Here is a 69599-nt window from a genome sequence, read left to right as displayed (position 1 = left end):
GTGTGTCTACGTGAGTGTGAGTGAGAGATTGTGTGTGTGTGTGTGGCTGCGTGAGTATGAGTGTGTGTGTAGCTGCGTGAGTATGAGGGTGTGTGTAGCTGTGTGAGTATGAGTGTGTGTGTCTGCGTGAGTGTGTATGTGTGTGTGTGTATGTGTGTGTGTGTGAAAGAGTAGCCAACCTGTTTTGCTGTCATTACTAAGCCATGGTGTGCCTGTAATTGACCCCAGTGGCAGTACATTACACCAGCATTAGCTAATAGACCTGTAATAGGAACCAATAACTGAGATGATCTCAGAGCTACTGAAAACAGTCACATGATCAGGACATTATTCCAGCCTCTGCAGATTAATCTTACTGCACAGGTCTGAGTTCAAATATTTATATCACTCCATCCATATCAGTTCCAGTGCGGTTTGCCTGCTATCCCTGTCAATGCTGAGCCACATTCCCAATTCCGGGAGCAGCTCCAACTTGGTAAAGTGGATGGCTTTAACCCTGCTTGCTCTTTCTGGGGACCAAGTACTTGTCCAGGTCCCTTCCCACCAACTCTCCCCCAGTATCGAGCTGCCTGCATACCCCTGACTCTGACTTTGATGGGGATTCCTGAGCTCAGCGAGCTGTCCAATGTTGGTGCGTCTTCCTTATCTGTGTGGACCAGACCTCGGTAATGTCAGCAAGGCTTGGTTAGCGATTGTATTGGATTACGTGATAATGCCACTGGGCGAGTAATCCAGAGACCTGGGTCAAGGCCCTGGGGTCAGGTGTTCAAATCCCTGCCGTATCAAGTGGTGACATTCAATATGAAACCTGATAATTAAGAAAGACAGCCTAAGGTGACCATTTGTTGTAAAAACCCATCTGGTTCTTTCAGTGGTTGAATAATTTGGTGGTGGGTTATCAAATGATACAGAGAAAAGAGTAGTGTCCCTAGTGGACAGTGTCAGTAACTTATTCACTGGATAATGTGTTGGAGGAGGTTTTCAAGATAAAATTGGTTCTGCTATAACGTGCTTCAACGTGAATTGGCTTTAGCACGATTGCAGAATTTAGACCATTTATGAACTCTCCTGACCTGCATTGACTATAATGGGATTCCTGTCCCAACAATTTAAATGGTGCTGCTATTACACAACTCTCTTATAACGGGAACGGAACTCTCACAGAGACGGTTTGGAGTTCCATACTATGGCTGGGTGGTGGGAGCCCCAGTGGAAATTGTCCTCCTGTTTCCACCTGGGGTGGACGTTGTTGCACTCAGCAAATGTTCATTAAGGTGGTTCATGAGCCGAACTAAACGTTATATTAGGCTGTTGTGGAGCCCATGACCATGGGTATTCAGTGTGAAGGTGGGTGAGCAGGTCAGTGGCCTTACTCATGGACCTGGCCAAAGTATCGATCAGCTGGCCCAGACAGTGGGCCGTAGAGGGGAGTCAGAGTTCCCCATTGCCTGCCTCCCCTCCACAAGGAGGTTGTGTCCTGCTGTACCTGGACAGCGAGCACACTGGGTCCATCAGTATCCTTTTAGAGAGCGGCCAGCACCTTACGGGCTGTGTCTGTAACTTCATTCACTGGAGAATTATTTAATTGGTGGCAGTAGCTATTTGAAAAAACTGCAATAATGCAGCAAAGATCTGCCTTCTCCCTGACAAAGGAGCAGCGCTACAAAATTTTGTGACTTCAAATAAACCTGCTGGACTATAACTGATGTCGTGTGACTTCTGACTAAGCAAAGTTGTTAGCTGGATAAAGTCAGGGCGATTAAAATCAAATCTGAAAATAGAATATCCATTTCTCAAGTACAACCAACAGCTCCCACTGAACACCAAGTCCACCTTTGTTTATACACAGAGAGAACGTAACACTGATCCAGCTCCCTCAGAGCCAACTCTCAGAGTGAACAGAGGATGTCACCTAGACAGGGGATGAAACGTCTGCAACACAAATTCCCAGCTCGGTGAACAGAACCACAACAACGAACACCCGCGCTACAAATCTTCTCACAGACTTTGAACAGAACCCCCGACACTCCTGTTTCTCTCTGTCAGCCAGGGCTCCCAGATTGGACCAGATTATCAGCCCCAATCAGGGAACTCAGATTCTATGACATCCACCTGGCCGACCTAGTTAAAATTAGTACAATAACCAATAAATTAAAGCAAAATCAATGCACAGAGGCCAGTATCCTATCATCAAGTCACCCTTTATTTATTTGTGCACTGACAGTGGCCCGTCAGCTCAGAGGCCATCCCTGAACTGAGAAGGTTCTGAATCTCCTCTTTATTTTTTTTTAAGTGTTCCACTAAATTGATTTTAACATTTGTTAAGTGTCAGCTGTCTGCATGTTATAACCTGAGATGAAAGCAAAATGATTTTACATCTAAGCCACGGCATTGCTTATTGTGATTAACAGAGCAGGGAAGAGAAATGCACTCTGAATCTCCTGTTTGTATCTGTCAGCCAGGGCTCCCTGATTGGCCCCAGGTTAACAGCCCCAGTCAGGGATCTCGGAGTCAATATGATCCACTTGGTTATAATCACCACATAAAGTCTTCAAAGAAAATGAAGACAACATGATTTTTAACGACCCTGAGTTCTTTCTGTCTTTGGTTGCTTGCAGTTTAAGTCTTGGTAGATGATTGCTAAGTCCAGGATTTGTGTCACTTTGTTGATATGATTCTGATCAATTAAATGGAATTTGGTTCAACACACACACACACCTTCAGACACACACATACACAGACACAGACACACAGGCACACGCACACACACACAGACCCACAGACACACACACACACACGCACACACACACACATACAGACACACACAGACACAGGCACACACATATTCACACACACAGGCACACACACATGCAGACACACACATGCACAGACACACACACGCACACAGGTGGAAGTGGGTACTGCAGATGCTGGAGTTTAGAGTCAAGATTAGAGTGGTGCTGGAAAAGCACAGCAGGTCAGGCGGCATCCGAGGAGCAGGAAAAGCGATGTTTCGAGCAAAAGCCCTTAATCAGGATTTCTGATTCCTGACGAAGGGCTTTTGCCCAAAACGTCAATTTTCCTGCACCTCGGATGCCGCCTGACCTGCTGTGCTTTTCCAGCGCCACTCTAATCTTGACACAGACACATAGACAAACACACATACACAGACACCCACACACGCACAGAGGTACAGGCACACACACACACACGCACACACACACAATGTAACCAGTGCGCCTCTGCTTTCACTGCTGGATGGCAGTGTTGGCCAACAGCAGGATGGCTCTATTCCCCTGCAAGAATTTGAATGCCAAAGCATACCCTGGAATTGTGTGGAATATCACAAGAGAGAAAGATCTTATCAAATTAATTTGTAAGCATGCCTACACTGGAGAATCAAATTCTCCACTGTCTAAAGATGACTGTGCAGTTACTGAGATGATAATGTCCCACCTTTGTCAGCAGGTTTGAGTGAAAAGACAGACAGTGTGGAAATAAATATATGATATAATAACAAAATCTTCCAATGAACTTTATTACCAACTAAATACTTGTGATGTAAAGTCACGATGGGGTCACTCGATCCTGCACTAGTATTCTGCCTTAAATAATACCTAATATCGTCTTTATTAAACCACCATCACGACTATTCAGTTACACTTGACAATGTGCTGACAATGTTCCTATTTGTCCTTCTATGACATAAACTGTTACCTTCAGAAGTTTCCAAACTTATTCGACAGGTCTGTGAAAAGGAAACTTTTGGTTAAAACGAATACAGTCCATTAAAGGAAAAGTCAGGTGAGTTTATAATGGGGAATGTAGGAATGGCTAAATGATTACTTTGTGTCTGTTTTCACTGAAGAAGATGCAAGGAATCTCCCAGGAGTAGGGATCCAAATGGTAAGGGAAAATGAAAAGTTGAAGGAAATGAACGTTAATAGGAAAATTGAAGTGGTGACATCAACAGGGCTGAAAGTTGATAAATCTCCCAGGACCTGATAGAGTCATAGAGATGTACAGCATGGAAACAAACCCTTCAGTCCATGCTGTACATCTCTATGACTCTATCAGGTTCTATTCTGCTATTCAATATAGTTTAAAAAAAGCTTCAGTTGTGAAGGTTTGTAAGACGTCTTGAAGAAAGATGATGGTTTAGAATTGTCAAGGAAGAGGTATCCTCAGTGTAAGCCATTTGGTTTCAATGTTACAGACCAGAGGTGTTTTGTTAAAACATAGTCAGAAGTCACATGAGGCCAGGTTATAGTCCAACAGGTTTATTTAAAATCACAAGCTTTCAGAGTTTGTCAGGTGACCTGACGAAGGAGCAGCACTCTGAAAGCTTGTGATTTTTTAATAAATCTGTCAAACCCAGTCCAACAGTGGCATCTCCACATCATGGTTAAAACATGACGGGCTTTTTGAAGCTGAGAAAGTCTAAGCTCAACTTGTATCACAGCTCAAGGAAGATGCATGCAGATTCTCAAGACTGGGGAATGAAGCGTTGTTAAATCCTACAGATGGAATGGGGATTCTCCCTGGTGTGAGTGCTACAAAGGAGTGCTTTTGGGATTAGCAGACTGTATATTGCCTTGAGTCTGTAAATCTTTAAACTTCAGTTACACTTGGATTATGTACTTAATCTTCATTTCTTTTGAGTGATAAACTTCTGGTTTATTGTTAAAATCAAATCTGCAGCTTTGTGTGCATGTGTTGAGTAATAGATCACCTTGTTAACAAAATAAACCTATCAAGCCAGACTTCAGTCTGGGATCTGCCCCATCCAGAAAATAACATCAGTTGGCAGCATCATAGTTGTAACATATTCGAAGGCTTCAACAAAGTAGAAGGTTAAAAATGAACCTTTATTGTATATGTCAAGGTATGCCAAGCATTCATTTAAGTACTGATATTTCCAGCTTTTGTAATGATAAAATACTCACTGTCATGCACCAATGTATTCATTGCATTGTTGCCATGCATTCCCCTTCTGACTCGTTCCTTCTGCACAAGGGTTTAAGCTCCACCTATTTGCACTTACACCAAATTAAGACAATGGCTGTATAATGGAGATGTAGCAAAGTAAATCTTGGAAAGATAGGAGCTTATTTGTGTTGAAAACCAGCAATATTAGTGGAGACATGACAGTGTGTGTGTGTCTGTGTCTGTGAGTGTGTGTGTGTGTCTGATGAAGTAACTGATAAGGAATGGTGATCCTGCTCTCGATTCTACCACTTGTCTTAGCACATTTAATTGCTTTTAAATGGGAGAGGTGATGGCCTATTGGTATTATTACTGGTTTTGTTAATCTTGCAGCTCAAGTAATGACCTGGGTTCAAATCCTACCACAGCATAAGGTGGAATTTGAGTTCAATAAAACAAAATTTGTAATTGAGAGTCTAATAATAATCATGAATTATTTGTTGGAGGAAGGAGAAAAAACCCCATCTGGGTCACTAATATCGTTCAGAGGGAAGCTGCCATCCTTATCTGGTCTGTGTCTACATGTAATTCCAGACCCACAGCAATGGGGCTCACTTTTAACACCCCTCCAGGATGGGCAACAAAATGCTGACTTAGCCAGTGATGTCTTCACCCTGTGAATGATTTTTATTTTGGTTTAAAAAGTAGACTAGCTTGATTATGAAATTAATGAAAAGGAATAGGATTTAGGATTATAGGGTCAAACAGATTAAATGACCAATGTCAGCGTTTTAGCTTCTGCCACCAAACTCTTGCATGTCAATACCTTTCCACTCTATGACCAACTCCTTACACCAGGTTAGACCATTTACAAGCTCAGTGTCTGGGTTTGTCAGATCTATGTTTCTGCTCTCTTATCTTTCAAAGCGCCAGGACCCTCTATATCACTTTGTTAACATCTCCTGTCTTCAGGTCTACCTCAGTCCATTTTCTGCCGATTACACCTTGTCATCTTGTATCTTGGCTATCTCTTCGTGGCCTCTGATTTTCCCTTGCTGCAGCTCCCTGTTTCAGAATGAGAAGCATCACTTCCTCATATGCACACCCCCCACCCCCAACCCCACCTACTGACAAACACGCCATTCAGCTAAAATATAGGAAAAACTCAGCAGGTCAGAGAGGAAGTAACTTTACTCTTTCTGGTGCAGTGACCCTTTCTTAGAATAGCTGCTTTAACATTATCAGAAGTCGCACAACACCAGGTTATAGTCCGACAGGTTTATTTGAAATCACGAGCTTTCGGAGCGCTGCTCCTTCATCACCTGACACATGCTCCAAAAGCTTGTGATTTCAAATAAACCTGTTGGACTATAACCTGATGTCATGTGACTTTGTCCACCCCCATCCAACACCTGCCCCTCCACATCATGGCTAACATTACCTGGTAGAGAATTCCATACAGAGGGTGTGGGCAGTTGAATTGAGATTTTGCCTGAAGGTAGGTCTTTGGTGGGAAGATCTGTAGTCGTTGAATTCGACAGCTTCTGTGTCGTGTGGACAGGGCCAGTGCCAATGAACTTTCAGCATTCTCTATATGTTTCTCCAATGGCCCAGTTCCTTGTCTTATTTATGTCTCTCTCTGTGTCAATATCAGCTATTTGCACATGCTTTTGTTCTATTAATATATTTTATTATCTTACTGATATGATCGTTTAGATCGTCTAACAGCTTCCTGCTTTTCTATTAAGCCGTTTGCTGGTAATTAAACCAATTAATCCCTCAGTGGCTGATGCTTCATTGCCTTTTGTCTCTCGTTCACAGTCATTCTCAAGCTGTTACATCTTTTCTGATTAAAATTATAGCCCATGTTTTCTCTTCACTGATGTCAAAGGTCCAGCGAATATTTCCTGTGCTTCTCATCTTTGTTATGTCACTGCGTCTGCTTTAGAGATCCACACAATTGTAACAGCCCATGAAAGAAAGATTAACATTGGCAGAGAACCATTCCCAATCCTGAGGCATTTCAAAACACCTCATAGCCAATCAAGTACTTTCTAAGTGTATTAAATGCAAGAAATGTTTGTGCACAGCAAGATCACACAGACAGCACTGCGATAATGGTCAGACAACCTGTGTTGTGCAGCAAGCTACAGGAAAGATGTTGTGAAACTCGCAAGGGTTCAGAAAAGATTTACAAGGATGTTATCAAAGTTGGAGGGTTTGAGCTATAGGGAGAGGCTGAACAGGTTGGGGCTGTTATTCCCTGGAGCGTCGGAGGCTGAGTGTCACTTTGAGCAGGATTCCAACTGCAGCAACGTCATCAGCAGAAGGATAGGACTGACCTGTTGCACATTTGGCTACATTCAGTTTCAGTGAGCGATAAATATTAACTGGGACACTACACTGGAGCAAAGAACTATGGATGCTGGACATCAGAAACAAAAACAGAAATTACTGGAGAAACTCAGCTGGTCTGGGAGCACATCTGCAGGAAGAAAACAGAGTTACTGTTTCTGGTCCAGTGACCCTTGTTCACAACTGATAGCATCCAGGAAAAAATGGTATTTATCTTGTTGACAAGGAGTTTGGGGGTGGGAAAGGGGAGATGAGTTGATAGGTGAAGAGCCCAGACACAGAGACAAACACAAGGGTTTTTGATGGTAAACCAGGAAGGAAATGCCATTTGGTGATAATGGGGACTACGAGTAGCTGTTAATGGGTTGGTTGCACAAACAGCAACACTCTGTCATGACAGGATCTGGGATTTGGGGCTGGATAAAAGACAGGAAGGTTCTAAAATCCATTGAACTCAATACTGAGTCTCAAGAATGCCTTGCTCTTGTCCTTATTGTGCCACTGTACTTTTTACATCCAATTGAGTGAACTTAAAGGGCTCTAGTTTTGGAATTTATCAAACAGAAAGCACCTTTGGCAGTGTAGCACTCCTTCAGTACTTCCTGAGTACTACCGTGAGTACAAATTCTAGCGAGGAAACTTGGCATTTGCTTTCATTAGGGAAAGAACAGAGGTAGCAGAGAGTTGTGAACACGGCCCAGGCTAGTATGCAAGCCAGCCTTCCATCCATTCACTCCGTCTGTACTTCTCACTGCCTTGGGAAAGCAACCAACATAATCACAGGAGGAAAATGGATAAGATTGGATAAATACGTGCTCCCAATGTAGACTTTTGACCCCATGAAGCATGTAAGGCTACTCAGGTGTGGACCTATCCACTAACATTAGACACTCGTGACAATCTTTATAGGTCTGCATTTATCAAAAAAGAGTTAGGATGTGACTGGATCATTGGTTCACTCAGTGATAACAGTGCAATTGGCAGAATGGCCCATAACAGTGTCTTTCTGTGTTAAAACTCTGAGAGCAAAACAGATTGACACATTGTTCAAAAGGAGCCAAGCTAATAGAAAGTTATTAACACAGCTGTAGAATAAAAGGTTAGTGAAACCTTTTACAATGGGTGTCTCACTCAAAAGGTTTGGCACAGTTTCAGCTCTGCAGTGCTTCTATTTCTGCCAGATCTTATCAGTGTTCTTACAACAGTCTCCGCGAATGTTTCAGCATTGATTTGTGTCGTGTGCCTATGGTCTATATGTGGGAGGCATCAACTGTCTATCCAGTGGTTGTGTGCAATGTCATTGAATTCCTACAGCATGGAAGTAGGCCATTCAGCCCATCGAGTCCATGTTGGCCCTCTGAAGAGCATCGCACCCAGACCCACCCTATTACCTTGCATTTCCCATCGCAAATCCACCTAACGTGAACATCTTTACACTGTGGGAGGAAACCCACGCAGACATGAGGAGCATGTGTAAACTCCACGTTGTGTGAGAGTGGAATTGAACCCAGGATCCTGGCATTGTGAGGCAGCAGTGCTGACCACTGAGCCACCATGCTATACGATGGATGGTTCTGTGCACCGTGTATACAGTAGGCTATGTGTGAGCTGTGTGTGTATGTGTGTGTCAGCAAGCGATGCCCATAACTTTGTTGCGTGTACTGTGTGAATTTCCCCAGTTTTGAGCCATCTTCTTTAACCACTGCATCCATCACAGCGTGGGGACACACTCAGTGCCATAAACAAGGGATGTTTGACCCAGAGACAGTGACAGAATGGCAATATTGTTACCATTCAGGGCTTCCAAGGGTAACTTGGAGGGGAACTTACAGCTGATGGTGTTCCCATGCATTGGCTCACCTGGACCTCTCAGTGATTGAGGTCCTGGTTTGGGACCATGATTAGCAAGTTGCTGAAGGCCATCTTGTACGGAGTGGACACTGTTCCTGCTGGACAAAGGTGGTGATTCTGGAGCTGGGCAGATTCACACTAATGACCGTCACATTCCTGATTGGTGCTTTGTGGACAGATTTTGGGGATTCAGGAGGTGTTGCTCTTTTGCGAACACACAACCTCTGACCTGCTCTGTACCCATCGTATTCACGTGGCCGACCCAGTTAATTTTCCCTTCTCAATTCAAGGTTCCGTGCATGGCCTTGTCACAGGCTTGTCAGTGAGTGTGCCTGTGTGTGTGTCTGTGTGTGTATTAGTGTGTGTGAGTATGTCAGTGAGTGTGCCTCTGTGTGTGTCTGTGTGTGTCAGTGAGTGTATTAGTGTGTGTTTCTGTGTGTGTATTAGTGTGTGTGAGTATGTCAGTGAGTGTGCCTCTGTGTGTGTGTGTGTGTATTAGTGTGTGTGATTATGTCAGTGAGTGTGCCTCTGTGTGTGTGTGTGTGTACAGTCCGTGCTGTGTTCCTGTGGGTCGCTGCTGCCTGTGGCACGTGTCTGGGCGTGAATCTGTAAAAACCCAGCAGGAACCACACTCACAAAGGGAGAGAGAGGGAGAGGGGAAGAGCTGGGGACGCTGTGGCTATTACTGCCGACCACCGAGGGACAGGGGAAGAGACGGAGGAGAAGATGAGAAGCACACGCCGAGAGCCGCGGGATGTCCCGTTGCAATGTGCAGCTTGGAAATGACAAGTTGGGGGAATCCTGGGCAGCCCCAAGCAGCAGTGTAGAGGGCTCTGTGATCAAACAGCCCCCGGGAGGCTGGGACAGCTCTCTCTGTCTCTGTCTCTGTCTCTGCTCCTTGCCCAGTGGACAGGGGGTTTGGGAGAGAGAGCTGTGTGTGTGTGTGTGTACTGGATAGAGCTGGAGGCTGGATACAGGCTGTATTCCAGGAGCGGACCCAGAGACTGAAAGCGAAGTGAGAGAGCCAGCTACCTGCACGATGCTGCTCCCCACCATCTCCCTCCTCCTGAGGCTTCTCGGTAAGTCCCAACTCAACTGATTTAAAAAAACCCCGTCCCTTCTCAGTTCCTTCTCCCGGAATACCAATCGCTTGCCGATTCTATATTTCGAGTTATTTAAAAGAAAGTCAGTCGATCTAAAATTCAGCCCAAGTTCCTTCACAATCTGCTATCTCTTTTGAAATTAGGATTTTAAAATAAATTTTCTCTGAATCAGGTGCTGATGTTATTAGAAACAAAAAGAAAACACAGGCAGATAAGATAAGGAAGTATTGTAACGTGCCTTTGAGACTGTCACTGAGGACCAGTGGTCATCTGAAAGCTCCAAGTACAAAGGCACTGCAAATTCATTCTGATTTCAGAACGATTCTCATCTTATCAGAGTTTTTAGTTCAACTTTATAATTGAGTTTTTGAGAAATTAACAAAAAGAATTGGAGTAAAAAATATGCTGTATTTATTAAAACATTGCTGTCTACACAATATTCCGTATACCATCCCATCTGTCCAACAATATCATCCCAGTACTGTCTATACCATGGCCATCTGCCTAATGCTGTGTATACTATCTCCCCAGTACTGTCTATACCATGGCCATCTGCCTAATGCTGTGTACACTATCTCCCCAGTACTGTCTATACCATGGCCATCTGCCTAATGCAGTGTACACTATCTCCCCAGTACTGTCTATACCATGGCCACCTGTCTAATGCTGTGTACACTATCTCCCCAGTACTGTCTATACCATGCCCATCTGCCTAATGCAGTGTACACTATCTCCCCAGTACTGTCTATACCATGGCCACCTGTCTAATGCTGTGTACATTATCTCACCAGTACTGTCTATACCATGCCCATCTGCCTAACGCAGTGTACACTATCTCCCCAGTACTGTCTATACCATGCCCATCTGCCTAATGCTGTGTACACTATCTCCCCAATACTGTCTATACCATGGCCATCTGCCTAATGCTGTGTACACTATCTCCTCAGTAATGTCTATACCATGACCATCTGTCCAACACTGCATATACTATCTTCCTAAAACTGTCTGTACCGTCCCATCTCTCTAATCCTGTGTGCACCACCTGCTCAGTGCTATGTATACCATTACGAACTGTTCATTTGAAAAGCTCAGCAGGTCTGGCAGCATCTGTGGAGAGAAGTCAGAGTTAACATTTCGGGTTGAGTGACCCTTCTTCACCGCTGTTCTTTCAGTTTTTTACCATCTGTTCAATGCTGTCTGTCTCAATGCCATCTTCCTGGTGCTGCCTGTACGATCACTATCTTTGTCAAGCTGTGGGTAACCCCACCAGGCCAATGCCGCACAGCTGAATCGGTTGCACGGTGCCACTAGACGTGTTGGGATGCAAAAAAAAACAAAGTTTCATAACTTACAGGGCAATAAAAAGAATGATCGAATGAATATACATGATTGGCTGTTTGAAAAACCTAGCAGTGTTATAACCTTGTTTAAGCTCCTGCTAGCAATATGCAGGAATTAAGCTTCACCCATAGTCAGTTGTAAGGAAGTGTGTCTGTGCAGCTTTGTTCACAGATTCCCATCAGGCAGAGAAACAGGCAGAAAGTTTCATTGGGGTGAGCTCCATACTTCTCATGGCCAATGTGCAAAAACCAATGCAATAGAAAAATAACATACAAAAAATGGTTCCTTCATATATCTTGAGATTTCATTAGAAATGCTGGACAAGGTTTATAAATGAAGTGACACCGCTGTAACAAAATTACAATGTTAAAAATCCCACAACACCAGGTTATTTGGAAGCACTAGTTTTTGGAGCGCTGCTCCTTCACCTGACGAAACAGCAGCACTCTGAAAGCAAGTGTTTCCAAATAAATCTGTTGGACTATAACCTGGTGTCATGGGATTTTTAGCTTTGTCTACCCCAGCTGAACACCAGCTCCTCCAGATCATAACAAAATTGTAGCATTCTATAGCAAGATGTATTAATCCCCACTCCCCGCCGCCCCCCCCCCAATCCTTTTACATCTCTTGCTGCTCGATGACACAGTATTCTTTATAAGGTTGTGCCATTCCTGTTGTCGCAGAGATGCAATGACTTTGTGAAAAATCTGATTGCAGATGGGCAGCCATTTTTCTGCGTCCTGATATATGGCAGCAATTCTGCCTCAGAAAGGTTTTTTCAATGTATATGACATGAAATATTGGTGCGAGGTTTGTTGTTGGACTGTGAAGTGGTGACAAATCACAGATGTTTAGTACACTGGTGCTCTAATTCATCTGAATCATTCCATTATATTCTAGACTGTGCAGTAATTCACTCCCAAATCTCCATTATTCTGTAAAGAACCCAACTTTTTGCTTATTCATTTGTGGGATGTGGGTGTCGCTGACTGGGCCCAGCATTTATTGCTTGTCCCTAGTTGCTCCTTGAGAAGGTGGGGGTGAGCTGCCTTCTTGAACCACTGCAGTCCCACCCACTGTGGGTAGACCCACATTGCCCTGAGGGAGGGAATTCCAGGATTCTGACTCAGCGACAGTGAAGGAACGGCGATATATTTCCAGGTCAGGATAGGGAGTGGCTTGGAGGGGAACTTGAAGGTGGTGGTGTCCCCATATATCTACAGCCCTGGTCCTTCTAGATGTAAGTGGTCATGGATTTGGAAGGTGCAGTCTGAGGATCTTTGGTGAATTTCTGCAGTGCTTCTTGTAGATGGTACACACTGCTGCTACTGAGCGTCGGTGGTGGAGGGAGTGGATGTTTGTGGATGTGGTGCCAATCAAGCAGCTGCTTTGTCCTGGATGGTGTCAAGCTTCTTGAGTGTTGTTGGGATTGCACCCATCCAGGCAAGTGGGGAGTATTCCAATGTCAACAGGAAGTGGTTAGGTTGTCTCTTATTGGTGATGGGCATTTCCTGACATTTGTATGGGGCAAATGTTACTTGCCAATTGTTAGCCCAAGCCTGGATATTGTCTAAATCTTGTGGCATTTGAATATGGACTGTTTCAATACTTGAGGAGTGGTGATTGGGGCTGAACATTGTGCAATCTTCGGTCAACATCCCTCACTTCTGACCTTATGATGGAGGAAGGTCATTAATGAAGCAGCTGAAGATGGTTGGGACTACGAAACTACCCTGAGGAACTCCTGCAAAGATGTCCTGGGGCCTGAGATGGATGACCTCCAACAACCACAACCATCTTCCTTTGGTATGACTCCAACCAGAATGTTTTTCTTTGATTCCCATTGGTTGTGAATCTTGGATGGCATCTTGATGCCACATGTGGTTGAATGCTGTCTTGCTGTCAACAGCAGTAGCTCTCTCCTCCTGATATCACCTTGTTTGACCATATTTAGATGACTGCTTTAATGAGATATGGAGCTCAGTAGCCCTGGCAGAGCACAACCTGGGAATAGGTAAAAACAATGACTGCAGATGCTGGAAACCAGATTTTGGATTAGTGGTGCTGGAAGAGCACAGCAGTTCAGGCAGCATCCGAGGAGCAGAAAAATCGACGTTTCGGGCAAAAGCCCTTCATCAGGTGCTCTTCCAGCACCACTAATCCACAATCTGGGAATAGATGAGTATCTTATTGCTGTGTAATTGTCACTTAATATTGTCCATCATTGCTAGAGGGATGGCGTTTAAAAAACAGGGAGGTTATGCTGCAGCTGTACAAGGTGCTGGTGAGGCCACACACCTGGAGGACTGTGTGCAGTTTTGTTCTCCTTACTTGAGAAAGGGTGTACTGGCACGGGAGGGGATGCAGAGGGGGTTCACTGGATTGATTCCGGAATTGAGGGCATTGGCTTATGAGGCGAGATGAGTAGACTGGGTTTATGTTCATTGGAATTCAGAAGAGTGAAAGGAGCTCTTACAGAAAGATATAAAACAATGAAGGGAATAAATAAGATAGAAGCAGGAGGTTGTTTCCACTGGCGGGTGGAACTAGAACTAGGGGGCACAGCCTCAAAATAAAAGGGGGGGGGGGGGCAGGTTTAAGCCTGAGTTGAGGAGGAACTTCTTCATCCAAAGGGTTGTGAATCTGTGAATTCCCCGCCCAGTGAAGCAGTTGAGGCTTCCTCATTGAATGTTTTTAAGGTAAAGATAGATAGAGTTTTGAACAGTAAAGGAATTAAAGGTTACGGTGAGAGGGCGGGTAAGCGGAGCTGAGTCCACGAAAAGACCAGCCATGATCTTATTGAATGGGGGACCAGGCTCGATGGGCCGGATGGCCTACTCACGGAGTCATAGAGATGTACAGCATGGAAATAGACTCTGTGGTCCAACTTGTCCATGCCAACCAGATATCCCAACCCAACCTAGTCCCATTTGCCAGCACTTGGCCCATATCCCTCTAAACTCTTCCTATTTATCTACCTATCCAGATGCCATACTCCTGCTCCTAATCCTTTTGTTCTTACGCTCCTGTTACAGTCAATGATCCCTTTGCTGATGATTGAGAGTAGATTCTGAGCGTGGTAACTGGCTGCATTGGATTTGTCCTGCTTTTGTCAACAAGGCATACCTGGGAGATTCTCCACATCGTTGGGACAATGCTAGTGCTGTAGTTGTACTGGAATGACCTGGCTAGCATGGCCTGCTGTAGTGTTCCCTAGTACAGCTGGGCAGAGCAGGAGCATGACAGTTCCTTCTGTTTATACCTGAATGTGGTAGTGGAGGAGCTACAAGCAGTGTACGTCATTAATTTGCATATTTGAGGAGCATGATATGGTTTCCAGTAGGCACCTTTCCGATCATGGGGGGGGGCATGAATAGGGTCAGTAATCAAGGTCTTTTCCCCAAGGAAGGGGAGTCCAAAACTAGGGGGCATAGGTTTAAGGTGAGAGAGGAAAGATTTCAAAGGGACCTAAGGGGCAACTTTTTCACTCAGAGGGTGTTGCATGTATGGAATGAGCTGCCAGAGGAAATGGTGGAGGCTGGTACAAATTACAGCATTTAAAAGGCATCTGGATGGGTAAATGAATAGGAAGGGTTTAGAGGGTTATGGGCCAGGTGCTGACAAATGGGATAGATTAATTTCGGACATCAGGTCAGCATGGATGAGTTGGACTGACGGATCTGTTTCCGTGCTGTACATCTCTATGACTCTAAGTCAATACAGCATACTGCAAATTTCAGACACTGACACTGAGCAACATTCTGGGTGGTCCACTGCCAATTTTATGCTAATGCAGAGCAGACATAGTGAATGCTGTTTCTCAGACTGCAGAATGGTTAACAGTGGTGTTCCCGGGGGGTCGGTGCTGGGATCACATTTCTTCATATATCTAAATGTCTCGGCATACAGGATAAAACTTTCAAAATTTGCCAATCGTACCAAACGTGAAGGAATTGGAAACGGTGCAGATGATAACAGCTGACTGCAACAGGGCATGAATAGATTGGCAGAATGGGCAGGAAAGTAGCATATTGTTTATAATAAAAGTTATAGTAGAAGCTGATAATAGAGAGAAATGTGGGGTAATATTTTATGATAGAATAATTAGGGCGATACTTAATAGCGCAGTTCAAATTTAGTGTGCAAGGTTAGACAGACCTTGAGATTCATAACGATACAGTTTTGAAAATGGCAGGACATTTAAAATTTGATCAGAGACATTGTGTTTTATGCATTGATGTATCGAGTGAGAAAGCAGGGAAATTCTGATGAGCTTTTATAAGGCTCTGGTTAGGCCCCACAGATTGTGTACAGTTCTGCTCACCACGCATCAAGAAAATTGTGTGAGGGTCCCAGAGAAGGTGCAAAGGAGATTCCCCGGGATGGTTTCAGGGATGAGTAAAAAGTTCCGTGTGGAGGAGCCGAGGTCATTCTGTCCCGAGTGAAGGACGTTGAATGGAGATCTGTTGAGTTGTAGAACATTGAGACCCAGATATCGATGGGAGACAAAGGAAAGTTGCTTCTAATATTATATCAAGGGCAATAACTCTCACCTTACATTCGGAGTTCTTATCTTCTGTCTAATCTCTTTGGCCTAATGCTGTAATGACATTCACGGACCAAAGGCATTTAGTGCATGTGCCTTCCTTGCTCAGGAGTATTGGAGTTGGGGAAGTCATGTTGAGGTTGTACAGGACATTGGTGAGGCCTGTTCTGGAATACTTTGTCCAGTTCTGGTCTCCCTGTTATAGGAAGGATATGATTAAGCTGGAGAGGGTTCAGAAGAGATTTACCAGGATGTTGCCGGGTATGGAAGGTTTGAGTTATAAAGAAAGGCTGTGCAGGCTGGGACTTTTTCACTGCAGCACAGGAGGTTGGAAGGCGACCTTATAGAGGTTTGTAAAATCATAAGGGGTATCGATAGGCTTAATGGTAGGTGTCTTTTCCATAGGGTGGGGGATTTCAAGACTAGGGGAATATTTTTAAGGTGAGAGGAGAAAGATTTACAAAAGACATGCGGGGTCAATTTTTTACACTGAGGGTGGTTCGAGAGTGGAATTATCTTTCAGAAGAAGTGGTAGATGTCGGCAAAATTACAATGTTTAAAAGGCACTAAATAAAGGGTTGGAGGGATACGGGCCAGGAGCAGGCAGGTGGGACTGGTTTAGTTTGGGATTATGGTCAGCATGGATTGATTGGACCAAAGGGTCTGTTTCTGTGCTGAATGGCTCTATGACCAGTGGATGAAGGGTTTATGATTTAGGGCATATGGGAATGAGATAGGTGAGGAAGAACATTTTTACTGTCATGGTAACGAACTGGAGAGTGAGGAATGTGAGGAGGATTAATGGTGTCAAAAGGAAATTGAGTACACACTTGAGAGAAATAAACTTACCAAGTTAGTGATGTATGGTGGGGGAGTGGAAATGGCAGGATTTTAATTCAGACTTGTTGGATAAATGCCCCCTTCTGTACCATAATGACTCTATATAATGCCCAGTACGGAATCTAATCAATCAAATCCATAACATGCAGCATTAAATATATTCTTAAACATATAATTTGTACTCTGGTGGAAAACTGTGTGATCTTCTGGGACAAGTGATAAATCGACATTAAAAACCCAGGCCAGTTTGGAAAACAATCTGGGAAATTAATCTCTCAACCCCTCAGGTAACTGAAGTGAGTCCAGGAGAGCAGATTAGCTCAGATTAACGTCATACAAAGCCATCTCTGCCACAGGCAGGAGTGTAGACCCTGCTCTTACTCTAAATACTGTCATTATAAACATACAAACATACGGACAAAAAACTGGAGTACACCATTGGGCCCCTCAGACCTGCTTCACTGTTCAGTAAGGTCATGGTCGATCTGGCAGCAGTCTCAAATCTACGTTCTTGCCTGCTGCTGGTAATCTTCCAGCCTCTTGATAACAAGAATCTATCCACTGCTGCCTTAAAAACACCTCTTCTTTCCCCACCTTCTCAGGAACAGAGTTCCAAAGATTCACAACCCTCTGAAAGAAAGGGTTTTGCCTCATCTCTGTTGTTGGAGTGAAAGTGCAGATTGGGGACAATGGGAACGTAACACCAGGGATAATTTGCTTCCAGGAGATGAAGTTGGAAGGGTAGGGGGTGGATTTTTCTTCATTTATTCATTCACAGGATGTGGGCATCACTGGCTGGTTTCTTGCCCATCCCTAATTGCCCCGGAGGACGTGCTTGTGAGCTGCCATCTCAAACTGCACCAGCCCTTGGGTTTTTCGGAAGGTGCCCACAGTGCTGTTAGGAAGGGAGCTTTAACGCCGTGACAGTGCAAGAGTGGAAATACAATTCCACATCAGGATGGTGTGGGCCTGACTGGGGAACTTGCAGGTCGTGATGTTCCCATGTACCTTCTCCGTTTTAGGTGGTAGAGGTTGTGGGTTTGGAAAGTCCTATTAAAGTGCTTCAGTGAGTTTCTATATCCATGGAAGACATTATCGTCACTGTGTGTCAGCGGTGAAAGAATGTGCAAGTTGTTAGCTGGTGGTTTATCCTGCATGACGTCAAGCTTCTTGAGTGATTTTGGAGCTGCACCCATCCGGGGAAGTAGAGACGCCTGACCTGTGGCTCATAGCTGATGATGTGGAGGTGCCGGTGTTGAATTGGGGTGTACAAAGTTAAAAATCACACAACACCAGGTTATAGTCCAACAGGTTCATTTGGAAGCACTAGCTTTCGGAGCGCTGCTCCTTCATCAGATGATTGTGGAGCAGGATAATAATACACAGAATTTATAGCAAAAGTGTCATGCAACTGAAATGAAAAATTGAACAAACCTAGATGCTGTTAAGTCTTTCATCTTTTAGAATGGGTTGCAGGTTTTGGTTCATTAAAATGTAAATCCCAGAACTTCTTTTAAGTCACTTTCTCGAGATAACTTAAGGTTCTATAAAAAAAAAGTGACATCTCAATTGAGACAATGAGTTTGGCATCTCAGCGTTAAAGGTGTGAGGTTAGCGTGTGATGGACAGACGATGGGGAGTTGGTTTCTCATTTCTGTCCTGTCTGTTAAACCATGCAATGTGTATGGCTGGTCAAGTTCAGGTTCTGTACACAAGCATCTCTGGAAATGTGAGGAATGGGATGGTGATGGCATGGGAAGAGTGGGTAATATGATGGAATTAGTTAAGTGTGGCAAAATAGCAATTATTTAGGTACTTAAAAATTATTCTTTGTGCAGAAAATGAAAACTCACAAGGTTTGAATGAAAATGTTTTAGAAACGTTAATTGGTGAACTAAAAGGACACATTGTTATGATCTGAGCTGATGCCATTAGTGGATAAGTCAGATCCCAGACTGAAATAAAAGCAAAATACTGCAGCTGCTGGAAATCTGAAATAAAAACAGAAAATGCAGGAGAAACTCAGCAGGTCTAGTAGCATCTGTAGAGAGAAAAACAGAGTTAGTATTTTGACACTTTAGAGTCATAGAGTTGTACAGTATGGAAACAGACCTTTCGGTCCAACTCATCCATACCAACCAGGTATCCTAAATTAATCTAGTCCCCTTTGCCAGCACTTGGCTCATATCCCTCTAAACCCTTCTAGATGCCTTTTAAATGTGGTTATTGTACCAACCTCCACCCACCTCCTCCAGCAGCTCATCCCATACACACACCACCCTTTGTGTGAAAAAGTTGCCCCTTAGGTCCCTTTGAAAGCTTTCCCCTCTCACCTTAAACCTATGCCCTCTAGTTTTGGACTCCCTCACCTGGGGAAAAAGACCTTGTCTATTTACCTTATCCATGACCCTCATGATTTCTATGGAACTGGGCAGAGTGAGTCTCTTAATAAAAGCAAATTACTGCAGATGCTGGAATCTGAAACCAAAAGAGAAAATGCTGGAAAATCTCAGCAGGTCTGGCAGCATCTGTAAGGAGAGAAAAGAGCTGACATTTCGAGTCTAACTGATCCTTTGTCAAAGCTAAAAAAAGGGAGAAATAGGAAGGTATTAATACTAGGCTGAGAGAAGGTGAGTCATGGCTCCAGAAGCAAATGTAGCAATAAAGAGGTGATAATGACAGTGCATAGAGAGCTAGAGAGATTAGGAGCTGTGAGTGACCAAGGCTGAAGCTGGTGCTATCTGACAAAATATGTGAGGGATGTGGGGGGAGGGGTGAAGCAGAGGCAAAATGGAAAACAGGGGAGAAGGGTAGCAAAGGGGGAAGAGGAGAGGAAAAAGGTGATGAGAGAGAGTGGGGAGCGAGAGAAAGAGAGTGAGTCTCTTCCTTAAATATTTAGTCAACAGAGTTTAGATGTTGTCAGCTTCCAATAACCCCCTTCAAGGTTTTACCCAAACACCTCTAAGAAAGGGGTTGGAAAGTGTGGCACTGGAAAAGCACAGAAGGTCAGGCAGCATCCGAGGAGCAGGAGAATCGGTGTTTCGGGCATAAGTCCTTCATCAAGAATGTGGAGGGGGAAGGGGGCTGAGAAATAAATAGGAGGCAGGGGGGTTGGGTGAGGGGCAGGTAGTTGGAAAGGTGATGCCCACCTGCATCCGCCTACACCTTCCCAGTTACCTTCCCTATTTATTTCTCAGCCACACTTTTCGACTCTGGTCTCCAGCATCCGCAGTCCTCACTTTCTGTCGGCCCCACTAAGAATGGAAGAAGTTTACAGACGGAGGCCATTCACTCCAGCCCATCACCTTGTGCCAATCTCCTGCTATTTCTCCATATCCTTGCATATTACTTTGATCCAAATAATCACCCAGTGCTCTCTGCTCTGAAGCTTTCAGCTAAAAATCTTACACTGCGGTAAGCTGTTTCCTAACCTTTCTGAATGAACTGCTTTCTCTGGGATAAACACTTTCATGCATCCAAACTCAACCAGCGCTACAGAACTGAAACCAAACACTCTCTGAATTATGGGTTTTTCCTCCAAAGTGAAAGGAAATCCTGATTCTTCTAATGGAAAGCAAATAAACGCTCTTCACAGTTTAATCTGTCTGCTTGTAAAATTCTCCCAAAGAAACAAATTTCCATTCTCACTCCAGGGACTGACTCCCACAGTGAGTTAAAAAATAAACACGTGGCTCCAGCAATACTATTAAGTGAATCATTAAACTCCCTCAGGAGGCTCTTCAGAGGTCGGTGTGCACTCGATGGGCTGAATGGCCTGCTTCCCCACTGTAGGGATTCAATGATTCTGGCTCAGAGGTCCATTTACCCTTGCAACAAATACTACATTTCCTGGCTTGTTATCAAATGTGTGGGGGAGAAAGACAACCTGAGAAAAATTTGATTTGTTTTCCCCTGTGCCTGTTATCTTTTAGTTTGGTTTGAGGCTGTGCCGAGCTGCCTTCTGAATTCTCACCAACTTGAAAGTCCCATCAAATGGGGATTATGAGGAGCGATTTAACCTTACATTTTAACAGCAGGCCGCAAGGTTAAATTTTTAGCTCCTGTAAATGTCTCTATAAATATCAATCTTTTGTCTCCGTATACATAGTTTCGACATTTGGCCGATGACATGAAATGGAAAATACTCGATCATCCGTGCACTGAGTACCACCCTTGATTTTTATTTCCATCGACATTGAGATGTATAACAGGAGGCTGATCTGATGTCACCCAAAGTCAAAAGTACAATGTGATAATTGATCATTCAGCCTTGTCTCCAGAGCCCTATTTTATAAGTCACATTTACTCTTTACCTGCAATCAACAATATTGTTTCTGCCTGAGTTTCACTTTATTCTTCATACTTCCCCCCCACCTCCCCTCAATCTGGCTCACTTAACTTCAGTAGCCTGCTGTGTTACTGGTGACAGAGTAGGCCCACATTTCTTTAGATTAGGCCATTTGGCCCATTCAGACCAAGCCTAGCAGGTGAAACTGTGATCCCTTTACTGAATGTGCTCCAGCATAGAAGCAATGCCTCAGAATATCAGAAATCGGAGTAAAGACCACTCCCTCCGCGACTCCCTTGTCAGATCCACACCCCCCACCGACCCAACCTCCACTCCCGGCACCTTCCCTTGCAACCGCAGGAGGTGCAACACTTGCGCCCACACCTCCCCCCTCACTTCCCTCCAAGGCCCCAAAGGAAACTTCCATACCCGCCACAGATTCACCTGCACCTCCACCCACATCATCTACTGCATCCGCTGCAGCCGGTGTGGCCTCCTCTATATTGGGGAGACACGCCGCCTACTTGCGGAGCGATTCAGAGAGCACCTCTGGGCCACCCGGACGAACCAACCCAACCAACCTGTAGCACAGCATTTCAACTCCCCCTCCCACTCCACCGAGGATATGCAGGTCATTGGACTCATCCACCGCCAAACCACAACAACCCGACGGTCGGAGGAGGAGCGTCTTATCTTCCGACTGGGAACACTCCAACCGCAGGGGATGAACTTGGACCTCACCAGTTCCTTCACCCCCCCTCCCCCCACCTTCTCTCAGCCGGATCCGCTGTGGGAGTCGGTTGGTTTGTAGTAGATGTCCGTGTTGATTCGGTCGCCTGAGATAGAAACAGAAAGGTCTAGGAAGGGGAGGGAGGAGTCCGAGACTGTTGACCTCTCCGCCTCCATCCTACTCCGACCTATCACCCACACGTTGACCTCTTTCCACCTATCACATTTCCAACTCCCCTCCTCCAAGTCCCTCCTCCCTACCTTTTATCTTCTCCTGCTGAACACTCTCTGCTCATTCCTGAAGAAGGACCTGTGCCCGAAACGTCGAATCTCCTGTTCCCTGTATGCTGCCTGACCTGCTGTGCTGTTCCAGCAATAAAGTTTCAACGAGAGATGACTTTATCAAAGGTTATAAAATAATGCGGGGTATAGATAGATTTAGTGGTAGTTCTCTTTTCCCTAGGATGGAGGATTTGAAGACTAAGGGCATGCTTTTAAGGTGAGAGGAGCAAAATTTTAAAAAGACACGAGGGGCAATTGTTTTACACAGAAGGTGGTTTGCGTGTGGAATGAATTTCCTGACGATGAGATGGATATGGGCACAATTACATTTAAAAGACACTTGGATAAGTACATGAATAGGAAAGGTTGGGAGGGCTGATGGAATTCAACATAAGCAGATGCAAGGTATTGCACTTTGGAAAAAAGAATACAAGCATGGACTACTTTCTAAACGGTGAGAAAATTCATAAAGCCAAAGTACAGAGGGGTCTGAGAGTGCTAGTCGAGGATTCTCTAAAGGTAAACATGCAGGTTGAGTCCATGATTAAGAAAGCGAATGTAATGATGTCATTTATCTCAAGAGGGTTGGAATATAAAAGCAGTGATGTGCTACTGAGACTTTATAAAGCTCTGGTTGGGCCCCATTTGGAGTACTGTGTCCAGTTTTGGGCCCCACACTTCAGGAGGGACACACTGGCACTGGAGCGTGTCCAGCGGAGATTCATACGGATGATCCCTGGAATGGTAGGTCTAACATACGAGGAACGGCTGAGGATCATTAGAGTTTAGAAGATTAAGGGGAGATCTAATAGAAACTTACAAGATAATACATGGCTTGGAGAGGGTGGACGCTAGGAAATTGTTTCCGTTCGGTGAGGAGACTAGGACCCGTGGGCACAGCCTTAGAATTAGAGGAAGTAAATTCAGAACAGAAATGCGGAGACATTTCTTCAGCCAGAGAGTGGTGGGCCTGTGGAATTCATTGCCGCAGAGTACAGTGGAGGCTGGGACGCTAAATGGCTTCAAGGCCAAGATTGATAAATTCTTGATGTCACAAGGAATTAAGGGCTACGGGGAGAATGCTGGTAAGTGGAGTTGAAATGACCATCAGCCATGATTGAATGACGGAGTGGACTCGATGGGCCGAATGGTCTTACTTCCACTCCTATGTCTTATGGTCTTATGATATGGGCCAGGAGCAAGCAGGTGGGACTGGTTTAGTTTGGGATTATGTTCAGCATGGATTGGTTGGGCCGAAGGGTCTGGTTCGGTGTTGGATGACTCTATGACACAGTCTCATGGTCATCATTAGACTCTTAATTCCAGATTTTTGTTGAATTCACATTCCCATACTTCATCCATATAGCCTAAACATCCCTGCACACTATTGGATGACTCTATGACACATCTGTCACATCTGTCACTACAGGAATCGGGCCCGGGTTCCCAGGATGTTACCTGTGTCTCTGGATTTAATAGTCCAGCAAAAATGCCTCTTGGTCATCACCTCCCCCTATTAAAGAGTCATAGAGCTGTACAGCATGGAAGCAGACCCTTTGGTCCAATTTATCCATCCCAACCAGATATCCGAACCATATCTAGTCCCATTTGGCAGCACTTGGCCCATATCCCTCTAAACCCTTCCTATTCATATACCCATCCCGATGCCTTTTAAAAGTCGTAAGTGTACCAGCCTCCACCACTTCCTCTGGCAGCTCATTCCATACACGTACCACCCTCTATGTGAAAAAGATACCCCTTAGGTCCCTTATTATCTTTGCCCTCTCACGTAAACCTACACCCTCTAGTTCTGGACTCCTCCATCCCAGGGAAAAGACCATGCTCCTCATGATTTTATAAACTACTATTAATTATCTTAAGTTTCTCATTCCCTTCAGCTTTTGGATAACGAGGGAGGGAAGAAAGAAAAGTGAGTTTGATCTGATAGTGAATTATAGCAAGGTTAAAACAAAAAAAAAACCAGTAACGTCTGCCACTCATTCTATCCAGGTTAATCTCAACAAGTTTTGTCCATTTGTGACTCTCTCATTGCCACTGGCATCTGATTTCTCTGAAGCTCTCTGCACTGATACATGGATAAAAATCACACAACACCAGGTTATAGTCCAACAGGTTTATTTGGAAGCACTAGCTTTCAGAGCGCTGCTCCAAACCACCTGATGAAGGAGCAGCGCTCTGAAAGCTAGTGCTTCCAAATAAACCCATTGGGCTATAACCTGGTATTCTGTGATTTTTAACTTTGCACACCCCAGTATAACACTGGCACCTCCAAATCCTGATAGATGGATGCCACCTCTAGGTACTGGTTCCCTCTGGTTGCAGTTATTTGTCCTTACCAGTTGTGGAGCTCCTTGCTGCATTGACAATGGCATTTCTGTGACTTGGAGAAGACATTAGTGTCTAAGTGCTGAGACTCTATGATACTTTATAGCAGGGTCAGAGGCTACAGCATTAATGACTAAGTAAAGTTGTGTGGTCAACTATGTTCCCCTGTGGTGAAGTGTACACAGTGCCTCAGTGGTTAGCACTGCAGCCTCACTGTGCCAGGGATGGGTTCGATTCCAACCTCGGGTGACTGTCTGCATGGAGTTTGCACATTGTGTCTGCATGGGTGTGCTTTGGTTTCCTCCCACAGTCTAAAGATGTGCAGATTAGGGTGGATTGGCCATTCTAAATTGCCAATAGTGTGCAGGGATGTTTAGGCTATATGGATGAGGTATGGGAATTACAGGGATGGGGTGGGAAACTCTTCAGTGTAGACTCTATGGGCCAAATGGCTTGCTTCCATGCTGTAGGGATTCTGTGAAATATCTTTTGATGAAGGCTTATAATATCTCATTACAGTTTAGGAACTGGAATGGAGAACTCATGCACAGCATTAACTTTTGTTTGTGTTTCTATTGTGACAGTGTGTGTCTTTATGAGGGATGTGTTTTATCTTGTTTCTCTTGAAAGGGGTGTGTTGGAAACCTAGCATTGAAGTGTCTACTCCATGGAAAGCAGAGTAAATAACTTTGGGGTTCTTTTTAAGGAGACAAAAGAGGCACAAGGGGGTGGAGTCAGGCTCACCTAGACACATGTTTTTGCTTTTGCTTGCAGTTGTTGAAGTTGGGCTGCTTGGAGTTGAAGCTGCTAGATACAGGTCTCTCTCTGCTGCTGCTGCAGCGAAAAAACTTGAATTCCCTCTCTGCTGCTAGACTAATTCTGTTTGTGTTCCTTCTCCTGGACTAGAGGAGATAGCAAGCGAGGCAAATCTATTTTGCTGAATTTGCCTTTACCAAAGGTGTGTCATGGGTTGCTCCTATATTAGAACACTTGAGTCGTAGTTAAAATATATATTATTTTGTTAAAGTTTTCAATTGCATTAAAATTATATCAATTGCTATTTTTTGTTTGTATTTTAACTGTGGTGTAATAATAAAGAACATTTTGTTTAAAGTCTGGTAGTTTGAATCGCATCTGGAACACAGTAGAGTCATAGAGATGTAACACGGAAACAGATCCTTCAGTCCAGCTTGTCCATGCTGACCAGATATCCTAAATTAGTCTAGTTCCATTTGCAAGCATTTGGCCCACATCCCTCCAAACCCTTCCTATTCATCTACCCATCCAGATGCCTTTTAAATGTTGTAATTGTACCAGTCTCTACTACTTCCTCTGGCAGCTCATTCCAAACACGCACCACCCTCTGTGTGAAAAAGACTCCTTTAAATCTTACCCCCTCACCTTGAAACTATGTCCTCTAATTTTGAACTCCCTACCTTACACTTAACACTTGCCTTTAAATAAGATCTAAACTATTTCCTGATTAAATTTGGAGGGGGTTTGATCTAGTCCATAACACTACATTGGTGTGTGTTAACCAGGGGGAAGGGCTGGTTTTATTTTGAATTTTGATCTGTACATCTTGCTGCTGGGGGAGTGTTCAGTTTATTTTTACATGCATTTTTAACGAGAGTGTCCCAACTTTTGAGTAGAGTTGGGGAGGGACTTAACAATTCAATGTATTTTTAACAATATCGAGAAAATCAGTCTGTTGCATCATTGGAAGATGTTAAATGAGACAGGGAATCAGAGAAAGACAGTGAGTATGTGTCCATAGGCATCTTCAAGTGAAGGCTCAATTGTTAGTACAGAGACTGGCTGGGATACTACTGGAAGCTGAGCATACAGAACACCAATGTGTCTACTCTGAACTACTTAAAGATTAGGAAGAAGGAAGCCACAGAAATGAATTAGAACCATGGGGCTGACTAAGGAGCTTTACAGTGAAGGAGTGACCCTTCATTCATGTTTGAGTATCTGTAATGTTTTTGTCTTTCTGTCCGATGCATGTAAGAAGATCATCTCAAGTAGTTCTCACATAGTATAAAATTGTTTGGTTTTTTTTGTCTTTTGTGCAATGAGAGATTATGGTGTTTTTGTTAAATGTACATTGGGAGCCTTGCGTTCAGTAAATGACCTCAATGGTCCTCAATAGCAGAAATAAACCTGATAATTTATCAAACCAAGTCTCCCTCTGGGTTCTGCCTTCTCCTGTATCAGCTGGGATCATAACAGGTTCCCTTAGATCTGGCTGGGCCGCCACAATTAAGCTGGTTCTGATAACTAGGCTGCCAGCCTGTTCATAGATTGCTCTTTTGTAACTAGGTTAATCCCTCAAAACTGGACTTCTCTATCATATTTGCACTGCCCACATTCACAGAATCCCTACAGTGTAGAAACAGGCCATTTGGCCCATCCACACCGACCCTTCAAAGAGCATCCCACCCTCCTACCTCGTCCCTGTAACCCTGCATTTCCATTGGCCAATCCACCTAAACTGCATATCTTTGGATTGTGGGAGGAAATCCAGGCAGACATGGGGAGAATATGCAAGCTCCACACAGGAAGCTGTCTGAGGGTGCAATCGAACCCGATCCCTGGCACTGTGAGGCAGCAGTGCTAACCACTGAGCCACCATTCCACCCCATTCTTATAGCTAAGTTACAGTCTCATAAATAGAGTTATCTATAGTTTTAGCGGAACTGTAGCTGGTGGCTGTTCCCTGATGGAGTGCTCTGCTCTCTCACTTCCACAGTGAATTTCAAATGAAGCTAATACAAAACCTAATATTCCTTTGTGCATGCATGCAAACACAGTCACACATACATGTAAAGGCACACGTGCACATGGTGCATAGGGACACAATCGCAGAGAAGTAACCACCGCACACGTGGGTGTGATACGCACACATACACGTGCACACAAATGAAGGAAGTGATACATGAGAGAGGTGATGACCTCCTGGTATTATCGCTAGACTGTTAATCCAGAGACTCAGTGAATAATCTGGGCTGGAATCCTGCCACAATGGATGGTGGAATTTGAATTCATTAATAATCTTGAATTAAGAATCTACTGATGACCGCAAACCCATTGTTGCTTGTCAGGGTGAAGCCCATCTGGTTCACCAATGTCCTTCGGGGAAGGAAACTGCCATCCTTACCTCGTCTGGCCTACACGTGACTCCAGACCCACAGCAATGTGTTTGACTCTCAACTGCCCTTTGAAATGGCCTGACAAGCCATTCAGTTCAAGGGTAGCCAAGGGTGTGCAATAAACGCAGGCCAGCCAGTGACACCCCTGTACCATGAGTGAATAAAGAAAAGTATGCAATAAAAAATATAAAACTATAATCTCACACCCAGAGCCAGAGATACAAAATACTGGTGGACACACCCAGAAGCTGGGATATGAATGAACGCATATGTATATATGGGGTGAGAGAGTTCAGAATTAGAGGGCACAGGTTTAGGGCAAGAGAGGAAAGGTATAAAAGGGACCTAAGGGATAACTTTTTCACGCAGAGGGTGGTATGTGTATGAAATGAGCTGCCAGAGGAAGTGGTGGAGCCTGATTCAATTACAACATTTAAAAGGCATCTGGATGGGTATATGAATAGGAAAGGTTTAGAAGGATGTGGGCCAAGTGCTGTCAAATGGGACCAGATTAGATTAGGATATCTGGTCAGCATGGACGAGTTGGACCGAAGGGCCTGTTTCCATGCTGCACATCTCTATGGTTCTATGATTCAATATGCTCACGTTAACATTTTAATATTTTGTTGTCCGCATACGAACTTTGAGCCTTTCTCTCGTACAGATTATGTCCTCACCAATGAAATTCCAACTCAAGATGGCTGCCTGTCCGCACTCGCTCAGTGCAAGTTGGATCCCGGGTGCATCCCGAAATTTCGCATCTTGTGGCGGTGCGCAGCTCATCATGGGGTTGAGCCCTTCCAGCTGGCTGCCAGGAACGATTGCCTGATTGCTGCCCTCGCTCTTCAATCCAATCAGCTCTTCACGTGCAAGTGCCAAAGAGGGATGAAGAAGGAGAAGAATTGTCTACGGATTTACTGGACCATGCACCAAAGCCACGTCACTGGTTCGTTGTAGCAGGGATAGGTTTGGGACATGAATCACCTGAAAAAGATGGAAGCAGGAGAGGGTACTAGTGTGGGACAGGGAGGTGGGAGATAAAAGGGAAGAGATAGAGAGGGGAAAGGTCCACCAACCCTTTGCCCAGCAGACTGGAGAATAACTGGCAGAAGAGCTGACACTGAGACACATTCGATTTGTAGTGGACCATATGGGATTGGATTGTCCCCTTTTACATTATAGGTGTTTAAGAATTGATACTCTCATTTATTACATACTGTAAATGTAAAGATATTGATTCTTGGAACTCACACGGTACTAGAAACCGACAGAGAATAACCCGACCTTTATCAATGTTAAAGCAGAACATGATTGGTTCAGAAAACAGCTCACGGACATGTCTGTAACCCAGGACAGATAGATGGAAGGAGCAGGTTTACACCTTAAAGATGCAGCTGTGATTGCAGACTGGATGGGTGGTAAATCTCTGCTGTCTTGACCAACATTAGTCACCGGGCCAGCAAGCAGAACTGGCAGCATTTGTGTCCCAAGTACAGAGCAGTACTCCCACAAAAGGCAATTGAAATGCTAAACTGGAGTGTTAGTTCCATGGATTTCAGAGATTGAGGTGGAAGCAGATTGTTTGGAGCAAGGCAACACGCCTTTGTTTGAATGAAGAGTGAACTGCCCTGTTTTTCCTTTCCTGCAGGTTACGATGATTTGGAAGCATCACCCTATGAGTACTCAATGCCTGGTCCATCCTGGGGCTTGGACTACGGTAGACATGCCTCTTTGGTGTCAGGTACCGCACCCTGTTCGATGTTATTGAAAGCTTCATTCTGGGAAGGCAGCATGAGGTGTACAATACCACATTAGATGAGCAAGAATTTTACTGGGATGATATTGAACTCATTTGCCCAATGAACCACGAAATTTCCTGCTGATCAGTTTTCGATGATTTCTCAATGAATATTGTCATATGACAATCATGAAATGTCAAGTGGCAGTGCCAACATGTGTCAGTGACCTGCAGAATGTTGACCAACCAGAACTGGGATTTGAACAAAACGCCACACACTCCTTGACTTGGAGCTGTATGGCCAGTCCTTCAATGTTGCTGAATCAAACCTCCTTCTGAAATGCACCTAACTCCACAGGGGAGGCTCACCAACCCCTTCTCTGGGCCAAGGGGTAATAATTACTGGCTGTGCCAATGATGCCAATCTCAAAGAACAAAGAGAACAAAGAAAGTTTACAGCCCAGGAACAAGCCCTTCGGCCCTCCAAGCCTGAGCCGAAAATCTCCCAAGCTCAAATTAAAAAAAAACACAGGCCCTACACTGAATAACATCCCACACCTTAAAATTGAGAATATACTGTAATTAATTACATCAGGTTTATCGTCACCTACATTATTAATTTATTGTATAATTAATCCTTGATTACACTGCAGCCCACAGCTCACTCATCAGGGATTTGGTCATTGATATATATTCTGTGTAACCATTTGATTAGATTGTCACTGCTGTACATCCATTATTCAATGATCATTCTGTCTAAACTGCTTGATGAGAGTTGCTGATTAAGTTACTACATCAGGCCATTAAAACCAATCATGTAAATGCATTCAAGAGACAAGCATGAAGAGTTTCCGAGAGTAAATGTTTGAAGGATATGGAGTTATAATCTGTTAATGAAGAGTGAAATTTCTCACTATGTTGGCTAAGTTCACTCAATTTCAGATCAGAACTCATTATGTTGAAGTTACAGAAGTTTGATCCATTTCTCCCCATGAAACTCCTCATATTCTACTAATGTCTAACATTATCTGCATTTCTCCTTTATTTATTTAGCCATCCTTTCCCCAAAGGCATGCTATTTACCTCTATGAAGTAGCAAGCTTTACTTTCTAATCGCTGACTGGATAAATACATTTTGCCTGAAATCCTTTATTGGATTTCCTGGTGATCATTTTATATTAGTGGACTGTAATTTTGAACTCAACAAAAATGGCTCTAGAAGTCCGTGTCTACTTTATTGAACAAAACAAAACTGCTGAAAAATCTCTGTAGGTCTGGCAGCATCTGTGGAGAGAAACAGAGTTAATGTTTCAGGTTCACTAACCCGTTGTCAGAACCCTTCAAATCCTCAGGTTCTGATGAAGGGTTGCTGGACCCAAAACATTAACTCTGCTTTCTCTTCACAGATGCTGAGGTAAAGTTGTGGCTGTACAGGACATTGGTTAGTCTGCTTTTGCAATACAGCATTCAGTTCTGGTCTCCCTGCTATGGGAAAGATATTGTGAAACTTGAAAGGGTTTAGAAAAGATCTACAAGGATGTTTCCAAGGCTGGAGGGTTTGAGCGAAAGGGGGAGGCTGAATGGAGTTCGGCTATTTCTCCTGGAGCATCGGAGGCTGAGGGGTGACCTTATCGAGGTTTATAAAGTCATGAGGGGCATGGATAGACTGAATAGTTGAGGCTTTTTCCCCAGGGTAAGGAAGTCCAGAACTAGAAGGCATTAGTTTAAGGTGAGAGGGGTAAGATTTAGAAGAGACCTAAGGGGCAATGTTTTCACACAGAGGGTGGTACATGTATGGAATGAGTTGTCAGAGGAAGTGGTACAATTACAACATTTAAAAGGCATCTGGATGGGTACATGAATAGGAAGGGTTTAGAGGGATATGGGCCAAATGCTGGCAAATGGGACTAGATTAATTTACGATATCTGGTTGGTATGGACGAGTTGGACCGAGGGTCTGTTTCTGTGCTGTACATCTCCATGACCTTATAACTGCATGCTGCCAGACCTGCTGAGTTTTTCCAGCAATTTCTGTTTCTGTTTCTGGTTTCCAGCTTCTGTAGTTCTTTGTTTATCTACTTAATTGAACCCTTCCACAACTGGAAGGACCAATGTTTGTCACTTTTCAGGCTTCTACTTTCTAGGAGAGAGATTCCCCAGTGTTTCCAAATCGTTATTACATCTTGTTTGTGGTATTGTGCAAATCCTTTGTTGTGATTACTCCAGTGCCTCACTGTCCTTTCAATAAATGGACACCAGAACACTCTATCAGTGGGAGGTGCTGGCAGGGCAACAAGAGGACGTCTGTTTGCCAAGATGCAGAAAGTGATGATGGCCATTTCTGGGGAGGGTACGGATTAGCATATTAGGATGTCTTCTTCACACATGGATAATTTGCTGTTAAAATAAACTACAAAAATGTTAATCTTTAAAAAATGGGTAGAGAGAGATTCCAATCTCCATTACCATGTGGAAAACAATGTAGATGCATGTCTGCGTAAACCCAGGGCAGCTGAAATGTAATGATTTTGAACACCCAGTTTGGTTTAACATTTGCATTTATCTATTAGCTGAGCAGCTGTGATGTCGCATTCCTCTGATCCGAATGGATTACAGTTGTGTTTCTGTTCCTGTTCTTGTCTTCTTTCTCAGAAGGACCCAAAGTTCAAGCACTTTCCAATGTTAACCATTGCTTAGACGCTGCTCAAGCGTGCAATGTCGATGAGACTTGTAAACTGTTCCGCACCGAATATGCCAAGAACTGCCTCAAACCGGCCAACAGGCATGGCTGCAACAGACCTAAGTGTCGCAAAAGTCTTCGTCGCTTCTTCAACTTTGTGCCAGAGGAGTATAAATACCCATTCCTCTTCTGCCCGTGCGACGACAGTGTATGTGCCGAGCGTAGACGCCAGACCATTGTCCCGAGCTGTTCCTTTGAGGAACCTGATAAACAAAACTGCCTGGGTCTGAAGGACGCGTGTGAGGCGGATTCCATTTGCAAGTAAGAAACTCCAGGGACTTTGAAAGGAGAGGAATCACAGTTGACGATCGCACTGTTAAATCTGTGCAGTGGTTAACTTCAAGGCCCTCCCTATCATGTAGAAACTCAATGAGCCAACTCCCTTGTCATTTGCTTTTGTTGCGAGAAATTCCATTCACTGCTATCGGAGAGCATTCCAGTGTCCCTGCCATTCATTCCGAATGTATTGAATTTCACGGAGCTAATCTTTTCCTAAGCATGTCAATTCCATCGAAATTCAATGGGTCACACCATTCCCATGCATTTTACAGAATTCCAAATGCTTATTGGTTTTTCTACCAGTTGTTGGACAAACAAGCATATATGCAATTGTGGCACGGTGGTAGTGACCCTACCTCTGAGTTAGGAACCCGTGGTCAAGTCCCAGACCTGTGTAATAGCATCTCTGTGAACGGGCTGCTCAGCAAATATCACTAAGCACCACTATGTGTGTAGCCATACACCAGAATCCCTATATTTTCCTAATAATACCCTTCCATCCACATGTACTATCATAGATTTATAAACAGACATAAATAATTCTGCTATCTGTAGGCTGACCTGTGGAGAAATTTACAGAGTCCTCTTCAGTTCTTGAAGAAGCCTATTATATTTGAATTACTGATGGAATGTTTTCATTCTATATATAAGCTTCTTTTAATGCAAATCTCCATAATCTGACTGTTGGTCTACCGAGAGTAATATCTTGCTTTCTCTTTTCCCTGGCAGAGCCCGACTGGTGGACTTTCAGATTAACTGCCAACCATCCAAGAAATCTGCCAGCCACTGTTTCCTAGAGAATTATAACGCTTGCCTCCAGTCTTACACCGGCCTCATTGGTAAATATGCCAACCTTTACAGAATGGTTGAAGTCTGACAGTGAAAAAGAGGCCGTTCAGCCTGATGTACCTTCATTAGTTCTTCAAATGAGTATCATTATCTGGTGGGAGAAAGTGAGGACTGCAGATGCTGGAAATCAGAGTCTAAAAGTATGGTGCTGGAAAAACACAGCTGGTCAGGCAGCATGCCGGGAGCAGGAGAGTCGACGTCTCATGCATAAGATCTTCACCAGGAATGTTGAAGAGCTTATGCTGGAAACGTCACATCATTAGCTGGTGCCAATCTGCAGTTTTCTCCCCTCACATATAGAATAGGATAGAATAGAACTCCTCCAGTGGGAAAACAGGCCATTCAGCCCATCAGGTCCACACCAACTCCCTGAAGAGCATCCTGGACAGTTCCACCTCCCCTACCCCACCTAGACTGCACATACCCAGACACTGTGCGACAATTTTCCCTGGCCAACGCACCTGAAACCGGAGCACCCAGAGGGAACCCACGCAGACATGGGAAGAATGTGCAAACTCCACACTGACAGTCGCCTGAGTCTGGAATTGAACCCGGGACCCTGGGCCGGTCAGGCAGCAGTGCTAACCACTGAGTCACCGTGCTGCCCCAAACTACATTTTTAGACCCAAATAATCATCCAGTGATCTCTTAAATGTCTCATTTGGACCTGCCTCCACCAAGCATCCAGGCAGTGCATTCAATCTCCTAACTACTCACTTTGTGTTCCCTTAGCTTCACCTTTGCTTCTTTTACAGATCACTTTAGATGTACGCCCTTTTGCTGTTGCTCCTTTTACGAGCAGGAGTAGTTTCTCCCTACCTGCTTTGCCCAACCCGTTCACAATTTGGAAAAATCTCTCTCAAATCTCCTTCCAGTCTCCAAGGAGAGTGATCCCAATCTATCCTTATCCCAAACCACAAACTGGGAGATCCGTGGATGCAGAAACAAAAACAGACGTTGCTGGAAAAGCTTAGCAGGTCCGGCAGCATCTGTGAAGAGAAGTCAGCGTTAATGTTTCAGGTGACCCTTCCTCATCCCCTGGAAGCCTTCTTGATGATGGATTTTGAGTTTACTGGGCTGAATGTGTCTAATGCTTGAGAAGCAAGCAGTGGTCCGCACCTTTGGGCGTGTGGAAGGTTTCGGTCTGGTAGCCCCACTGTAACTGCAGCAGGCTGGATTTCTCAATCCTGTGGCGATGGTGAGAGGGTGGTAAGGTGACAGAGAGAAGTGTCAGAAAGGGAACCTGCTGCCTCCATACCGCAGCAAGTGGTCACCAATAGCTGGCAACTCCGTGTGTAGCTGCCAACTGGAGCCTCTTGAGAGGCAGTGGCTGACCCTCCTACCCCAAGGTAGTGCCATCCCAAATAGGACCATACAGAAATACAGCATGGAAACAGGCCCTTTGGCCCAAACTGGCCCATGCTGACCATGGTGCCCACTCAGCTAGTTCCAATTGCCCGCATTTGGTCCATGTCCCTCAAAACTCTACCCATCCATGTCCCTATCCAAATGTTTTTTTAATGTTGCTATTGTACCTGCCTCAACCAATTTCTTGTGCAGCCTATTCCATACATGCACCACTCTCTGCGTGAAGAATTTGCCCCTCCAGTCCTTCTTTAATCTTTCCCCTCTCACCTTAAACCCATGCCCTTTGGTTTCAATTCCCCATCCCTGGGAATGAGACTATCTGCATTCATCCTATCTATGCCCCCCATGATTTTAGACCCCTCATTCTCCTACGTTCCAAGGAATAAAGTCCAATTCTGGCCAACCTCTCCCTACTAGTCCTGGCAACATCTTTGTAAACCGTCTTTCCAGTTTAACTATGTCTTTCTTAGGACAGGGTGACCAAATCCCCGCCCACTTCCTCTGGCAGCTCATTCCATACACAGACTATCCTTTGCGTCAAAAAGTCCCTTGGGTCTCTTTTAAATCTTTCCCCATCTCACCTTAAACCTGTGCCCTCTAATTTTGGACTTATCTATGCCAGGGAAAAGACCTTGCCTATTTATCCTATCCATGCCCCTCATGATTTTATAAACTTCTGTAAGGTCACCCCTCAGCCTTCGATGCTCTAGGGAAGAAAATCCCATCCTATCCAGCCCCTCCTTATGTCTCAAACTCTCCCATCTCAGTACCATCCCCTGTCAGTCTTTTTTGCATCCTTCCCAGTTTAATAACATCCTTCTTTGATCTTCATGCCCTGGTTTTCCAGTACTTTTCTTCAGTTCTGCAGATGTTCAGTCATATTCTCATCACCCTCACCAGACAGCTTAATGTGATCAGTAACCATCACTGATCACATCACTTCCTGTCTTACTTAGTCATGTGGAGCATCCGCGATATGCAGGAAGAGGTAGGGCCTCTGTGCGATACTTGGCTTAATCCAACTGTGGCTTTGAAATGCTCACATTACAAGGATAAGCCTCTTTTTGTCAGTTTACACGTCCTGGAAAGGTTTGACATGATCAGACACAATGCCTATCATCCAATCTTAATGGCCCCTTGCATGTGATACTGGAGCCTGTATCGACTTGGAGAGATACATGCCCCTCAGTCCCAAGTCACTGCCTTCAGGAGAAAGAAAATAAAATGAGAGAAAACCTCTGTGAAGCCCCAAGGTTAAATCATTGGGATGAGTTGCAGCTAAGATTTACTTTATCATCCGTTGACGTGATTTAGGTGATCCAAGTTGAAATTCTAATCCGGTACAGCATTGATGGGCTGCAGGGCCTCTTTCTGAATCCTAGAGACTCTATGGGAAGAGGCTGGCTGGGATTCCGGGAGACGCAATCGATTGGACGGGACGATGGACTAGAAACACTTGCCCCTTCCCGGTGTAGTCTGGAAAGGAAAAGCACAGCCGGTCAGGCAGCAGGAGAATCGTGTTTTGGACACAAGCCCTTCATCAAGAATTCCTGAGGAAGGGTTTATGTCCAAAACATCGATTCTCCTGCTCCTCGGATGCTGCCTGACCTGCTGTGCTTTTGCAGCACCACACTCTCAACTGTAATCTCCAGCATCTGCAGGCCTCACTGTCTCCTAGTCTGGGAAGGCTCAGGGATGACCTTTGCACCTACAGGTCAGTTGAGGCCATTTAAGGGTCTCATTGCATAATCAGCAGTGGGTAGTGGCCACAGGTTATGGACAATACGCCATGTAAACCCCAGTATCATGGTCTGCTCGAGGGCTATCCTTCCACATTGGGGCAATTGGTGTCCAGTCGGAAGCATGGCTAATGATGTTGAGCCAATGCCCTGCCTTCTCCATCAGTGGGCCTTTCCTATTAGGCTCTGGCCAGCACTCCCCATGAACCTAACTCCTGCCCCTCCATTATTGATCTTCCCTGTCGCCCTGAGGATGAAATTCTAACAGTTGCTCCCAGTGACACATCTGGTAGTGGAGAGGCGGGGTGATCTGCCAGATTCTGATTGGCTCCCAAAGTTAGGGAGTTCCTCCTAAGAATGGCAAAGTCTCAGTGATGAGGAGAGAGACTGGTTAGGCTAGGTTTGTGTTCCTTGGAGCAGAGGAGGCTGAGGGGGGAATCTGTTTGAGGGATCAACATTATGAGAGGCATAGACACTATAGATTGTGAGAAACTTTACCTATGGCAGGCGTGTCTAAGACCAGAGGGCATATGTTTAAGGTGAGGAGTATGTGTTTACAGGAGATCTGAGGAAATATCTTTCACCCAGAGGTTGGTAGAAATATGGAGCTTGCTGCCTGAGCGATTAACAGAAGCAGATACTCTCACAATATTGAAGGACTATCTGCATGGGCATTTACATGGGAGAAAGAGAAGACTGCAGATGCTGGAGATCAGAGTCGAAGAGTGTGGGGCTGGAAAAGCACAGCTGGTCAGGCAGCATCTGAGGAGCAGGAGAGTCAACATTTTGAGCATAAGCTCTTCATCAGGAATGTGTGACCTCTCACACATTGCTGATGAAGAGCTTATGCTCAAAACATTGACTCTCCTGCTCATTGGATGCTGCGTGACCGGCTGTGCTTCTCTAGCCCCACACGTTTTGACCCTGGGCACTTATATGGGTATAAGAAGAATATGGATGAAGTGCAGGTAAATGGCATTAGTGTCATTTGGCGTTTGTTAGTCTGCATAGACATATTGGGCTGAAGGGCTTGTTTCTATGACTCTACCATTCGAGATGCAGAATGGCTGTAGTGAGGCTTCCCTGGCTCTCCAACTGGGAGTAGGCCCATCCCTTTGTGTTTTAATGTCCATCTATGACTCAAATTCAAGCCTCAGGCAGTGACCGCAGATCTGGGAATTCTATGTAACACTTAAGTGAAAATTTGAACTTGACTTCGATGGTTAATCAGACGCACTTGTGCATTTGTAATCATTCTGTCTTTGGATTTTGATGTTCAGCAAGACCTATTTTACAGAACTCTGTGCACCTCTTGTATCCCACAGGCACTGCCCTAACACCAAACTATGTGAGTAACACCAGCTTCGACATCTCTATATGGTGCACATGTGTCAACAGTGGGAACCAACATGAAGAGTGTGAGACCCTACTGAACCTTTTCACAAGCAACGACTGTCTCAGTAAGTCCGTTAACACGGTAAAGATGAATTACTCTGAAGCCTTTTGCTTAGAATTGAATAAGAGCAGCCCTTGGCCATTTTCACTCTGTTTTGTCATCCAGTTCCGATGGGGAGGATTTTGGAATCCAGCCTTCTCCCAGAGATTTGGAGCCCATGTTCTACCGCTCGAAGGATTGAACTCCAATCCTTTAGCTTGCATTAATTGCTCTATAATTGGCAGTTCCGTCTCCCTTCCATCACCGTATCAGGAACCCATGGTTAGTCACTCCAGGTCTTGCTGGGTCATGGGAAATGTGAATATAGCATTGTCAAACAGATTGTTCTCAGTTGTAGATCCATCCAATTTCCTGACAGCAGATGGTTAGATTGGGATGGTCAGCCTCTTACAGAAGGTAATGATAAACTCCCAAGCATGATCACGTACCAGTATGAATCCAATGGAAGTCTCAGGCCCCCAACACCCTCGCCGGGCAGGATATCCAAAGGGAGAGAGTGTCTAATGGAGTGCATCTATTCAAGGCCACTTTGGGCTGATATATTGGACATTATTAAATTTTATGACTTAAATCTTTAGTCATAAGAACAGCTATCACTGTTATTGTCTGGTCACCACACTGACTTGGAAATATATTGCTGTTCCTTCAGTGTCACTGGGTCAGAATCCTGGAATTCCCTCCCTAACAATGTTATACATCTACCTACAGCAGCTCACCAAGGCAGATCACCACCACCTCTCCTGGGACAATTAGTGATGGGCATTAACAGCGGGCCCAGCCAGCAACATTCATATCCCACGCGTGAATGAAATGAAATCACCTTGTTGAGGACTGTAAATGCCTTTGTTAAGGTTAAAGAAACAGATGGTGGCTTTTAATTGTCTTTGAACACATATAAATTGGGAGTCAGGGTGTAGAATGAGAGGGCTAAGACTGAGCAAGAGGGTAAATCACACACACACACACACCACACACACACACACACACACACACACAGCCTTGGTTCAGGGTGTAGAATGAGAGGGCTAAGACTGAGCAAGAGGGTAAATTACACACACACATACACACACACACACAGCCTTGGTTACTATATCATCAGCCAACTTGATTTCTGTTAACAATGGCCTCACTACTTCCTACCTCTTCCTGACCTGCAGCTTTCTGTTTCCTGTGTATCTGTTAATTGTCATTGCTTCACCATTGGTAGCTGTACCTTTGGGTGCCAGGATTCAAAGCTTTGGAACTTCCTTCCTAATCTCTCCGTATTTCTGTGTATCTCTCTCTCATGGTTTCATATTCAGTGATTCGTGTAATGTGGATCCATATTCTAAACCAAGGGATTCAATTAGCTTTAGTAATAGAAATCATGGAACCCCTACAACTTGAAAGCAGGCCATTTGGCCCATCAAGTCCACACCAAACCCTCCAAAGAGCATCCCATCCCCAATTCTATCCTGCATTTCCCATGGCTAACCTGCACATCTTTGGGCTGTGGGAGGAAACCAGAGCAGCTGGGGGAAACCCACACAGACACAGGGAGAGAATGTACAATTCCACACAGCCAGTCACCCGAGGGTGCAATCGAGCCTGGGACCCTGGCACAGTGAGGCAGCAGAGCTAACCACTGAGCCACTGTGCCATCCCAATATGAACTCTTAATCAGAGGAGCCAATGACAGAGTAACAAAGCATCAGTTTCTTACAGGGATGGTTTCAGTGATGTTGAACAAATGTGCTGTATACCCAGTGAGAAACACATATATTTGGACCTCAGTTTGAACTGCTTGACACTCTGATCTGCTCTTACGGGGTGACCTCTTCCCATATCTCATTGAGCTGATGTTTTTGTATTTGTGGTCTGCTCATCCTCTGAGCTGAGGAAAGGAGGGATGGGAGAAACAATTGGGAACACTTTAGGCTTACATCCGTGAACAAAACCATTTAACGTTTTAGTGAAGAATTTGTCTAAAGAAGTAACCTTCGACAGCAGGGAGGTGATGGCTCAGTGGGCTGTTAATGAAAGGATAGAGCTAAAGTTCTGAGGCCCCAGGTTGAAAACCTACAGCAGCTGGGGGCATTTAAACTCAATTAATAAAATCAGGAATATTAAAACCTGGTCTCAAAGATAGTGCTACTGTTGTTGTCATAAGAACCCATGTTGGTCAGTAGTATCCTGCAGGGAAGGCCATCATACTGTCCTTACACAGTCTAGCTAACATGTGACTCCAGACCCACAGCAATGTGGTTGACTCTGAACAGCCCTCTGAGATCGCCCAGCGCGTCAGTCAATTCAAGGGTAACTGGGATGGGCAGTAAATGTTGGCCTTGCTTGTGATGTGCTCCCATATTTATGGAAAAGGACCCTTTCATTCAGGATTAGATTCAGGGACAGGAGTGACACTGTGGAAGCATGTGCTATTCTTTCACCTCAGGGTCTGAGTGGAGCATCGCCTGAGAGAGAGGAACATAGGAGCAGGAGGAGGCAATTGAACCCCTCCAGTCTGTTCTGCCATTCAGTGCGATCATGGCTGATCTGCAGCCTCACTCTACATACCTGCCTTTGGCCCATATCCCTTGACACCTTTGCTAAACAAAGCAAAATCATCTGTCTTCGATTTAACATTAACAACTGATCCAGCATCCATTTGTGGAAGAGAGTTCCAACCGTCAGGTGAACAACTGATTCCTGTGAAGATGTTTACAATGATGCTATTTACCACTGAACTCTTGTGGCACAGTAGTAGCGTCCTTATCTGTAAGCTAGGAGGCCCTGGTTTAACTCCAGAGGTGTACCATAACATCTCTGAACAGGTTGATTAGAAATAATCTTGTATGAAATTATTTTAATAGTGGCCTTTGAATGTGGTTTGGGCCCAGTAGCTATGATCACTATTGGTAATTAAGGTTCTCTAGATCGATAACTTTCACATATCCAACAGTGCTGCCAATCTACAGTAAGGACAGCATTCTGCCTGCTAAATTACTGGAATGATTTACTATTAATATTGTTGACCTTTGGCTGAATTTCGCATGGCTTGGTCTGTTACAGGAAATTCTATAAATTCATACATCAGCTCTTTGCCGTTTCATCTATCAGACAGCAAGCAGCCCGCACTAACGTCCACTCAACAGTTCTACTTCAAGTTCCCAGACAAAGATGGGTCGCGTGTTGATGACAAATTAAACAAGAACGAGGTAAAGGCATTTTCTGGTGACGTATTTTGTAACTAATGCTCTTAATGCAAATAATTGGCAGTTGAAGTACAGGGCATTCACCACCGTTGGAAACCTGCGATAGAACTGAGTTTGCTTTCATTGAAAAAAAGGTCAACAGCTAATACTTCCTTTAAGTGTTACTGGATTTACAAGGGTGTTGCTGGGGTTGGAGGGTTTGAGCTATAGGGAGAGGCTGAATAAACTGGGGCTGCTTTCCCTGGAGCATCGGAGGCTGAGGGGGTGACCTTATAGAGGTTTATAAAATCATGAGGGGCATGCATAGGGTAAACAGACAAGGCATTTTTCCCCGGAATAGGGGAGTTCAAAAATAGGGTTAACAGACAAAGTCTTTTCCCTGGGGTGGGGGTGTCCAGGACTAGAGGGCATAGGTTTAAGGTGAGAGGGAAAGGGGACCTAAGGGGAAATGTTTTCACACAGAGGGTGGTGCGTGTATGGAATGAGCTGCCAGAGGAGGTGGTGGAGGCTGGTACAAATACAACATTTCAAAGGCACCTGAATGGGTATGGTCTTTTCCCTGGGGTGGGGGTGTCCAGGACTAGAGGGCATAGGCTTAAGGTGAGAGGGGAAAGATTTAAAACGGACCTAAGGGGCAACCTTTTCACACAGAGGGTGGTGCGTGTATGGAATGAGCTGCCAGAGGAGGTGGTGGAGGCTGGTACAAATACAACATTTCAAAGGCACCTGAATGGGTATGTGAATAGGAAGGGTTTGGAGGATTGTGGGCCAAGTGCTGGCAAATGGGGCCTAGATTCATTTAGGATACCTGGTCAGCATGGATGACTTGTAGTGAAGGGTCTGTTTCTGTGCTGTACATCTCTATGTCTCTATGACCCTAAGTGTTACAGTGCAGGAGGAATCTATTTGGTGTCTCTTCAACTCTCTTAAAGAGCTTTATAGCTGAATGCCATTCTCCTGCCTTTCCTCCAAAACCCTGACCATTGTTTCCAGGTAAATAATCATTTAATACTCTCTTGAGTGTCTCAGTTGAACCTGCCTGCAACACATTTTCAGGCTTTGTGTTCCATATATATGATATATATTTTATAGCTCATTGTTACAATTGGTTAAGTGAACCACATGGATCTATCTGCTCTATACATACTTGTATTGCTGCAACTACACAGTACTCATTTGCTTTCTATCCCATAATATTTGAACACTGGTGTTTCCCTGCATTAAGTTGGGGAAAGTGAAATCCATACTCCTTGACATTGCCTCCTGCTGGTCACTGAGCAGCACTGGTGAGGAGTGAATCAGTAACCTGCCATCTCTGGTTGGATAGGGTTCACATTGAAGAAAGATCATTTTATTGGTTCTTATTTCCTTCTTGCCTTGCTATTGTCCTTTATCAAGGCAACAGGAGGATCTGGGAAGTGAAAACCTGAGTCCTTGATTCTATAGAAACATAGGAAATTGGAGCAGAGGTGGCCATTTGGCCCTTCGAGCCTGCTCCACCACCCAAGACGGTCATGGCTGACCATGTAATCTCAGTATCCCACTCCCACTTTCTCCCCATCCCCCTTGATCCCTTTAGCTGCAAGGGCCACATCCAGCTCCCTCTTGAATCTATCTAATGAACCGGCCCCAACAGCTTCCTGCGGGAGAGAATTCCACAGGTTCACAACTCTCTGAGGGAAGAAATTCTTCCTCATCTCAGTCCTGAATGGCTTACCCATTATTCTTAAACTGTGACCCCTAATTATGGACTTCCCCAACATCGGGAACATTCTTCCCACATCTAGCCTGTCCAGTCCCGTCAGGATTTTATATGTTTCTATGAGACCCTCTCTAAATTCCAGCGAGTACAAGCCCAGTCAATCCAGTCTTTCATATGTCAATCCTGCCATCCCTGTGCCTCACATATTGTGCTTCAGGGATTAAGTAAGACTTCCCTGCCTATTGTGTCTCCCTATCTCATGGAGTCTCTTATCAGGATGGACGTTTTAATCTCACACTTGTGAACATGACTCAAGGGAGACTCCCAACTTAGAATCATGCTCTGAATCCAATACGAAGGCTACAATTTATACTTCTTTCACGTTGTCTAATTCCATTGCAGGACTGCGATTCTGGAGGCAATCTCAAGATTTCTCAGGATAAGTTGCTGCCTGGACAAATTACTAATTGCAAGGTGAATTCGGGAGCTGCTACCCAGAGCTTCTCTATAGCTTGCACCATCACGTCACTCTATATCTTCATGGCCACTACAGGGAACGCCATTTGAAAGGACATAACCAAGACTTTATAACAAGACAGAAGTGGACACCTCTTTTTCGCAAGCTCCCTCATAAATACAATAGCTTCGAAAAGAAAACAAACGCTTGAGATACAACTTGAACTGAGAAAATAGTTTGTTGAAATATTCAGCGACTGGTCTTCTTGCATTAATTGGAAATAGAGTGCATTTATTTCACTGCACCATATCAGTCATCAGCGTATGGTTCACTAAAGTATATAACAAACCATAATCTCTTCACATTAATTTCCATCACAGCCGACAAGAATGTAATGAAGTAGGTGGATCTACTGACAAACATTTTCCTTTTCCGGTTACTTCCCTCCTTTAGTGCAGTTTTGGAAAGAATATGTTAGCACAGCCAGTGATTACACTCAGGTCACTCAACACTCCAGTTCCGTGGAAAATAGGGCTGTTTGTCTTTCATTTGGACCACATCAATGTGGGAGTACAGGTGTTATATTTTAGTGATTTATTTTCCATTAGTTAGGGCAGCTCAGTGGTTAGCACTGCTGCCTCACAATGTCAAGGACCCAGGTTTGATTCCATTCTTGGGTGACTGTCTGTGTGAAGTTTGCACATTTGCCCCGTGTTTGTGTAGGTTTCCTCTGGTTTCCTCCCACAATCCAAAGATATGCAGTTTAGAGTGAATTGGTCATATTAAATTGCTTATAATGTCTAGGAAAGTGCAGGGTAGGGTGGTTCAGCCATTATAAATGGTTCATAGTATCCAGGGATGTGCAAGCGAGGTGGGTTAGCCATAGGAAATGCAGGATTATAGAGATAGGGTTGGGTCTGGCTGGGATGCTTTTCAGAGGGGTCAATGTGGACTTGGATGGACCAAATGACCTGCTTCCTCACTGTGGGGATGCTATGGTTCTAAACTGGAATTCAAAAGTACTCAGTTCTCCTTTAAATAAGAGATTGGAGAGGTTTTGTATCATCTAAAATATCTCATTGTGGGATGTCACTTTTTCAGTTTATGTTGTGTGTTTCAGCCTCTGAAAACTGTGATGTGATTGTGATTATTACTGTGCTGTTTCTCACAGGTGTCATTGACACCAATTATACAATGAAAGATAGTTGCAAACTGAATGAGACACAGAGATAATCTAATACCTGTGTTATAGTAAGTAGTTTGGGCCATTTCAAAACTTGCAGCGATTAAACTCAACAAACACCATTCATTGGTAAATGATGTGCTAAGTACTTCATGTTAAATCCAGCCCTGCAGTAGCTACATATTGTTGTTGAAGCAATGATCTGTAACTACTCATCAAGCTGGTATCGTAAGGTCACTCGTTCCAGTACTCCATAGATGTGGCTGACAATTGTTCTGTTGTAGGAAATGGTGGCATTCCTTGTGTTGCATACATTTAATGTTTAAGGAATAATCTGGCAAAACTACTTATCTCATTCAAGCGACCAAAATGTCTCTTGCACTGTATCAAATGGCAGCTGCTGTGATCTGGAAATGGTATGAGGAAACCACTGAGGTAAACAGATGGGTGGACTGCATGGCTGTGGTGAGCAAATCAGTTTGAAAAGAAACATAACTGTCATATATAATCTATATTTTATCAGTAATAATAGATTAGATGATTGTAAAACACCAGTCTAATATTTGGATTCAATTACCATTCATAAATTCATTGAAATTTTTGTTTACAGCATTGAGTTTCTTAGAACATCTGATTCACTGATGGCGTTTCTCTGCAGCCAAACCATCAGCATTGCTTTACTGTATACCCCAGATAAGTATTTATCCCACATGTTAAGCCTGTACTGTGAGATTGAGCCATATACCTACTCTAGCTGTTATCTATCTTCAGGTGATCGCATTCTATATATAAAGCTCGCAAAACTGTCAATTGCACTTTGGTTTCTAATTCACTCTTGGATATATTGTTGTTCAATGTTCATCGATGTCCCTCTATTGTATACCAATCTTTCAAGTCACATTCAATTGCCCAGCATTTCTTACATGCCATCTGAACCCCTTAAATAGATTCATATCTATATGTCCCTTATTCAATATAAACCATCTGATTCCTTTGATTGGATATCATTCTGCAACTTAATCCTGTATCTGCCTTTGGACATATAATCAATCAGACCTCCCTCAAATAGCTTTTAGAATGATCTCCCTGCACACATTCTCCCCATGCCTGTGTGAGTTTCCTCTGGGTGCTCAGGTTTCCCCCCACAGTTCAAAGATGTGCAGGTTAAGGTGGATTAGCCTTGCCAAATTTCCCTATGGTGTCCAGGGATGTGCAGGCTAGCCATGAGGAAGGCAGGGTTGCAGGGAAATGGTGGTTGCTGTGGGTGGGATGCTCTTCAGAGGGGCGCTGTGGACTCAATGGGCTGAATGGCCTGCTTTCACATTGTAAGTATTCCATTATGCTACAATACTCTCAGAATGTACAGCATCCTGCCTATAAGCTACGTAAACCTTACAATTGCAACTATATTTATGATATAAATTCTCTTCTCATTTGTACAGCAGGCAAAACATTATGTTCTGTGGATCTTTGGGGGTCAAGAAAAGATGAAGTTGTGCTTTACCTTGGAATTCTGAATCTGCTGTCAATCCTAAATTTGCCACATAGTGGCTCAATTAGTCGCAAAGGGAATGCTGCAGGTGCCATAACACATTGAGATTCTTAACAGTGCATTCACATGAATACTGTAGCATTGGCCTGAAGCAGACCTGCTGTGTTGGTGAAACTGTAGCTTGATCCAGAGCCAATACTGAAGTTAACTGAGGCATTCTGTGGAGTAGTGACATCCACTCTGCTTCAAAGTCATTTTTGATCTCCCTCGCTGCCTTACATTATGTTATTGATGCAGTGACAACCTCCTTCACATCTGGCTTCAACTTGCACTGTTAAAGCTTCTTGTAACCAATCAATAGCTCCTCTAGCTCAAGACAATTCAATAAACTATGTTTGATGGATGGTAGAATTTGTTTCTGTTTAGTACGGGTTTGGGTAAACATGACCTAATGGATCTGGTTAGCTCTTGACCTGACCAGCTTTTGACAAGTGCTGAACTTGCTATGGTCAACATGTAACTATGGGGTCAATGTACCTTAGGCCCAGGTATGGGTTGAATGCCTTGGACTGTTTGAGGTTAAACACTCCCAATTGCTGCTCCTCTCTGAGGCAGATATGTATGGGGTTGAACGTGGCATTTGGTGATGTCTCTGAACTAGCAATAAAACGATCCTGGCTCATACTCTGGGATCATGGGTTCAAACCACACCATGTAGCTGAGGAAATTTGGATTAATTGATAAAAATCTGCAGTTGAAAGCAGATGTCAGTAATAGTGACCACGAAGCTATCATTAATTGCTGTTTAAAACCTATCGCCATCACTAATGATGTCACGACAGGACATCCTCAGGGGAGTGACCTCAGCCCAAATTTACCTTCTTGACTTTTGTGCCACACAAGTGCCAGGCTATGACCATCTCCAACAAGAGAGAATCTAACCAATTGCCCATTGCCCATTCAAAATCCACCATCCAAGGCTTACCATTGACCAGAAACTGAACAGGACCAGCCTTACAAATGCAGTGAGAATGAGAGTAGATCGGGAATTAGGAAATCTATGGTGAGTGACTTACCCATTATCTTGTCACTATATAACCGTCCACAAGGCACAAGTCAGCAGTGTGACGGAATACTTCACAGTTGATGGATGGTGGCAGTTCCAACAATGCTTATGAAGCACAATGCCATCCAGAAAAAAGCAGCCCACTTGATTGGCACCACATCCACCACCTTTAATATTTACTGCCTCCAGCACTGATACGCAAAGGCAGCTGTATGGACCATCTACTAGATGCACTTCAAGTCTCCTACACCAGCATCTTCTAAACTTCACGGTCTACTATCTAGAAGGACAAGGGCAGCAGATACATGGGAACCTCACGACTTCTAAGCCACTCCCTGTCCTGACTAGGAAATATATTACTGTTCCTTCACCATTACTGGGTTAAAATCCTGGAATTCCCTCCCTAAGTGCATTGTGGGTCTACCTACAGCAAATAGACTGCAATAATTCAAGAAGGTAGCTCACTACTGCTTTCTCCAGGGCAATTAGGGATGGGCAATAAATGTGGACCTGTCTAGCAATGCCCACATTCCATGAGCAAATTCTGTTTTTTAATATAGCATACTAAGTAACAGAAATAGAAATTTGGTTGAGTTACCTATCCCTTTTAAATTGTAGCACTCTGTTCACTGTTAGATTGCGAGAATAAATATCAGGAAGTGATACTTTGATATGGGACCTTTCAAGATTCCCGGGTGCTGGAGCGTCAAGGGAGTACATTTGAAATGCAGTCGATGTTGTTTTGCAGAAAACACAGCTGACAATTTGTACACAGTAAGATCCCACAAAAAAATGAAATAATTATCACTGCGCTAATCTTTGGAGCACTGTGCTTGAGGTCAGTCACATTATGTGTTGGAAGAGCCTGTCTGGAACTGAATCTTCTGACTCTGAGGTGAAGACTATCAACTGACTTAATTCTGTCTTCAGTGCCCCAGCATGGCATCTCCCTGCCAGAAAGAAGGACTTTAAGGGAGTAGGGTATTTTTAAGTTACTGCGTGATGGGTTGAAGAGTAACAGGGAGAAGATCATCCTCCATCTGAGCTGGGAGTCAGTAGATGTTGAGGAAGAACCAAACTGCTGAAGAAAACCACAATGGTGGCAGAGTGATTGAATAGTTTTAAGGTAGAGGCAGCTGGATTCGTGAATAACAAGGGTACCAAAGGCCCTCATGGTTAGGTAGGAATGTGGGGGTGAGGCCATTGTTGAAAGACTGAGAAGGCGAGAGGGGCTGGGAGGCCTCCTCTTGTTCCGAATGTGTATGCTTTTCAATAAACAGTAGACAGAGACAAGGAGAAGAGCTTGTTTGCTGGGATGTAGGAGGAATATTCTTCAGGAGACATCCGAGGAAAGCAGAAAGAAAAGAGTTTGTGAATGGGGATTGAAGATGTAAGAAAGCAATGCCATGTGGGAGCCTCATGTCCAGCTGTCCAGTCTGTTACTTGTTTCCCTGAATTCACCCAATGTTAAGGATTGCTCTGGCTCCATTACAATGCTTCAGTACTGAGCCATTTTGACCAATTGCATGTTCAACTGCCAGGTCTGCTTGCTCTGTTTATTCAGTGGGGTTTGGGCGTGGAGAAGGGTGGGGTGAGGAAGATGAGGGCAATTGGGATCAGATCAGCCATGATCTCATTGAATGGTGGAGGGGACTCGATGGGCTGAATGGCCTACTATTGGTTGCAACATTTGATTCCAAGACGCTTAAGGAGATCTTTGGTCTGGTACTGAAACTTTGGTCAAAAAAATGGATTGGAAGTGTTGTTTTAGTGATGGGAAGAGGGGAGCTGGGTTTCTGAGGGTGTTTAATCAATTCATGTCCAACAAACTGAAGGCACATTTGCCAATTGTCATGTGATTAAAATCAGGAAGCCCAAAAGGGTCACAAGAATGCTGATATCTTGAGATTCTGTAAGGCCCAATAAGGTTATTGAGATTGAAAGGGGTGAAACCATAGAGAGACATAAGAACAAGGTTGAGAATTTTAAAACCGAGGCACTGACACCACTGAAGGATGGGAATGGATAAATGGAAATTTAACTGGAATAGGGACAGCAAAGTTTCACTTCAGGTTGAATGTATGGAGTGCAGAAGATGGAAAGTCAGCCTGGAGCCTATCAGGAAAATTCAACCTAAAGGTCACAAAAGCATGGCCGAGCGATTCAGCATTAGGTAAGCGAAGTCATAAGAGGTAGGTGGTCATCGTGATGAAGTGAATATGTCCAAACCTCAAAGCAGAATCAAATTGAATCTGAAGATTGTGACGAGAAGGAAGGATGGCCAATAGGGAACCAAATATGGGACTACGTGAATCATTTTATGCATTAGCTGACACTTTACTGCTGAAACTTTTCATAAGGATCAGAAAGTTCTGTTTCCACTTGTTCAGATTTTTGATCTTGCTCAGTTGTGTAAGAATCTGATGACAGAACCAATAGTGACCTGTTGAGCTTCAAATAGCTTCAGTTGTAGCCCGACTGCTATCCATTTAATTGCAAAACCCTAGGTAGGTCAATAAATGTTCAACTAATTGGTCAGTAAGATGCAAAAATCTCAATATTGACATTCAGAGCAGAAATGGAGTGATATGTGGTGTCAATTAGATGTCTGAGGTTTGGGACTCAGAAGTAGTTGGTGCTATACTCTTTAGTTACTGTAAACATTTCCATTTCTTATGTAAGTGGGTCTTCATGCTGTAAGACAGAGCTGTATTCTAAAGATGCTCCTGTAAATTGGGGTACTATGTCAACAGCTGCAGGCACTCTGTCTGAGAGTGTAGTGGACGCAGGTTCAGTTGAGCTATATACGATGACTGAAGGCGGAGGGATGCACAAATTGCTTTCCTAGTTCCACCGCCGCAAACCAAAACAAAGTGCTAATTTAATCAGAGTGGTGATATGACCAATAACACAGGTCTCAGACTATGATAGGTTTAGAATTGGGAACATATCAGACAGATTTCTTCAGTCAACAAAAAATGACTATTACAAATTAAACTTACACAACAAAAATTCAAAGATTATTGACACACAATTTGAACTATGCCAATATGTAAATAAAACTATCCTTCTAAAAAAAAGTAACAAACTCTCACACTCACAAACACACTCAGACACATACAATACACACACGGACATACCCTAGACATACACAGACACACATATACACACACAGGGACACACTCAGACATATATACACACAAACACAAATTTAAGGCAAAAGAAATTCAAACTCTGCAGAGTGTTAACTTAAAAATACTTTGGCCAAGTGACAGTTCAACCCCAGAGAAAATTATAATTCACAGATTGTCCCATCTAAAGTTATTTTATACAGCATAGTTATTGGAACTAGGACTTCTTCATGGCTGTAGCTGATTGATTTCCCAATGAGGTAGATCCCAAGATTCTGTTCAGGAACACCCCACAAGTGACGAAGATGATTGCTTGTGGGTTTCTAGTCCACACACTTTGCTGAGAGGAGAAAGAGAGGAGAGGAAAAGGGCTGCTGCTCTCTCAGCAAGATATCTCACAATCTCTCTGACTGGCTTCAAATGTAATAACCTTATTCTACTCCAAACTAGGCCACACCAGCTCTCTCAGTGATCTCCCCACTGGACTGGTGCTCCCTACAGATGCAACATTATTTCTGTAGTACCTACTGCCTTTATCTTTTTGCAAAGTATCATTAGATAACACCTCTTCCCAACACCTTCAAGAGAGAATTGGATTATTGTCTGCGATGGAACAATGTACAGGGTGACAGACCAGAGTGGATGCTGCTGAAACCCACTCCAAGTCCCACACAGGCAACTCCAACCAGGCCTCAGGAAAATTCAACTGGGCAGAGCCAGTCAGAGAAATATTGCCTCCTCACGTGACAAAGATAGAGGAGCTACTCCCTAGATTCCACTCTTCTTGCCCTCAGATTCCTTGCTCAAGAAACAGAATCTCTGATTGGAAGGGGCAAGAGAGAGGAATTCTAGGCCTGGGAAATTGGGACAAAGAGGCAGAGTTTTAGCTTAACAGTCGTGATCAGTGAGTGACCTGGAAGGGGTTCAGTGATGGATGAGTGACCCAGGAAGGAGTGTGGTGCTTGACAATCGAATCAGTGAGGAGCTCAGTGACTTAGGTTCAGATCCATAGTTGCGGTAACCTGAAATTTTGCAAAATGCGAAATAACAGCAAATCTCTCAGTTTGAACCAGTTAGAGAGCAAATCTTTGACAGTTCTCTTTTTATCTCCAGTCACTAACATGCCCGAGAAGCTTTGTAATAAGATTACATCGTGCAGATTCATGTCTGAGTAGACATGGGTGCGTGCTGTTTGTAAATATAACTGGTTGATATGTGGTTATAACTCGTTCCTGAGTACCAGGTTGCTCATATCCTAATTTAAATTAATTTTGCTGTGAGGTCTGAAAGGATTGATTCACCACTGCAGCATGGAGGGTCAGAGGCTGCAATCTCTGAAATCAACAAATGCATCAACAAATGTTGATGTGGAATCTCTCCCAAAAAGAAGAGAAGTGTGGGATTATTTTTGGATTGCGAAGTAGGCATGGAGGGGGCTGACAGCGGATCCTGTGGCTGCTGACTGAGTGGGGCGAGGGGAGTGAATTGCAAAAGGGGTGGGGTGGGGGGGGGGGAAGCGAGAGAGAAATCCTCTGAAAGTATTTCAACACAAATACAGAAGTTAATGTTACCATGTGAGTGCATCATCTCATAAAGGGATTACAGAACAACCTCGATTATCCGAACATCAATTATCCGAATTTCGGATTATCTGAACAAGATCTCGAGGTCCCGAAAAATGGCATTAGACAACTCAGCATTCAGTTATCGGTTAAACAGCCTTATGACATGCATTGCAGGATAACCGAGGCATGTGCACTCATAAAATACCGCTTGTTTATTAGATTCCCTACAGTGTGGAAACAGGCCCTTCGGCCCAACTAGTCCAGACTCACCCTCCTAAGAGTAACCCACCCAGACCCATATTTGCCCCTGACTAATGCACCTAACTCTTTGGGCAATTTAGCATGGCCAATTCATCTAACCTGCACATCTTTGGACTTTGGGATGAAACCAGAGGAAACCCACGCAGACACGGGGAGAATGTGCAAACCCCACACACGCAGTCGCCCGAGGCTGGAATCGAACCCGGATCTCTGGCGCTGTGAGGCAGCAGTGCTAACACTGAACCACCGTGCTACCCTCAATCATCTGAACCATCAGTTATCCGAACAAAATACTTCCCATCCTTCTCGTTGGGATTAGATTTGATTCCCTTCAGAGTGGAAACAGGCCCTTCGGCCCAACAAGTCCCTCCGAAGGATAATTGAGGTTGTTCTCGTGACAATAAAGGAAAACAAAACTAGAAAATGAAGCAAGTCAAGAAGCAGCCTTTGAGAGCGTCTCACAGAGCACCGTCAGTGATAGGGGCGGGGTGGGGTTGGGGGGATTTTGTGTCTGATTGATACCTTGTCATTTGGAAGTTATACTGCAAATCTTTCCTTACATCGCTGTATCGTCCTTGTGCTCTCTTGAATAGTCCTTCAATCAGATGGATATAATAAATTAACCTGGCACTGTGAGAATGAGTGAGTGATAGTGAGTGAGAGTGAGAGAGAGATTCTGAGTCAGTGAGCGATGGTGAGTGTGAGTGAGAGAGTGGGATTGTGAGTTAGTGAGTGAGAGAGAGAATGAGTGAGAGACAGTGAGTGATTGAGACAGAGATTGAGTGACTGTGAGTAAGAATGAATGAGTGAAAGTGAGGATAAGTCTGTGATAGAGCAAATGAGTGAGTGCAAGTGAGTGAGAGTGTATGAGAGTGAATGAGAAAGTGAGGAAGTCTGAGAGAGCGAGTCAGTGAGAGTAAATGATTGTTACGTTGTGTAGTAACATTAGGGACAGATTGAAACTTTGAGTTTCTTTCAGCATCTCATTTCATGTCTCACTCATTTTGACAGATCAAGTGACCAATATACAGGGAAACAATGTAATCGCCAAGTTGGAAATTATATAGCCAATTATATTTTCTGGACCTGAGAATTTGGCACTACCTCCTGGCTACACAGGGACATGGCAGGAGCATGCACTTGGTGAACTGCTCCCTAGGAGAGATAGCACAGGTGTGAATGGCTGAATGGCCTCCCTCTGGGCTGTAACATTGTGGGATTTTGTACTGACAATTATTGTACATGCTATGGGCTACGTATTATGGTCAGTCCCTCAGTGACCTGTTTCCCATACACTGTGTGCCACTCAGTAAAGGAGAAGAGACAGTGTTGTAGAGACTTCAATCGTGGATCACTGCAGGTATCGGACCACAATCCGACGTAAGGTCTGCTGTTCCTTTGCCCGTTAGCTTTGGCAGTCCATTAGCTGTGAGCTGATGAATTATTGACGAGTGGGTGAAGGAGTAGTGTGGTTAGCTGAGTGGTTTGGACATGATGGGACTTCTGTCTGTTAATTAAAGGAGGGTACAAATATACCTAACACAGAGCTGCTAATGAGCCTGTAATGGAAATGTTAATGACATGCTAATGTTCAGGGCATTCTTGCAGGCACACGCATTCACCAAGCTAGGAAACTGGGTTATTCCTATAGTTGTCAGCTTGTGTGCCACACTGTGAAACCTACAGCTAACAGGGCAAAAACAAATGAGAGTTCAGCTCTGATGAAGAGTCATTGAGACTTGAAACATTAGCTTGCTCTCTCTCCATGGACCTGCTCTGATCTCCAGCATTTGTTGTTTTCTGTTTCCAGTATCTGCAGTAATCTGCTTCTACAAAACAAATGAGAACACAACAGTGCTTTTGATTATGAGGTTGTGACATGTAAAGGCAAGTTAGCACTGCGAGTGCATTGGTGCAGCGCGATGGCTCAGTGGTTAGCACTGCTGCCTCACAACACTAGGGACCTGGGTTCGATTCCAGCCTCGGGTGTCTGCCTGTGTGGAGTTTGTACATTCTCCCAGTGTCTGTGTGGCTTTGCTCTGGTTTCTTCCCAAAGCTATGCAGGTTAGGGTGGATTGGCCATGCTAAATTGCCCCGTAGTCACCAGGGATTTGCAGGATAGTTGGGCGGACTGGCCATGGGAAATGCAGGGAGAGTGTTAGCTGCTCGTTGGTGGGGAGTTAATGGGCCAAATGACCTGCTTTGATACTGTAGGGATTTCGAGATCGTTTCATTATACTATTGTTTCCCACACTGACACACCACCAAGCCTGTGTCTGGAGCAAACCCATGCAGACACAGGGAGAACATGCAAACTTCACAAAGACAGTCGCCCAAGAGTGGAATCAAACTTGGGTCCCTGGCATTGTGAGGCAGCAGTGCTAACCATGTGCCATCCTAAACGATGATGCCAATTAGTAATATGTTTAGGAATAGGAGATTGCTTTTTGCAATGAAGTGCTCTCAATGGGCCTTTCAGGGCTTCTATTTTTCATTTCCCTTCCCTTCTGTGACTGTGAAGGGCAGCTCCTAGGCTGGCAGCTTTTGGACTGGCACATGCTAGGCTTTAAACATAGTGCCAGCTCTGGGAGAGCCGGGCAAGAGAAGGTGGGCTGCTAGTTAGGGCACAATAGTGTGAGTGGGACGTCATAGAGATGGGGAGTGCACACAAAGTGAAGTGAGCAGTGGGAAACTCGCTAGAGCTCCATCAAACACTTGAAATCAGCACAGATCTGATCTTTGATAAAATTCAGTCTAACTGTCTTTGGAGCTCCTTCCCTTTAAAACTGAATACATGAAGGTTGGTGGAGTTGTGGATAGTGTGGAGGGCTGTTGTAGGTTGCAACTGGACAGTGACAGGATGCAGAGCTGGGCTGGGAAGTGACAGATGGAGTTCAACCTGGAGAAGTGTGAACTAATTGGTTAGGAAGCCACAAGGAGGACATGCCCCTGTTCTGTATCAAAGGTGAAGTGGAGATGATTGAGAGCTTTAAATATCACCAACAATCTATTCTAGTCCATCCACATCAATGCTACAGCTGAAAATGTGTTGCTGGAAAAGCGCAGCAGGTCAGGCAGCATCCAAGGAACAGGAGAATCGACGTTTCAGGCATAAGCCCTTCTTCAGGAATGCGTCAGATTCCACCCTTCAGATCCCACACGGACTCCGGACTACGTTCAGACCAACAAAATTTGGACCCGATCAGGACAACCAGTACCTACAACAAATCCGAAGCCTCCAGAAAAAGACCTCCCTCCGGATCCTTCGCTCCTTCCTCCCACATCAATGCTACAGTCAAGAATGCACACACCAACATCTCAGTTTAGTGTCAAATAATTGCTGTGGGTCTGAAATCAATTATGAACCAGACCAGGGAGGGACATTAGTTTTTCTTTCCTGAAGTAGACAGGCAAGAGGCTGGAAGACCACAGCAAGCCAGGCAACATCAGGAGGTGGAGAGATCAATGTTTCGGGTGTAACCTTTCTTGAGGTTTTCTGAGGGACTGTTGGAAGCCTGGGCTTGTCTCCCCGTCTAAATGGCTCAAACAATCTCTGGCAGCTCACAAACTAACATTCAAGCAAAGATGAAAAGATTTCGGGCCACCTTGTAAAACAGCACTGCTTTACTCAAGAATGTGGTCCAAAGGGTCTGTTTCCGTGCTGTACATCTCTATGACCATGACTATGGCTGCTTTTGGCAGTACCTCGACTTATGAACTTAATCCGTTCCGGGACCCGGTTCGCGAACGGAAAAGTTCGCAAACTGAATCAATTTTTCCCGTTGTTCGGATAGCGTAAGAATGCTTGGACGGCTGTTCACAGCGCACGCCCCAAAAGACGAACTGAATGAGATCACGCAGGGCCCGAGAGCTTTTGTGTTCAACAAGCGCGTAGCAAAGCAGAACAATGAAACCACGTGGTCGCACACGGGCTTTTTGCAATCGTAGCTTCGTTCGAACCTTGAATTTCGTACGTACGTTGAAGCAAAATTTTACGTACAATCCTGTTTCGTAATCTGATTTGTTTGTGAACGGGGTCGTTCGTATGTCGAGGCGCTACTGTATTGACAGCGATGATTTTTCTAATGCAGTTGAATTTCGTACGTACGTTGAAGCAAAATTTTACGTACAATCCTGTTCGTAATCTGATTTGTTTGTGAACGGGGTCGTTCGTATGTCGAGGCGCTACTGTATTGACAGCGATGATTTTTCTAATGCAGTAGGGATGTGAGTGGCGACATTGTGAATCTCCACACTGAATGCATCAAGTTAAAGAATGGATCATGATCATGGTCACAGCAACATATTTGACACAAGCAGCAAACTCAATGATCTTTTGAGGAGCTGCTTTCTAACCAGCCTTGTTTCACTTAACTGGGTTGATCTTTAGCTGCACCCAATCAGATCCCCCTCTCCACTCCCGTGCGACTGCGACATCGGAGTATAGCATCAAATTATTCAATAATTCACAACAGACGCCAGCAATTCCTTCAGTAATTAAAAGTATCTCAACACTGACATTCGTGATGAAAGGCTTACGCCCAAAACGTTGACTCTCCTGCTCTTCGGATGCTGCCTGACCGGCTGTGCTTTTCCAGCGCCACACTTTGTGACTCTGACTCTCCAGCATCTGCAGTCCTCACTTCCTCCTGCTCACACTGAGGCCAATAAGAAGATGAAATGATCACTAGTTCTTGACTGAGAACCTCAAAAAGCAGGAGGAGAGCTGCTGGAGATTGGGAATTACATGATCTCGGGAAGAGGGTTTCCATTTCTGTGCACAGGCTAGTTACGGTATTCCGTGGAACTCCATGCCATGTGCTGTGGAGAGTATGTAATGAAGCCTACAGGACCAGGCCTGAGAGTGATTATCGTTACAGCCTTCCTGGGAACAAAGTGCTGTTGAGGTCCTTTGTGTTCAGCTGGTGGCTGGTCGTGGACAGTTAAACAACTCACTGGGAGCTGGAGCATTCTCAAACGTCCCTGTCCTAAACGGTGTGGGGAAGCCCAGCACATCAGCCCAAAAGACAAGACATTCACAGCAATCTCCACGTGGCAGTGCTGAGCAGACAACCCATATCGGCCTCCTCCTGTGGACCTCAGCTGGGGTCTGAAATAATACCCCAGAGGCCGCTATCCCATCACCAAGTCACCCTTTATTTACACGTGTACAATACACTGGCTCTGACCAGCCAGCTCCCAGCCAGTCCCTAAAGTGATGAGACTCTCTGACACACACCCACACACACTCATATACACAGACACACACTCACACACACACACACATACATGTGTTTGTGGGGTGAATTTGTACTTGCAGAATTACATTTTACTTTGCTCAAAAACTGAATGAATCCATGTAAGATTCTGTTAATCCATTTTTTAGATTAGAATCAGTCTGCCTATTGTGGCACAGACAGTCTCACACAGGGAGCTAACACCTTCAGTGCATTAACTGGGCTGACATGATACCAATTGTTAAAGTTCACTTGAGAATGTAACTTTTAAAAAAGCTTTGTGATATACATATGAAATAAGTGAAACCAATGCGGTCATTCTAAAAGATGACAGACTTAACAATCAATCCATGCCTTTTTCAAGAGATAATTTCAGTTACGCCACACTGTAATCGTTTGCTATAAATTCTATCTTACGATCTTATATTCCACAACCACCTGATGAAGGAGCAGTGCTCTGAAAGCTAGTACTTCCAATTAAACCTGTTGGACTATAACCTGGTGTTGTGTGATTTTTAACTTTGTACACCCCAGTCCAAAACCGGCACCTCCAAATCATCTCCTGTTTATATCTGTCAGCCAGAGCTTCCTGATTGCCCCCAGATTAACTCAAAGTCAATGAGATTCACATGGCCCTCATTCTAATCAGTATAGAGTCAAAATTATTTAATTTTTCAAGGTCTCTTAGCATATTGCAAGGGACACCTTTTCGTTTCCTGAAGCTGCTTCTTGATTTCATTTTCTCTCCCTCCTTCATGAGGCAATGTTCAGACATGGGCACCTTATCTTCTGTATTTGAGTTGAGCTTCACTTCTTTTTGCTGAGTGTGACCGGGTTGAGGTATCTTGCCGTGAGGCCTAGCAGGAGTTTTTGCCAAATTTCACCAAGTGTGGCTCATTAACCATCCCAATGGTACCCTCTCTCTCTAATTCCTACCTAACCTTACCACACACTATGCACTTACCACTATCCGGAGAAAAGCTAGCATTGTTGATGCCTGCAACATCATTAACCGGGAATTACGACTCAGCATCCTGTATGGCTCTCTTGCCATTGTCTGAGGCCCCAAACACACCTTTCAGGTGAAGCAACAACTTACCTGAACTTCTTTCAGTTTTATCTATTGTATTCACTGCTCTTCTTCTACATTAGCAAGGCCAGATAGCAACAGAAATAACACCACAGAGGCTGTTATTCTGTCATCTAGTCCCCCTTTATTTACACGTGGAGAGAACATGACACTGATCCAGTTCCCTCAGAGCAAGCTCTTAGAGTGAGCAGAGCCTTTTACCCTCCTGCTTCTATCTGTCAGCCAGGGCTCCCTGACTGTACCAGATTATCAGCCCCAATCAGGCAACTCATACTCTATGAAGTCCACCTGGCTGACTTCGTTGCAATCACTACAGAGACTTCCTTTTTATTCGTTCACGGGATGGGGGCATTGCTGACTAGGCCAGTATTTATTGCCCATCCCTAATCTCCCAGAGGACAATTAAGAGCCAGCCACGTTGCTGTGGGACTGGAGTTACATGTTGGCCCAGACCAGGTAAGGAACACAGTTTCCTTCCCTAAAGGACATTAGGGAACCAGATGGGTCTTTACATCAATCAGCACGGATTCATGGATATCATTAGACCCTTAATTCCAGATATTTTATTGAATTCAAATTCCACTGTCTGCCATGGCAGGATTTGTAATTGAGTCACAACATTAGCTGAGTTCCTGGAGTAATAATCCAGCGACAATACCACTAGGCTGTCACCTGCCTCCAAACGAGCTGACTGCTTGGTGGAGCACCATCGCTCATTCTAAAAGCATGACCCATGCCTTCCCAGTCATTTGGAATTCTGATTCACCATCTTGCCATCATGGTGATGTTTCTGCTTTCATCGGACTGTGGTGTCCCGGTGAAGACCAACACAAGCTGCAGGAGTAGCTCCTCGTTATCTCCTTAAGGCACTTCCCAGCCTTTAGGACTCAACACATTATCCAACAATTCAAGCTATGAGCCCTGGCCATCACTTTCTTCTCCCTTGTTCCAGGAGAAAGTGAGGTCTGCAGATGCTGGAGATCAAAGTTGAAACTTTATTGCTGGAACAGCACAGCAGGTCAGGCAGCATCCAGGGAACAGGAGATTCGACGTTTCGGGCACAGGCCCTTCTTCCTTGTTCCAGTCTGTATCTTGTCCTTGTGATTTTGTGTTCAGACAGAATAGCTTTATTCAGCTATTAGCGTCTACTCTGGACCAAACTACTAATCTGATACCTCACCTGATGAAGGGGCGGTGCTTCAAAAGCTTGTGACTTCAAATAAGGCTGTTGGACTATAACCTGGTATCGTGTGACTTCTGACCTTGTTTGGGATACACAGCTTTTCAAAAGCCAAGGAATTTATTTAGGCACAGTCCTCTACTGTAAATCACTGTCTAACCTGTAGTTGCAGAGATATATCTCCAGGATTCGCCTAACAATTAGCCTTGTTATTCTACATGGTATTGAAGAAAGATTGATGAGTCTGTGGTTGCTCAATCACTCTGGGAAAAACAGAATCCAATTTCCAGTTTACAAGTACCTCCAGAATGTTTAACAACTCCCTCATGGTCATTATTATTGTCTCACAATCCCTTCTTCCTCTTTGTAATTTTGGTTAAATACCATTAATCATTGAGGAACTGGTGGTATTCTTCACATTGAATTTTAGTTGCCTGGATTGAAGTCATTAATTCCACTTGATTTACTACTTCAGAAGAGCACACTGTTCAATCGTCTCTTGGAATATTTGTGGGAAATCATGATCCAACAGAACTCTTTGGTGTTCCTCTCCAATCCAGATCAATTTCCACCCTTTAGAGTTCTTGCTTTTCCCGGTCATGTTCATTCACTGCTAAAGTACTACCTTTTTTGATCACCCTGCTTTCATATCCACAGCATTGTTATGGTGCAGATGGGGGCCATTCATCCTGTTGTACTTGAATTGGTTATGTTATCCCATGCCTGTCCTCATAGAATATCATAGAATCCCTACAGTGTGGCTGTTCGGTCCATTGTCTGACTTGCCTTTCTTCAAAGGTTTTGCTGAGTTAATTTTTCTCCTTCTCCGACTAATTGATAAGTTTGGAATATGATCCAAAGATTGGTGAAGTTACGGCGAGTGAGGAGGATTGTCAGAGGGTACAGCAGGATATAGATCAGTTGGAGGCATGGGCAGAAAAATGGCAGATGGGGTTTAATCCAGGCAAATATAAGGTGATGTGTTTTGGAAGATCAAGTAAATTATACAGCAAATGCAGAACCTATAGGGATCAATTACTAAGGGACACACGTTCAAAATGCAGGTGGGACGGGTTGTGTTAGGGACTATGGTCAGCAGAGTCAGTTGGGCCGAAGGGTCTCTTTCTGTGCTGAAGGACTCTATGAGACCAAAATCTCTACAATTCCATCATTCATGAGGCAGGACGTGTCTGTTATGAAAGGGCTGTCATAATTCAGCATCACTATGGAGACACCATCTGCACACTTGGCCTGTTTATTAGGGTAGACATTTGTCTCCTCCCTTGACCTCTGACCATGTATGAGTTTTTTTCTTCAAGATATGATGTCATAAACCTATTGATATTCTAGTGACCTATCCCTTTAACAACAAAGTAGATGCAGATATTTAAGAAAAGAATCTTTGTCAAATAAACTGCTTCTTCGCCCCATAAATAATGTTGCCTCTGGGAGTGATTTAGCCACTGGGTCTACATTGAAGGGTGTGCTGCTGTGTGAGTGTTTATTCATTTTTAGATTAATCAGTCTCTTCTATAAATGAGAGGGTCACCATGAAGGGGCAGCAGTGATTGAGAGAGCTTTATCACCCTGCAGTACTTAAATAGAATTAGAATTAGGCTTAGAATTAGGTTTTATTTTCACATATACTCAATTACAAGAGCTCAGTGAAAAGTTTGCAATGTCGCCACTCCCCATGCCACCTTAGTTACAAAGGTACCTAAGTACAAAGTCTTGACTAAACATAAATACAATGAAGTATAAAACACAGACGACACATCACATCATTTTTTGTGGTAAATTTACATTAATAAATTAAATAGGAAAATGGATGTAGGTTTGCTCACTGAACTGGAGGGTTCATTTTCAGATGTTTCATCAACATACTAGGTAGCATCATCAGTGAGCCTCCAGAAGAAGCACTACTGGCATGGCCCACTTTCTATTTACGTGTTTAGGTTTCCTTGGGTTGCTGATGTCATTTCCTGTGGTGATGTCATTTGCTGTGGTGATGTCATTTCCTGTTCTTTTCTCAGGGGGTGGTAAATGGGAGCCAAGTCAATATGTTTGTTGATAGAATTCCGGTTGGAATGCCATGATTCTCAGAATTCTCGTGTGTCTCGCGAGTATGTGACCTGAGGGTACAAAGGTTTTATGCTACATCTTACTCCAGGACCACTTGAAGCACAACACATTGCTGCTCATTTGGAATATAATAGTATACTGTTAGTTCAGAGACTGTTGTGCCTCTGACTATATTTATATATATCATAGCTGATTGCAAAAAGAGTCCGTTGGATCTTTCAATACCGCAATACTTATTTTCTAATGTGATGTAGGATAATGTAAACACTGTTGCATCAGATGAAATACCTTGCAAGGACAAGAATGTGCAAAAGGACTTTATCCAAGATGGTCTGACAGTATTAAAGAAGCAACTATTCATGTTGAACTAATTTTTATTTATTCCCAAGATCAGGGCATTACTTGCTAATCTAGTATTTATTATGCATCCTAATTTCCCAGAGGGCATTTCAGAGTCAACACATCGCTGTGGGTCTGCAATCCCATGTAGGCCACACCCAGGTAATGATGGCAAATTTCCTTCCCTAAAGTGAACTGGATGGGTATTTCCCCGATAATGGAGTCACTGTCATTATTAGACATATAATTCCAGATTTAAACAATAATCAAATTCAAATTCCACCAAGTGCTGTGGCAGGATTCAAACCCAGGTCCCCAGAACATTATTTGGATTAATAATACCACTAAGTCCATTGTCTCCCATGCAGAGACTATATGGAAATGAACTTGGTACAACTTAAGTCATATTCTAGGGCAAACAGACCCATTACCAAAAGCATTACACCATGGTCATGGGAGTTGAATTAATCAGGCAGCTAACATGAATCTGTGTACTGGCCAGGGATAAATCAGGATTTTCATCAAGTTGTGAATGCATGTGAGTTATATCATGCACATTAACTGGCAGCAACAGAGGAAAACTCTCCATCCACACAATGTTCCAATCACAGTTTAGATGAAAGTAGCAACAAGACCCATTCGCAGTGCATGGGTGATGAATTACTTCTGTAAATTTCCCATTGTTCAATGGTTCAGTAACACAACGAGCATTGCTGCCACTCACACGATGAGCACTATTTTTGGTATATTAGATTTCCGGACACAGATGTGTCTGACAATGGACTGCAGTACACCAGCGAACTTTCTAAAGATGTTTAGTAGGCATGGAGAGACCCATACCACATCATTACTCCACTATCCACACTCGAATCAATGATCGTCAAGAATTGAGCACAAAGTAAGATTTTCACATTGCATTGCTGCATTTTGGTGCAATGCTATGCCCAGGACAACTTAAGCTTGAGATCTTTGATTCTTTGATTTTAGATTTTGTTGTCTCAAGTACAGAAGTACAGGAGTACAGTGAAAAGGGTATAATATCACCACACACAGCACCATCTTAGGTACCAAGGTACAAAAAAACTGAGGCACAAAGTAGTAAGGGAAACGAGAATTACAATGTTAAACAATACTCCACAGAATTGTAGAAAAATAAAGAAATGGTAAATAGTTAACATTAAAGTTTTTCATATTTTAACCTGGGAAATAAAGGAATAAGTTAAAGGTTCAGTGGTTTTTGATTAATCCTCTGCCTACCTCTCGCTGTCTGAGCTGTCCATTCTCAATACCACTGCCGCAGACACCCTCGCTGCAGCTGGAACTGCCTCCTCTCTGGTCTCCCCCGGTGCTCAGGAACATGTCCCGGGGGTAGAATCCACTCACACACCGAGCCAAACTGAGACATCGCCATGAGAGCTAATGAACCTGCCCAGCACCAAACTGCCTCAGCATTCTGAAACACTGGACAGTCTTCTTCAAGGACAGAGGAGAATGAAAGCGGTACACAATGAGTGAAGGGTACAGAACTACCACATCTGTTACACTGGGCAGAGAGGGAGACCTAGAAACACAAGTACTTGGACATAAGCTAATGTTTCTAGAATATGAAACAGGCATTGATCACACAAATACATGACTGATCGTGGTCCTTTATTACAAAGGAACAGAAATCAAGCTCAGACTAACATATTGGAGGCACACCCATTGTGTACAACACGAGTGAGAAAGAATTCTGATACTATTGTGGTTTGGAGTGGCAATGACCAGGATCAAGACAATCAAGTTCAACAGAGAGCAACAGCGAGGGCAGCACGGTGGCACAGTGGTTAGCACTGCTGCCTCACAGCGCCAGAGACCCGGGTTCAATTCCCGCCTCAGGCGACTAACTGTGTGGAGTTTGCACGTTCTCCCCGTGTCTGTGTGGGTTTCCTCCGGGTGCTCCGGTTTCCTCCCACAATCCAAAGATGTGCAGGTCAGGTGATGTGCACCGTAGTGTTAGGTAAGGGGTAAATGTAGGGGTATGGGTGGGTTGCGCTTCGGCGGGGCGGTGTGGACTTGTTGGGCAGAAGGGCCTGTTTCCACACTGTAAGTAATCTAATCTAATCTAAAAAAAACATCCAAAGGGGTGGCACAGTGGCTCAATGGTTAGCAATGCTGCCTCACAGCACCAGGGAACTGAGTTCAATCCCAGCCTCGGAGTTTGCACATTCTCCCCGAATTCCTAGCGGCCTGGCACTCCAACCACAACGCCGTAAACAAACACATAGATCTAGATACCATCTATCAACCCCTCAGAAAACGAACAGGAAATGACATCACCACAAATCCCAGGAACCCCACTTGGAGGTCGCCTCTGATGATGTTACCTGGCCAGGTAATGAAACGTCTGGATATCAAACCTACAGCTCAGTGAGCAAACCTACATCCTAAACATTCTCCGCGTGTCTGTGTGGGTTTCCTCCGGGTGCTCCGGTTTCCTCCCACAGTCCAAAGCTGTGCAGCTTAGGTGAATTGGCCATGGGAAATTGCCCGTAGTGTTCAGGTGAGGTGTATTAGTCAGGGGTAAACATAGGTTAGGGGAATTGGTCTGGGTGGGTTACTCTTCAGAGGGTCAGTCTGCACTTGGCTGAAGGACCTGTTTCCATACTGTAGGGATTCTATGAATCATCAGGTCAGGCTGAGCTATCAAAGGGATACATTGGAGTCAGAATTGTTAATCTTGTAAACTCTGTTTTATCTCTCAAACTGAGTCTGTGTACAATCAGGTATACCTGTTGGGATAAGTGTTTGTCTTTGAAATAAATTGAAATAAGTTGCCATTAGCTTTCTTCACTGCTTGCTGTACCTGCATGCTTGCTTTCATTGATCTCGATGTACTTCCCCTTTACTAACTTGACTCCGTTTAGCTAGTAATCTGCCTTCCTGTTCTTGCCACCAAAGTGTGGATATGTTTATCCACATTAAACTGCATCTGCCATGCATCCATCCACTCACCTAGCCTGTCCAAGTCACCCTGTACTCTCATAACATCCTCCTCACATTTCACCCTGCCACTGAGAACTGTGCTGAAGGATATTATCAGTTCCTCAGCTGTTATCACATATGTGACGGACACAGTGGGTGCAGGAGGAATTAGTGTAGAGGCACTGTCATTTGACTACCACCATTTCCTCTGGGAACTCATTCCATACACGCACCACCCTCTGTGTGAAAAGTTGCCCCTTGGGTCCCTTTTAAATCTTTCTTCTCTCACCCTAAACCTATGCCCTCTAGATTTGGACTCCATCATCCTGGGAAAAAGACAATGGTTATTCACCCTAACCATGCCCCTCATAGAGTCAGAGAGATGTACAGCATGGAAACAGATCCTTCAGTCCAACTCATCCAGGCTGACCAGTTATCCTAATCCAATCTAGTCCCATTTGCCAGCACTTGGCCCATATCTCTCTAAACCATTCCTATTCATATACCCAGCCAGATGCATTTTAACTGTTGTAATTGTACCAGCCTCCACCACATCCTCTGGCAGCTCATTCCATACATGTACCACCCTCTGTGTGAAAACGTTGCCCCTTAGGTTCCTTTTAAATTTTTCTCCTCTCACCCTAAACCTATGCCATCTAAGTTATTATTTTTATAAACCCCTATAAGGTCACCCCTCAGCCTCCGACTATCCAGGGAAAACAGCACCAGCCTAATCAGCCTCTCCCAATAGCTCAAACCCTCCAACCCTGGCAACACTCTTGTAAATCTTTTCTGCAGCCTTTCAAGTTTAGCAACATCCTTGCTATCTTTGCAGGAAGACCAAATTTGATCAAATACTATTGATTTGCTGACAGATTTTTGCATCGGAGGAACACAACCAATATTGTCCCCGTTTCCTATCTACCAATGAGCCTAATGCTAGCTTTCATGGGACATCAGAAAAGGGTTTTCCCCAATATGGGAATTATATTATCACACTTGAAGTCAGTTTGAATTACTTTAATGTTATGCCCAACAAACAGGCTTGTGTTTACTCCCCTCATGGGTAAAGGGAGGGAACTGAGCAGTTTCCTTACTTCAAAATATTTCATACCTTTCATATGTAATGTGAGGATCACAACTATAGCAAATGCTGCGGTGACCTTCGCTCCCCAAATAGTACTGTAATGGATGTTGTTGATGTTTTTTTTTAAACTGAGGCAGAAATATTGATGCAGACAGAGGAACAGCTTTAATTTTGGGAGTCTTGAACATCCCTGCAGCAGGGTTGGTTAAACACTTCAGGAGCAAGACCCCTAACAATGCAGCACTCCTTCGATAATTCCCTGAGGCGCCTGCTTTTTCAGCTGTTGTGTTGTTCTTCTGGAAGCAATGGGAGTGAATATCGATGATCCCTCAGAAATGGAGTGCTGACTGTGTGCATTTATACTGTTCAATGGTGAGGCAAAGATGAATTAACATACAATTGATGGTATTGACTATATCCCTATATGTTGCTGGGGTGTGTACTGTCACTAAGTGACTTCCCTCTCAGCAGTCCTTAAAAAAATTGAAATATCAGCATCGATAGAGAAATAAAACTGAAGGATAATTAGGATAATTCATTTTGGCTTTTTGTCATACAACTTGACAGCTACAAATAGAACTGATTTTGTCAAATTTAAAGCAGCCTCTCATATAACAAGTGAAAAATTAGGAAGTTTGGGAGTTGAAAGGGAAATTGGGTAAAACTTGAATACTCAAAGGATTCTGAATTCAGTGTCCAGACGCAGTCATTGAAAGTGACAGGAGAACGAAACAATGACTTGCACATCTGGAGTGGGTTACAGGAATTGCTGTGAGATTGGTCTCTGGAGGTATATGAGTTGCTGGCATGAATAGACTCCCATTGCTCTTAAAAATCTGTCTTCATGGGACGTAGACGTCTCTGGCTAGGCCAGCATTTATTGCCCATCCCTAATTGCCCAGAGGGCAGTTAAGAGTCAACCACATTGCTGCGGGTCTGGAGTCACATGTAGTTGAGACCAGGTAAGGATGGCAGTTTCCTTCCCCAAAGGACATTATTGAACCAGATGGGTTTTTCCTGACCACCGGCAATAGTTTCATGGTCATCACTAGACTCTTCAATTTCAGGTTATTATTGAATTCAAATTCCATCTTCTGCCATGGTGGGACTCAACTCAGTAAAGAGATCATTCATGGTGAGGAATCATGGAGTTTGCAATCTTTGCTTGTGTAAAACAGGAGTGTGCACTGGAAGTGAATTTCTGATGCGGTTAATGTCTGATTTGCTGTTATGAAATTCCGTTGCCAATTGACATTAGCAAGGTTTTCGGAATTGTGATTAGGGCCCAGAGTTAGCCAGACGGTGACATCTCGTGGTGTTCTTTATTAGTTAGACATCATTAGGTTTCACAATCACTTTTAAACACAAAGTTGATTCTGGATGTAGGTTTGCTCGCTGAGCTGGAAGGTTCATTTCCAGGCGTTTCGTTACTTTACTAGGTAACATCTTCAGTGGGCCTCCGGGCAAAGGATTGCTGATAATTCCTGCTTTCTATTTATATGTTTGGGTTTCTTTGGGTTGATGATGTCATTTCCTGTGGTGCTGTCATTTCCTGCTCTTTTTCTCAGGGGGTGGTAGATGGGGTTTAACTCAATGAGTTTGTTGATAAAGTTCCGGTTGGAATGCCATGCTTCTAGGAATTCTTGTGCGTGTCTCTGTTTGGCTTGTCCTAGGATGGAGGTGTCCTAGGATGCAGGAATTATCAGCGATGCTTCACCCGGAGGCTCACTGAAGATGTTACCTAGTAGGCTGATGAAATGTCTGGAAATGAACCTTCCAGCTCAGCGAGCAAACCCACATCCAGAACTTCAACCTGAATCTACAAATCTTCTCAAAGTTGATTGTTGTGTCACTTGAAAATAGTGCAGTGGAGACACAAAAACATCTTTGCAAACGAAGGAGAAAGCACCCCTTATTGTAAAACAAATGTCAATTGGCAGTTGTTAATGGGTATCACACCTTTACAAGATTATTAACATTGATAATCGCTGGACTTAACATTTCATGGTAGGTTAAATGGCTGATTAGTGCAGCAATTCTTTCTAGATTACGTTCCCTACAGTGTGGTAACAGAGTAACCCCCACAGACCTAAGTCCCTCTGACTAATTCTAGCCCGAGGCTAGAATTGAACTCGTGTCCATGGCACTGTGAGGCAGTAGTGCTAACTAGTGAGCCACTGTGCCATCCCGAAACTCGCAAGGAGGCAGAGTGAATGGTGCTATATTTGTAAAGCGAATACCTGCCTGGGTGAGTGCAGTCCCAACAACACTCAAGAAGCTTGACGCCATCCTGGAATTCCCTCCCCCAGGGCATTGTGGGTCTACCTACAGCACATGGACTGCAGCAGTTCAAGAAGGCAGCTCACCCCACGTTCTCAAGGGGCAACTAGGGACAGATGGATAAATGCTGGGCCCAGGCAGTGACATCCATGTCCCACAAAACGAATAAATAAAAAAGGACGTTGACACAATAGACCAAAAAAAAACCAAAATGATTCTGTGCTGATTGGAACAAGGGGCAGGCCGATTTCATTGACTATGAGATCCCTGATTGGGTTAACCTGGGCCAATCAGGGAGCCCTGGCTGACAGATATAAGTGAGAGATTCAGAGAGTATATTGATGCTGTGTAACATTCAGTTGCTGCTGTCATAGCTAAACTGAACCGGTATTATTGAAAACCATAGTAACATCTTAGTGTAGAAGAATATGGTACATATTACGTCTTCACCGTGACTGTGGGAAATTACAATTAGCAGTCCATGAATTGGAAGCTAGTTTGGTAACTGGATTGTTCTACAACATTTGGATATTTAAAAACCGTTTCACTATTTTACTAGGGTCTTTCACTGAGATTTTTTTTTGTTTTTCAACTTCTTAAATCTATCAAACACCAATGTGTACAGTATCCTCGATGCCATGTCATACAAAAACATAAGGCCATTTGGCCTATCGAACCTGCTCCCCCATTTAATAATATCATGGCTGACCTTTCCATGGCCTCAGCTCCACTTACCCGCCCTCTCACCGTAACCTTTAATTCCTTTACTGTTCAAAAATCTATCTTTGCCTTAAAAACATTCAACGAGGTAGCCTCAATGCTTCACTGGGCGGAGAATTCCACACATCCACAACCCTTCGGGTGAAGAAGTTCCTCCTCAACTAAAGACTAAATCTGCTCCCCCTTATTGTGAGGCTATGCCCCCTAATTCTAGCTGTTCTCACTATGCTGTTACCAAGCCACATTTACATTCATAGTGTTGCAGAGTCCTACAGCAGGGAGACAGGCCTTTTGGCCCAAACTGGACCATGCCGCCCCAAATGTCCATCCACACTGACCCCATCTCCCTGCACTTGGCCCATATCCTTTTAATCCTTTCCTATCCATGTATTTGTCCAAAGGCTTTTGAGATGTTGTTAATGTACACGCCTCAACCACTTCCCCTGGCAGCTCATTCCATATGCGTACCGGCCTCTGTGTGAAAGAGTTGCCTCTCAAGTTCTCTTTTATTCTTTCCCCTCTAACCTTAAACTGATGCCCTCCCATCCTCAATTCCCCAACCCTGGGAAAAAGACTGAGTGCATTCACTTTATCCATGCCTCTCATGACCTCATACACCTCGATAAGATCCCCCTTCAGTC

At 44.1% G+C, this 69599-nt stretch overlaps 1 protein-coding gene across 2 annotated transcripts; it reads left to right on the top strand.

The window, feature by feature from the left end:
• Positions 1 to 9768: 9768 nt before the first annotated feature.
• Positions 9769 to 46364, top strand: LOC122556842 (GDNF family receptor alpha-4-like). 2 transcript variants are annotated; one of them, XM_043704077.1, is made up of 8 exons: positions 9769 to 10211; positions 28427 to 28708; positions 29411 to 29503; positions 32156 to 32501; positions 33249 to 33358; positions 37801 to 37935; positions 40980 to 41125; positions 43227 to 46364. In XM_043704077.1, the coding sequence occupies exons 1-8, from the start codon at positions 10172 to 10174 to the stop codon at positions 43389 to 43391; spliced, it is 1317 nt and encodes a 438-aa protein (XP_043560012.1). In that variant the 5' UTR covers positions 9769 to 10171; the 3' UTR covers positions 43392 to 46364. The 2 variants fall into 2 exon arrangements, with proteins under 2 accessions (XP_043560012.1, XP_043560011.1); XM_043704076.1 differs by having other exon boundaries at positions 32153 to 32501.
• The last annotated feature ends 23235 nt before the right edge of the window (positions 46365 to 69599 follow it).

The sequence above is a fragment of the Chiloscyllium plagiosum genome, chromosome 14 (genome assembly GCF_004010195.1).
Source record: "Chiloscyllium plagiosum isolate BGI_BamShark_2017 chromosome 14, ASM401019v2, whole genome shotgun sequence".
Classification (NCBI taxonomy): Eukaryota; Metazoa; Chordata; class Chondrichthyes; order Orectolobiformes; family Hemiscylliidae; genus Chiloscyllium; species Chiloscyllium plagiosum.
Note: the sequence above shows the minus strand (reverse complement) of the source record. Positions and strands in the feature narration are given on the sequence as shown.

Excerpts from the sequence above, each read along its gene's own strand:
- LOC122556842 (XM_043704076.1), top strand. The coding sequence starts at position 10,172 with ATGCTGCTCCCCACCATCTCCCTCCTCCTGAGGCTTCTCG. Across the intron at positions 33,359-37,800 it reads GTCTTACACCGGCCTCATTG|GCACTGCCCTAACACCAAAC; the intron begins GTAAATATGCCA and ends TGTATCCCACAG. Across the intron at positions 41,126-43,226 it reads ACAAATTAAACAAGAACGAG|GACTGCGATTCTGGAGGCAA; the intron begins GTAAAGGCATTT and ends ATTCCATTGCAG.